A 72,089-nucleotide genomic window follows, 5' to 3' on the forward strand; every position below is an offset into this window, starting at 1 on the left:
ACTAGATTAATGATAACTTATTGTCTGAATACCTACTCTGTCTCAGGTTCTGCACTAAGCACTTTCATTAATATTTAATATAACTTCACAATAACCATGAAGTATATACCATTGTCTTTATCACACAGATTAGGAGACCAAGAATTAGAGAGAATAAGTAACTTTCCCAAGGTCAGTGCTAATGTATGGTACAGCTAAGTTTCCAACCCACACACTATGTCTACAAAGCCCACCTATGTCTTTGTGTGGTTGTAAACTGAAAACGCCTCTGGAAACAGAGGTTGTATTGTATCCACAATTACTTGTACACAGTAAGTTCTGAAGGAAGTCACTTTTTGAATGAATAAATAAGAAACACCTGACTTTACTGTGAGTTCTTATTTATCATTAGGTATATTTAGTAGATCTTCTTGGTCTCAATTTGTTAATCTAAAAAGTATAGGGTTGTCCTGAGTAACTACAAAAGTTATTTTCCGTTATAAATGTTTTTTTTTATTTTTTAATGTTTTTATTTATTTTTGAAGGAAAGAGAGAGAGAGAGAGAGAGAGAGAGAGAGAGAGAACATTAGCAGGGGAGGAGCAGAGAGAGAGGTGGACACAGAATCAGAAGCAGGCTCCAGGCTCTAAGCTGTCAGCAAGAGCCTGATGCGGGGCTCGAACCCACGAAGTGTGAGATCATGACCTGAGCCGAAGCCGGGCGCTCAACCGACTGAGCCACCCAGGAGCCCTAAATGTTTTTTTTTGAATATTTATTTATTTTTGAGAGAGAGGGAGAGAGATACAGAGCATGAGCGGGAGAGGAGCAGAGAGAGAAAGACACAGAATCTGAGTCAGGCCTCAGGCTTTGAGCTGTGAGCTCAGAGCCCAATGCGGAATTTGAACCAATGAACCGTGAGGTCATGACCTGAGCTGAGGTCGGACACTTTAACCAACTGAGGCACCCAGGTGGCCCTTCAGTTATAAATGTTTGATTCTACTCCCACAGGGCATGTATCTCTTTATAACATAGAAGTAAATGCATATCTTTATTGAAAAGACAAACTTCAGCAGGATCCTTTCAACACATTCTCTTTTACAATTTGGATCTTCTACTTCATTCTCATAATCATGGAGTTGAAATTCGGAGAGATTCAAATAATGACATACCCTTTCTTCCCTTTGAATCCATGTAATTTACTCCAAGAAATCCGTTGGCTGTCCTATTTTTGAAGACCTGAAAGGATAGTCTTCTAAAATGGTATTGTGGAGCAGCTTATTATGTTTTGAGTGCCTCTCATGCCCGCATTTCTTCTAAGGAAAATTGACCATATGTGTTCCTTACTTTGGCTTGGCTTAGCTGACTAATGCTGGGGATCTGTCTCAAGGACTACTGATTTACAGATTTGCCAGTGGCCTCATGACAACCAGACAGGAGAGCTATACTTGACCAAGATCAGTAGCAATGACCAACTAAATCAATAGGATTTCTCTCTCTTGCATCTTCAAATAAAATATGCAAATATGCACAGGATGGTTCAGATCACCAAAGGCTTTAGGAAAAACAGAAACACGGGTAGAGAATAAAGTGCTAGAATGTCACAGGGGTGAACAGAGTTCCGTATAGCCTTTCTTGCGTGATGGTAGCTGCTATTTAGCGGTTAGAGGTACTTCCCCATCGTTATTCATGCCTAGATTGTGGTAACTTTTCTCCCAGTAGTACTAGGTTTTTAGCAATCTCTCTTTTCCATCTGTCTCCATAAATCTTGACCATAATATTCCCTTTCTGAGGGAACCTGAGAATGTTGAAGTCTTCCTAATCTGAAAGAACATGACTAACATGCACGACCTCCTTGGCATAGCCTGTTTCTCTGCTTAAGGCCCCTCATGCTTAGGTAGTCGACTCTTTAAATTAAATCTTTCCAACTATCATAATGTTTATCTCACTTACTTTTGCACTTTGTGTAGAGATAGAGAATATATCCTGGGTGTTTCTTAAAATAATTCTTTAGGTACTTCAATAGAATGGTTAATGATTTTTGGCTCAAGGCTCAATCAGAAGATGTTCTTTTAGTTTTAACTCATTTTCCAACCCTTTTAGATAGGTTACCTTAGTTTGTCCCAACCACCTTTAATTTATCCTTTTGCTCTAAGCTTGACTGCTTTTTTTCTAGATCCTACAACACGTGAGGAAATTTAAATTTTAAATATCTATTTCTAGGGGTGACTGGGTGGCTCAGTCAGTTAAGTGTCCGACTCTTGGTTTTGGCTCAGGTCAGGATCACATGGTTCATGTGTTCAGGCCCTGTGTCAGGCTCTACACTGACAGCGTGAAGCCTGCTTGGGATTCTCTCTCTCTCCTCTCTCTCCGTCCTTCCCCCACTCATGCTGTCTCTCAAAATAAATAAATAAAGGTTTAAATATCTATTTCTAACTAGTAAAGAAGGCAAAATTCTCTGTAAACTTCAACCTTGTAATCCCTACGTAGTCTGGAACTATTTACATAAGTTTAGTCAGGAGCCCCGCTCACTTAACAGGTTAATAAGTGTGTGTTCTCCTCTGCCTAAAACCCAGCACACTGATTCCACCATCCAATTGGAAGAACTCCAGAAGCAAAGGCATATATTTATGAATAGTCAAAACAAATAAATAAATAAATAGATAGATAGATAAATAAATAAATAAATAAATAAATAAATAAATAAAAATACATGGTGCTTACCAACAATAAAAGTTAATTGCTTTCACTTGTACATTTTCCAAACACTTCAGTTCTCATTCTGGTTTAAATTCCAATTTTTGTTTTCTGGTGGCTGACCATACTTTTTCAGTTATATTTCTAATCCTATTGGCTGTTTTTTGTCATATATTTTGATGGAGTATGTGGGTGGAAGTATGAAGAACGTGTTTGTTCATGAAAGTATGTATAAGTGTGTATTTGTGTGAGTGTCAGAGAGGGAGTTTTTCAGCCATGAATATTTCTTTTTCATTCATTAGGTACCTTATGATTATACTGAATTCTTTTGTTGACAAGCAGACCTTTGATATTCAAAGTGTGGTGCTTGGACCTGCAGCATTGGTTTCACATGGAACTTGTTAGAAGTGTAGGATTTTGGTGTCGAACTCAAATGTGCTGAATGCAAATTAGTGTTTTCACATGATCATCAGATGATTTGGATGTACAATAAATTTTGTGAAGTACTTCTTTCTAGCATGCCTGTAACTAATGTATCCGTGTTATAGTTATTGTTTTGTTCATTATTATCTTTCTCTGTCATTTTCTTACATTTTGAACTATGTCATCATAGATTGTCCTATCTGGGTTTTCTTTAGACTGCAAATTCTCAGTACACCTAAATTCTCAATAATGCCCTGTATTCTGGGTTTATCTTATTTTCATGATCATTGTTGCAACCAGCATTTCTCTTGGACACCTTACCTATTAGAATGATATTTTAGGTTTCAAAAACATTTATGAAGATTACCAGGGATTGGGGCCCAATTCCATTACTGATCATACGTGTGTGTCATCTTGATCCTATTGATTCAGATAGCTATACTCTTCAAACTTATTTGATTCTGTGTGTTTGTTTATGTGTGTCTAGCCTTTTTAGTTAATTCTACAAAAAAGATAGTTCTCTCACAAGAAATAAATTTGATTCTTCTTAGTTTATTATTTCTATTTTTAACTTCCTAGTTCTTGGAACACAGTGGAAGAGGAGGCCTCGGGATTAAATCCCTCTTCCACTCCTTTTAAGCTAAATAGTCTTTGGGAAATTAACTTCTCTTAGTGCCATATCTTCAAAATTGGCAAAGTAATGTATTCTATTGCGAGGAGGAAATGAGCTCTGTAAAGCACCTAGAAGAGCACTTTGCACACAGTTGGCTCTCAAAGATGGCAGGACCTTTTGCTTTTTCTCACACAGATGCAGAATAAGAAAGAAAATGTCTAAGTTTCACACATTGCTGGCTCATCCTGAACTGTCGCAGACAAAGAGTTTGACGCTTCAGCTATTTCCTGGCTGCCATATTGTCTAGATTCCATATTGCTGTTAATGACCTAAGGACTCCTTTATTCACTACATCCTCCCCTCCCCCCCCCCAGCTTTCCTGAATTCCAAAAGGTGGCAGTTATATGAGGCATGAAAACAAAGTTTTGCTCAGAAGCTTAATGAAAATAAGAGAATCTGACCAAGGGCAACCTGGAGTATGATGGGAAACTTACACATATTTGCATCTCCTTTCAGAGTTTATTCAATCAGTTGGTCTAAGACTCTAGTGTGTGTGGGATGTCTTTTTGTTTTGTTTTTTGTTTTTGTTTTGTTTTTGTTTTTGAGGCAGGAATGGGTGTCTTTAACTTATTGATCAAAGAAGAATAGACAATGAGAAGTATTAAAGACAGATAGTGCCAGTCAGTTCATTTATCTATTGTATCACTACAGATGTTAATAAGTCCTTGGTAAACAGTATCTTAGACCCTGTGTATACAACAGTGATAAAAGTTTAGATAACATTCCTCTTCTCATGGAACATAAATTCAGGTGAGCAAAAATAGATAATTTACAAATTAAAAGACAAAATATATAATTTCAGGGAGTGATAAGTGTTATGAGGAAAATAAAATAATGCAATGTGGATTTTATGCAAAACTGTTTATATTCTCCAGCTTTCCCCATATCAGTGTTCTTTGCAATATGGCTGAGCATTTCCTCCCATCAGTAGGTATGGTCATTTGCCCATCTTTTGATTCTGGGTTGGCTTTGTGACTTATTTTGGCAGGAGAATATGGCAGAAATGACCGTGTGCCAATTCTGTGGATGAGTCTCCAAACCCCTCATGTGCTTTTACTAGCTCTTTTGAAACAAGCCTGGACTAACCTTCTGGAAAATGAGAAACATATGGCTCAAACATCAGCATTAACCCATGCATCAGCAGAAAAGATATCACTGGTAAGATAAGCAAATATCTAATCATGTGAGTTACTGTGGCCTTTTATGAGGACTTTGACTAGTTAAGATTTAAGGAATATGAATTAAAGAGGTCACGCATATATCTGAGGCCAAATCATTTTCTTGTGGTTCATGATGGCTACTTGTGAATCTGACTTGGCTACTGCAAATCTATCAATAAGGTGAAGAGAATATTCTTTTGCGGTATTATGGAGACATAAAACTTGAGCAGCACATTTAATTCCAGAACTAAAAGTCGCCATGGAGTTATAATTTCTTTTGATTAAAAAGACAGCAATTTCCAGAGACATGCTGTGAGTGCTCCTTTCCCTGGACGTAAAGTTTGGCATCATTAGGATGATCTGGGTGATGTGATTATGGTTGATGATGCTGTTGTTGTGAGATGTGTGGGGCAGTCCCCACTGAGCTTATTTCAGGAGGTTGCCTCTAATTCAGAACTCTGTACTAAACTCAGCTACCTAGATATTAATCCTCGGCAATTAGAAAAGAATAATTAATGCTTTCCAAATTTGTCACATGACCTGAAATCATCCAGCTTGCATGGCTGAAAGGCTGTATTTAACCGATGTATTTCCAAAGGAAAGCTCTTGTGTAGAATCACAGCTGGGAAGTCTGACTGAGACGTCAACGTGGAGTGATTACAAAGCAGTATGAATGCCTTATGGTAATGGATCATCTTGTTTTAGGACCACAGTATGTACTCAGATAGAATAAACCGAAAATGATGAAAATTAAAACCCCATCTTTTAAGTTTCATTTACCTAGCTTGACTGAAGCTTACTGGTCAGCAGTTCAACAAATACTCATTGACTGTGTACTAGGAGCCAAGCACCAGAGAAAACAAAACGAGAAACAGAAGTTCTGTCTGTTCAGACTCTATTTGGAGAGAAACATATAAACAGGTGATTTAAAAAAAAAAGAAAAAAAAGGCAGGGATGCCTGGGTGGCTCAGTCAGTTCAGTGACTCAGGTCATAATCTCACTGTTTGTGAGATCAAGCCCTTGTGTGGTGTTCCTTGCTAACAGTACAGAGCCTGCTTGGGATTATCTTTCTCCCCCCTCTCTGACCCTCCCTCCCTCTCTCTCTCTCTCTCTCAAAATAAATAAATAAGATTAAAAAAAAAAGGTTCCTTTAAAAAAAAAAGGTGAGGCACCTGGGTGGCTCAGTCCATTAAGCATCCAACTTCGACTCAGGCCATGGTCTCCCCATTCCGGAGTTGGAGACCCGCTTGGGCTGGTGCTGACTAGCTCCGAGCCTGGAGCCTGATTCAGATTCTGTGTCTCCCTCTCTCTCTGCCCCACCCCCCCCACTCGTAATCTCTTTCTCTCTCAAAAATAAATAAACATTAAAAATAAAATTAACATAAAAATTTTTAAAAAGGGCATGGTAACTGCAGTCATAGAGTTATAGATGCAGTTTGCTGCCAGTCTAGGAAAGAACATTTTTATTCATTTGACCTATCTTTTTTTTAAAAGTTTATTTATTTTGAGAGAGAGAGAGAGAGAGAAAGCGCGCGTGCGCGCGCAAGCACACATGTGAGTGGGGGAGGGGCAGAGAGAGAGGGAGACAGAGGATCTGAAGTGGGCTCTGTGCTGACAGGAGAGAGCCTGATATAGGGCTCGAACTCACAAACTGTGTGATCATGACCTGAGCCAAAGTCAGATGCTTAATGGACTGAGCCACCCAGGTGCCCTTCATTTGACCTTTCTTTAAAGCAGAACAGAATACAGGGCAATTTTAAAAATTATATTACTATATAATATTTCTAAATTTTGTTAGTATGATAAAAATACTAGGTGTACTTCTTAGCTTTAGTGCAAGACTATCAACCCTGCTACCAGTTTTTAGGATAAAGTATTTCATATTTAATCAGCAAAATAAAAATATCAGTTCTTCAGATTCTTGATAGAACTTAATCTCCAATTATGTACTCCTCAGTTCTTGTCAAATGCCCAGCTGAGAGAAATGATAATTAGGGAACATAGCTTAAGGGACATGAAATATATGCCTTAATATAAATGGCCAACATTCCATGACTTATTATATAATTGGCTTCTACAGGATATTATTCATTACTACGATGCCTCTGAATAATAATCACCATATCTCTTTGGAAAAGGATGGATCTCATGAATATTTCAAAGACTGAATTATTAAGCATTAGCAAATAAGTTGTCAACAGCTGAGCCATGAAATACTTGCAAAAATGTAGTGATTTTTTTTCATTTGTTAAAGCTTAATCTTTTGTCGTATATTTTCAAATGAATACCTATGGCCATCTAGAAGACCCCTCTAGTCAAGCTGATTTCAGAAAAAAAATACAGAGATTTCTGATTTGTCTTGCATCCCTACTGCATTCAAAGCCACATAATGGCTAGAAATACCGTTATTTTTTGCATTGGCGTATTATTTTCCTGTAATATAAATGCAACTGACTTGATGCCAGAGACTTAGAGCAATGGTTCTCAAAATGTAGTTTGAGATCAACAGCATCAGTGTCACTAGGAACTGTTAGGAATGCAAATTTTTAGCCCTCCATCTACTAAATCTGAAACTCTTGAGGTGAAGTCTGCTATTACGTGTTTTTTATACGCTCTCCCAGTGATTAAGATGCACACTGACATTTGACAACACTGTACGGTCATCACTGTTGGCTCAGCTGAAGGGCAGTAATGCATGTTGACATCTTATGAGATAAAGAGATGAACAAAAGACAAAAAAACAGTGAGAGATGTAATCCATCTCAATTTCAGGCAGGCCTTCAATACCTTTCCAAATTATAGTTACATCAGCAACATCGGAAAATAAGATCATCACTCCACAGAATTTAGATGGATAAAGATTTGCCTTCAAGGACATAGTTAAGTTAGGATTTATCCCAATTCCTTACCCAAATTCGTTCCCTTCTAGAAAGATGTAGGCTACTTAATTAAATGCCCAAAATAAATATGTACCACAATCTCTATGCTTAACCTTGGACTAGGTGAAGTTCTAGAATTGGCCTGTGTCCTAGATATACAAAATTATCTAATAATTTAGCTCCCAGTGTCAGTACCCTATTCTCCTCCACTCTCTACTTTGCCCCATGATTCAAAATGTTATATTGTTTCTGGGAGATTTTATATACCTCATTCTAGATGATGTGCCTTAAAAGAGGTAGGCTTTCTCCAGATTTGTAAGATGTGTCTATCATAAATAACATCAATTTCTGAAATGGCCATCTTTTAGACTCTCTGAGCCATAGTTTCCTCAACTGGAAAAATATTTATGGCATCCTTTCCTTTGACTGTATTGAGTTATTAAACCCAATAAACATTATATAAGTGATTTATGTCCTTTAAAATATTAAACATAATGAACACAATAATAGCAATGACAAGTATTATTACAATGCTAATAATGGCTTATGCCATGCTAAATCTCTATCTGTCCAAAGTGTATTTTGGGGCATCTATTGCATCCTTTTGCAATAACTGAATATTTGTGTCCACCTCCCCCAAATTCATATTGAAACCTAACCCCCAATGTGATGGTATTTGGAAGTAGGGCATTTGGGAGTTCATTAGGTTATGAGGGTGGAGCCCTCATGAATGGGATCAGTGCCCTTATAAAAGAGACCCCAGAGAGCTCCCTTGCTCCTTCTGCTGTGTGACGACATAGCAAGAAGATACCCAGAAAGTAGGTCCTCACTTGACACTGACTCTGTTGGAACTTTGATCTTAGACTTCCCAGACTCAGAACCATGAGAAAGAAATATTGTTTACGCCACCCAGTCTCTGGTATTTTTGTTACAGTACCCTGAGTAGACTAAGTCTAGTCTCCCAGCAAGAATTTCCTCATCCTTCTTTGTTCCCCTAATGCTCACTTCTTGTTCTATTGTGACATGTACCCACCACTAGGTCATCCTGACAAGCTGGAAAACAAAACACATTGGTATTTAAACAGGAACATTGAAGGCAATGGCCATCTGAATTTAAATGATGAAATAAAATAAAGGAATTTTTAAAAGGGATAATCAAGGGTTTGCCAAATATAGGAACTGAGAGAAACTAGGGGAAAGAGAAGCCTGATCAGCTACAAAATAAATGAATGGGTCATATGGGTCTATTGGTAAGTCATAAGGGCAAATGCCGGAATAGAATTTATATTATTCAATTGGATAAAGCTGCTCATTGTATTTTGTATTAAACATTCCACAGCAAGATATTAAATTTGTATACTTTCATAAATTGATCTTGAGAACTTTAAAGGATCCTATTCTCTCTACAGAATCATCTTTTTTCATCTGTTTACAGATTCAAGAGAAAAGCAAATATAACAAAGATAAACAAAGGTAGGGACACAAAATCCTCTTCAGTCAGAACTACTGAGTGAACTCTAGTCATTAATGGAAAGTGGCTGTCTCTCACTTCTAAATGAGTTAAAACTAAAATAGAGCAAAATGTGTCCATTCAGGCCAACCTTCTTTTTTATTTACTATTTTCTCCTTGATCAGAATTAAATAAATGCTTCAATTTTTTCTTCTGAATTAATCCCTTATGTAAGTGACTGGATTGGATGAAATCTTATATTAACTCCTAAGGATCTGATATCTTTCTTAATTCAGCTATTACTTCCATTATTGTATCCTTCATTATCCTTTCCTTGTTTTTACCTTTACCATTATCCTGTCCTATGTTTTTACCACTCCCCCACCCAAGAAAGAAAAAGCAGTATAATTTCATCTCAAAGTTCTGAATGGTAACAATAAGCAAATGTTTGTTTCATTTTGTTTTTATTTCTAGAATGTCAGGAAAAATAAAAATCACGAGAGATATTTTGGTGGGATATGGGAGAGAACCTAGTGATCACCACTTGTAAGAAATAATTACATACAAGTCAAAATTGTGAGGCCTATGCCTTTAAATATGTTAAAAGAGAGCAGAATCTCTTCCAGATGTCTTTGAATTCTACCTTCCTAAGCAGGAGGAGAGACATTAACTTGTGCAATGTCTTCTAGCTTTACAATTCAAAGATGTAGATGACATTATCAATATATTCCAAAGAATCATTGCCTGAAAAGATAGAATTGAGTCATATACATAAAGGCATGGTTTAGTGAAATCCAATTGGTCACAGACCTCTATGTATGACAGCCATGGCTATGGCCATGAGCTGTGATGTTTTAAACAAAGAATCAATGGCTGGCTGGCTGCTGGTAGAATTCGGGAGAGAAAAGAAACAATATCTAGGAGAAAAACATCTTTCCAATAAAATCATCTGCTCAGAAATAGAAAATGCTCAACAATCCTGGCAAAATACATTGCCTTTCTCTAAATGTTTAAAATTCCTGCTATACATGTAAAAGAGTAAAATATATTACATTGCATGTTAAAAAAACAAACAAACACAATTTTTAGAAGAGGAACTGCTAGTCACTTGATATAGTAGCCAATGATAATTTATTTATTCCGTTACAAAGACTTCACACATCACTACCTAGATATTTAGAACCCAATAGGCCATTCACTCCATTCCTTTGAAGAGATAGAATATCTAACACTCTACAATATACCTCTTGATGCTTTTCTCTGATTGCTTAAACTTTGTTGTTAATGAAGGAATATCCAAAATATTCCCAGGGAACCTCCTCAAGAACCAACACAACTGTATGTTAAATCGTAGTATGACTCTGAACATTTCAATAAGTAGGTATTGATGTATCTTTACCAAATCCACTAGAGCAGCGTATCTATTAGATACCCCTTGTTCCCTAAAACTAGGCAACAGCTGAAGTGGAGATTTATATGGCAACTGCGGGCAGCATATAAAAATAGGCTGGATAGTTTTGTCCTCAAACCCAGTTTCCTGCAAAGAGTAATTCAGTCTTTATTTTCATGAGAGGTATATGATTTCAAAAGGTATGTATAAAAATGGATCCAGGATTCTTCAATTTCCTGTGTAAGTTAAAGTATTTAAGTATATTCCTCAATTAATTTTTGGCTGAACACATATCTGGCCCATGAATTCAAGTGAGAAGTAGCACTGACTTTTTTTTTTTTTTTTTTTTTTTTTTAATTTTTTTTTTCAACGTTTATTTATTTTTGGGACAGAGAGAGACAGAGCATGAACAGGGGAGGGGCAGAGAGAGAGGGAGACACAGAATCGGAAACAGGCTCCAGGCTCCGAGCCATCAGCCCAGAGCCCGACGCGGGGCTCGAACTCACGGACCGCGAGATCGTGACCTGGCTGAAGTCGGACGCTTAACCGACTGCGCCACCCAGGCGCCCCCTGACTGTTCTTTTTAAGGTGGTATTCAGCAGGCCTTAAAATGGACCCCCCCCAAATTAATCTGATATCCAAATATATGTGATTCCATTAAATTATCCACGAGGACTAATATACTGATGTTTTGCTTGATATAGAAAATGTTTTCCACTGATCAAGTAGTATATTACTCATCGACTTCAACATTAAACACAAACCAATAGCAAACTAAAACTCACAAACACACAAGATACATAACTTTAGCTTCCACTGTATCGTGAAGTTTGTATGAATGTTAGGTCTTACTTTCTGTCCAGTAGTGAAACTAAAAGCGACTGTAAAGTGCTTGAAGTCTTCATGGGAGGAAAACAATCCCTAAATTATTACTTATCTAGTTCTTTATCAATGATTTAGTCAATGCAAATATAGTACAATCTTCATAGCATTCATGATGTGCATCAGACATGGTTTCTGCCTTCAGGGCATTTATGATCTGCTAGAAAAGATAAAATCAAATGTAGCATACTTGGGGCTATGGTAATACTTAGTGTAAATATGATTTAGTGATTATGTGTTTTAAGTTTAGTTAGTACTATTTAAAAACAAATTTTAGAAATACTTATGTATCAATTAAAACTTTGTGTGGTATGTGGTAGGAAAGCTCATGCAAATGATCTTGAAAATAAAAGACCAATTTTTGTTTTATGTGGTCCAAAAGTCTACTCCATCAGTTCAAATTATGTCACCTGGGGCCTTCTCTCTTCTTCCCTTAATGTTGATCAATCTTGATTTTCCACTACGTGGTAATGCTTCAATTTCCCTTTCTATTTCACATAGATCAGCAGGAAGACTTTCTTACTCATAAAGACGGAACAGTTTTGACCACAGAAATCACATGAAAGACTTGGATCTGGCTTTCTTTCAGTAAATGGATACTGAACATTAAAACACAATAATAAGAAAATAATTCCCTAAGGAAGCATTCATGCTAACAAAGGCAGGCACTGTTGAACAGGAGAAATGTACTTAATTGTTACAAAGATCGTAAGTGTAAGTTGCCTGACACACTGGGGTCCACATCAAGTCACATCTCACTCAGTGTTAATTTTCTATTTCTGCTATAACAAGCTAGCACAATTTTAGCAGCTTAAAACAACACACATTGATTATTTAGTTAGTTAGTTAGTTAGTTAGTTAGTTAAATTCTGAATGCCGGAAGTCCAGGTGGGCTTGACTGGGTACTCTGTTTAGAATCTCTCAGAGACAAATCAAGGTGTCAGCTGGCCTGAGCTCTAAAAGGGAGGCTCTGTGTGAGTTTCCACTTCCAAGCCTGTTTAGGTTGTTGACAAAATAGAGTTCCTTGTGGTTGTTGGGCTAGGTTCCCTATTGTCTTGCTATCTGCCAAGTAGGAGACTTCTCAGCTCCTTGGGAACCTACATTCCCATCTTGTTGCTTCCTCCTTTTCAAACTATTAATCTTTAACATAGTCCTTTTCATTTTTTACCCTTTCTGATTTCTCTTTTGCTGCAAACCTGACCCCAGAGAGAATTCTTTATTTTTTAAAAGTTCATGGGATTACACTGGATCCAACCAGAAAGTCCAGGATACTTTTAAGATCTTAACATGTATGACCTTAATTATTTCTGAAAATTCCCTTTTCAGGTAACATAACATATTCACAGGCTTAACACCAAGGGGCAAAGGTAATAGGGGTCAAAATTCTGCATACCACACACCCATTGAGAGTCAAATGCCATCTATTGCAGGGAATTGGATAGAGCTATGGGAGCATGGGTAAATCTAAGAGAAGGAGAGCCTAAGTCAAACTGGGAGATAAAAGCAGACTCTAACACTGGGGAATCAGCAGCTGAAGCAATATAAAGACAATTCATGTTCTCAGTGGAAAGACAGCAAGGTGCAATCTTTTGTAAAATGTCATGGGCACAGTACTAGAAATTGTTATAACTTCAAATTGAAGGAACAAGATATCTTGAAGTCTCTGGGACAACATAGAAAGCCAGTGAAGAAAAAAAAAAACCTATCAAAGCACCATCTCTCAACCTGCCACATAATTTTGTTACCTATTCGTCTTCTTAGTTTTTTATGTGAGAGTTTCTCAAACAAAAACTGGAATGGGAGAGTGAAGAATATTCTACTTAGTTTGCAAAAGTCTCTGAAGAAAGAAATTATGCTACATCCTTGTTAATATCTTAGTAGGTTTTACGATAAAATAATTGCTCTTATTTATAATTTGTTTTATATTTGGGCACTCTGTCATTACTATGTTTAGGAGACAGATATTTGAAAAGAAGTCACCTATACCCTTTAGTTTGGAGGCATGTGGGAGATGTGGCACAAAAGTGTTCTTAAAGGATGGTATCTGTGCACAAAACTGTTGAACATCAGTTTCTTGATAATACTTAATATTTTGGGTATCATTAAATAGACCTTTCAGCAACAGATGTTTCAATCCAATTAAAGAAAAAGGGACCAAAAGAATAGCTTTCAGAATTAGAAATAGTAAAATGAAAAAGCTCTTCATTTAATGTTTAACTAATGTAGCTGTACAAATTAAAAAGCGTCAAAAAATCCAATGGCAATTGTTGTTAAGATGCTGGATGTCAGCTGGAGATTCATTGCTAGAGATGGCTTTGTATTGAAAAATATTAAGGCCAACGAATGGGTGTAGCAGCAGGAACTCTTTTTTAAGCAGAACAATGTATCTCCTTCGGTTTATTTGGTGCCATTAATTGTGTGCTGTATTAAGTTCTGGTGGCTCAGAGAGGTGGCCTATCTTCCCATGTGGGCAAGACAACAGCATTATGTGGGAGATGAAAAGGGTGGTCAATAAGGAAATATTTTACAGAAGAGAGAGAATTATGGTATACATAGCTGCTTCCTCTGCTGCTTATTATAATATAATTACTCAACAGTATTAAAATTAGGTTGTGAATTTTGAAAAACATAAGAGGTGATTTATTCTAGGAATGAAACACATACATGCACATATATACAACTATAACCCTTTGAAGAAAATTTTTTCCCTTGGCCATGGTCTAGTGATACGGCTGGGTTGTAGAGGCCTAGAATGAGCTAAAGGCAATGGAGTCCAAACTCTGGTCCTCATTAGAATCACATGAGGAGCCTTTAAGAGCCCCAGTGCTCAAATATAACTCCATGCCATTTAAATCTGAATGTCTGGAGTTGGGAGGCAGGAATCAGTATTTTTTATTAAACATCCCCAATTGATTCCAATGTACTGCAACATTTGGGGCCCAATGAGGTAATGATGAGAATCTGAGTAAGCACGGGTATATTATTAGGCTCTTGAAAACTACAGGTGACTGTAAATAAAGATGATAAGTGATTAGAAATGTGACATTAACTGGAGGATGGGTAACACTTATGCCACTAAGAGCTCAAAGGATATTAACATTCTGGGAATCCCATATTTTGGCAAGTCTTAGTATGAGTAAATTACTTGGGGCAATGAACTCAATATTCTGTGGGTCTAGGAAGAAGAAACTAACAGTGGCCCATTCCGTCTTTTTTACCTCACAAGGAAGTGAGGTTAGTAACTGTGAATGATCTATTTTTTTAATGTTACTTATTTTTGAGAGACAGAGAGAGAGAGAGAGAGAGAGAGCACAAGTGGGGAGGGGCAGAGAGAGAGGGAGACACAGAATCCAAAGCTGGATCCAGGGTGTGAGCTGTCAGCACAGAGCTGGACATAGGGCTTGAAACCACAAACTGCCAGATCACGACCCAAACCGAAGCCAGATGTTCAATCAATTGAGCCACCCAGGCACCCTGTGAAAGATCTTGAATAATGTCATTTCTATACCAATTAGAATATCCACCTGGAATATATAGAAAAGGACCATTAGAAGAGTTAGAATACCCGATCTGTCTTAGCTCAAATTGCTATAACAAAATATCATGAACTGTGTGGCTTACAAAATAGACATTTATTTTCCACAATTCTGGAGTTTGAGATAAAGGTGCTAACATGGTCATCTAGTGATGGCCTTCTTCCTGGCTTGCAGAAGATTGTCTTGTTCTTGCTGTATCCTTATATGGCAGTGAATGATTGAGAGAGAGAGAGAGAGAGGGGGAGGGAAGGAGATTGGGGGAGGGGTGGGATTGAGAGAGAGAGAGAGATTGCTCTCTCGAATCCTCTTGTAAGGGGAATAATCCTATTATGAGGATCCCATGACTTTATGACCTCATCTAAACCTAATTCCCAAAACCATCACATTGGGATATAGGGCTTCAACATATGAATTTAGCGGGGAGAAGGGGGGTGATACAATTCAGTTCAGAGCACCATCTTAAATTGGGATAACTTTCTGGGATTTAAAGCAACCACATATAAAACAATAAAAGTGATTGTGAAATTATGCAGTACAAGCTATAGATGCTGAGACATTTGGAGAAGAAATAATTTAAATAATCTAATCAAAGACATATATTGAACACCCAATATGTAACTATGAGCCAACCAAGGTAGTAGGGTCAAGAAGGAGTATTATGGAGGAGATGAACACATTGGGATCAGAAAGACTGGTTGACCAAGGGTTTGGCGGAATGGAGCAGCAGCGTGAATGAATGCTTGGAAGCAAAGCCAGTCTAAGAGATAAGTGTGCAAAAGGCTGCTAAGGGTCGATTCCAGGCCTTTAGTCTTCTAGCTGGGACCATTGCCAGTGGTTCAAAGCTGTAGACTCTTGTGCTTCATCATGCCTATATCTCCAGCATGATTTTTCTTGAACACAACCATTCCATGTCCGTCTTCTCATGACAATCTCCAGAACTAAGTACAGCTACTTATCAACAACTTCACTCCCTAAAATTAGGGTCTCATGAATTTTCATTCCTTGGACCCATTTCTTTTTCTCATATGCAAAGGTCTAAGTTCCATCTCTCAACTACTCAGCTCTATCTAGAATCAGGACTTTAACTGATTATTTGCCACCAGTAATTTGTCAGCCATATTTGTTTGTCTTTGTCAGCATACTCTTTCTTCAAACTTCAGTTTAAATGCCTTCTATTCTAAGAGGTCTTCCCAAATTATGTTAGACTGGAAGTAAACTCCATCTCCTAATCCTAGTGGTGTTTAACTGGAGCTCTCGAAAAGCCAAGGGATTTTTGTTTCTCTTTTGCACCTCTATAGAAATATTTGTTGAATAACTTAAGTCAATTTGAATAGAATCTAACTGAATCAAACTGAATTGAATTGAAAGGAACTAAATTGAAATGGATGGCTCCTTTTATGCTTGAGTACCAGACAGGTCATAGGGAAAACAATTTATTTCTTTGTATTTTTTTCAGAATCTCTCAATATATGCATCTCTAATAGAAGAGATACACGGAATATTCTACACATAATCAGTTGAGAAGTTTGAGATGATTCAGACTTAATAGCCACATTCATGTACAGATAATAACACTGTCAAATGAGTGTCATCTTTGACTAAGAAACAGCAGAATTCTTTAACTCTATACTAAAAAAAATAGGATATATTTAAAGCTAGGCTAAATGGGCTCTGTTTTTAATGGGCCAACTTGTATTCAAAGTTAATTGGATATTGAAAATCCCAGCTTATGCTTAATATGTATCATTTTTCAGAAATCCCAAGATAAAGCTGCTAACTCTTTAAAAAATGACAAAACTATACATTTCCTGAGCCGAGGGTTTTAGCAATCCTCATTTCAGCAATAAAGCCCTCTTTTGAAAATTTTCTTCCTCTATTTGCTTATAGACAATGCTATTCTTTCTTATGTAATCTACTTAAGCATTCATCACTTAATACCTGGCCATTATAGGGTAAGAAATATTCACAAACACATTTTAAATAGAATATTATGGGATAGGCAGTTGGATTGCAAAAAGTTGCTAAGATCCTTTCACAATTCCAAGATTTTATGATATGTCATCTTGGTTTATTTGTGAATAAAAGCAAAACAATAAAGTCTTTATGCCACAGACATCATTTAACACATTCTGTTTCTTCTGGCCCAGTTTCATTTACAAATTTTAAGTTACAACAGCAGAGTAGAAACAAACCCTATCACAATTACAAACAGTAGTGTCTGTGAATCAATAGAGCAAACAATATTTGCTTAACATATTTCTTACAGATTTCTTTCCAAAAGCCAGGTCTGTTTCTCACCTTCCTTTGCTTACTGGAAAGACACAGAAACAGGAAAACAAACCCATACACACAAAAGCCTTTTTTTTTTTTTTTTTACATAACAGCTTTTGACATTTTTTAATTAAAAAAAAAGTATTTTCATAGAAGGAACTGCAGTTAGTATTATAAAACTTTAGTTTGATCTCTTGATTTTATAGAACAAAGGTTATATATCCAGAGGAATTGAAAGGCAGACCACCTAATTTATTTTTTTATTTCATTAGCTGTGCTTTGTTGTTTACTATAGTACATGCCTTTGTCGAAGGGCTTTCCTCACACTATCCAAATTAATTCTCACAAAAATCCTGAGGTTATCCTCTCCATTGATCAGATTAAGAAACTGAGGTTAATTAATCAGCCCCAAATCCCACAGTCAGTGACAGCAGGAACCGTAGTACCAAAGCCAAGATCCTTTCCTCCCAGTCATTTGAAGAGGAATGATATCTTAAGTTTCCTAACTGTATGTCCTGAACCTTTGTGAAACACTCAGAAACTTGTTTTCAAGTGTTTGCTTCTGTACTTTGTATTTAAAAAAAAAATTTTTTTTTTAATGTTTATTTATTTTTGAGAGAGAGAGAGAGAGAGAGAGAGAGCAAGCAGAAGAGGGGCAGAGAGAGAAGGAGACAAAGAATCTGAGGCAGGCTCCAGGCTCGGAGCTGTCAGCACAGAGCCCAATGCACGGTTTCAACCCAGAAACCAAGAGATTATTACCTGAGCCGAAGTCTTAACTGACTGAACCATCTAGGTGCCCCTGTACTTTGTACTTAAAAATATTCAAGTACTTACTACTTGGCTAAGCTGATCAGTTTTTAGTTTTTAAATTCTCATAATGTATTTAAACTACTGTGAACAAACATGGCATGACTTTATTACCTCTATTTATCTATCATCTATCTATCACCTATTGGTATCTATTTTATTCAGAAATTGTCATTCTCATCATATCCAAAGTCACTGTTAACTCTTTTCAAATCATTGAATCAGATAATTTTAGAGGTTCAGCTCCCTTATATTAGTGAAATGAGTCACTGAGATTTTTTTACTTTTTAAAAGTCAGAAATCTTTAACTTGACTGCGTTGTGCTCTTTCTCTATAACTGGGTTTAGACAAAAATGCCTAAGGGAGTCCTGTATTCATTACATTCAATCTTCCTTAAATTATTTCCTTACTATAAATATTTCCTTCTAAATATCATTAAAAACAGAGGAACTTCAGCTTTTTAGTGCCCCTAACATGATATTTTGTATCCTCATTTCTCTTTAATCCAAATACTGTAAATACTTGAAAATTCTAGCCTCTGTGTGAGTGCATGTATATATACCCATATGTGTGCCTGTGTGTGGTATTTAACCTGCTTTAAAGGCAATTTCAACTGTGCATAATTTTAGCCCAATGCTCTTTCAATTAAATTGATCTCTTTTTGGTCTTTTGTCAGTAGAGTAGAAAAAAACAAACAGCTCAGAAGTTTCCACCTGTAACCTGCTTTTCTCTGAACACGGAAGCCTAGGGATAACAAGTGAAGCATTACGTAAGAACCTGCATGTGACTATATCCTTCCTATCTTTTCAAGTATTTCAGGGAATCTTTGAGGGCACTCTGGTGATTCCATGCAAACTCATTATTTTGAGTCCTTCCTTATTTGTTTGGATTATTTATGTTCGTGAGCTCTTCATTGTCTGTCAAAGAAAAATGGCAGCGCTACCACCAATGCCCAATAAAGGCATCGCCAGTTCCCAATGGGACAGTTTGAAGGTTGAGCGCCATAACCTCTGTCCGCAGGGCAGATGCCTACATTGAAGGTGCATTACCACTGCGGGCGTCAGTGCTGACAGTTGCCTAAACGCCCAGTCCTTTTCTAATGCACTGTCACCTCTGCTAACAGGCAAATCTCTGCTGCTGCAGACACCATTCACACCTTTGTGATGAACTGGGTGTGGTCACACGTGGAAGTGAGAAAAATTCATAGAGGTAACAACAACAACAACAACAAAAAGCAGCCAAAACCAAAAGCAAAAACCCTTCCCAGACTTTTGTGTAAGTCTTTTTAACCTGTTAAATATAAAAGATTTGGAAGTCACGGGGGATGGAGTATTGGGACAAACTGACAGGCAGATTGTTAAACTGAATGGCTAGGCCTGATTTTTCCCTAGAAATTCTTCTCCAAAAAGACCCTTAATCTCCACGCTAACGCTTCCTAGGCATGCTTGACACATTGGACTCTCATGTACCAGCTGTATTTTCAGTGAAACGTAACTTCGGTAAGTGAAATAAAAATAAGCATGTTACAAATGAAGGCAGTCAGCGGGAAAGACATCATAATAAGGCCATGGAGAACATGTAAAAAATTATTTAAAGGCCAATATATAACAAATTATTTTTTTCTAGTTTTTAAATTACTTTTGAGACAACAATCCAATACCTAAATTCCCACTAAGTATAGAAATGAAAATGATCCTAAATAAAATAAGTATATAACACAGCCTGATATTAAAATAGAAACCAAACAATTAACATTGTTCCAGAAATGCCAAAATGATTTAATATTGGTAAACTAGCACTTAACCCAATGTCTAGCTCATCTCAAGCACTCCATAAATATCAACCTTCTTTTTTTTTATTTTTTTTTTTTTTTTTTTTTTTTTTTTTTTTTTTTTTTTTTTTTTTTTTTTTTTTTTTTTTTTTTTTTTTTTTTTTTTTATATGAAGTTTATTGACAAATTGGTTTCCATACAACACCCAGTGCTCATCCCAAAAGGTGCCCTCCTCAATACCCATCACCCACCCGCCCCTCCCTCCCACCCCCCATCAACCCTCAGTTTGTTCTCAGTTTTTAACAGTCTCTTATGCTTTGGCTCTCTCCCACTCTAACGTCCTTTTTTTTTTTTTTTTTTTTTTTTTTTTTTTTCCTTCCCCTCCCCCATGGGTTCCTGTTAAGTTTCTCAGGATCCACATAAGAGTGAAACCATATGGTATCTGTCTTTCTCTGTATGGCTTATTTCACTTAGCATCACACTCTCCAGTTCCATCCACGTTGCTACAAAAGGCCATATTTCATTTTTTCTCATTGCCACGTAGTATTCCATTGTGTATATAAACCACAATTTCTTTATCCATTCATCAGTTGATGGACATTTAGGCTCTTTCCATAATTTGGCTATTGTTGAGAGTGCTGCTATGAACATTGGGGTACAAGTGCCCCTATGCATCAGTACTCCTGTATCCCTTGGGTAGATTCCTAGCAGTGCTATTGCTGGGTCATAGGGTAGGTCTATTTTTAATTTTCTGAGGAACCTCCACACTGCTTTCCAGAGCGGCTGCACCAATTTGCATTCCCACCAACAGTGCAAGAGGGTTCCCGTTTCTCCACATCCTCTCCAGCATCTATAGTCTCCTGATTTGTTCATTTTGGCCACTCTGACTGGCGTGAGGTGATACCTGAGTGTGGTTTTGATTTGTATTTCCCTGATAAGGAGCGACGCTGAACATCTTTTCATGTGCCTGTTGGCCATCTGGATGTCTTCTTTAGAGAAGTGTCTATTCATGTTTTCTGCCCATTTCTTCACTGGGTTATTTGTTTTTCGGGTGTGGAGTTTGGTGAGCTCTTTATAGATTTTAGATACTAGCCCTTTGTCCGATATGTCATTTGCAAATATCTTTTCCCATTCCGTTGGTTGCCTTTTAGTTTTGTTGGTTGTTTCCTTTGCTGTGCAGAAGCTTTTTATCTTCATAAGGTCCCAGTAATTCACTTTTGCTTTTAATTCCCTTGCCTTTGGGGATGTGTCGAGTAAGAGATTGCTACGGCTGAGGTCAGAGAGGTCTTTTCCTGCTTTCTCCTCTAAGGTTCTGATGGTTTCCTGTCTCACATTTAGGTCCTTTATCCATTTTGAGTTTATTTTTGTAAATGGTGTGAGAAAGTGGTCTAGTTTCAATCTTCTGCATGTTGCTGTCCAGTTCTCCCAGCACCATTTGTTAAAGAGGCTGTCTTTTTTTCCATTGGATGTTCTTTCCTGCTTTGTCAAAGATGAGTTGGCCATACGTTTGTGGGTCTAGTTCTGGGGTTTCTATTCTATTCCATTGGTCTGTGTGTCTGTTTTTGTGCCAATACCATGCTGTCTTGATGATGACAGCTTTGTAGTAGAGGCTAAAGTCTGGGATTGTGATGCCTCCTGCTTTGGTCTTCTTCTTCAAAATTCCTTTGGCTATTCGGGGCCTTTTGTGGTTCCATATGAATTTTAGGATTGCTTGTTCTAGTTTCGAGAAGAATGCTGGTGCAATTTTGATTGGGATTGCATTGAATGTGTAGATAGCTTTGGGTAGTATTGACATTTTGACAATATTTATTTTTCCAATCCATGAGCAGGGAATGTCTTTCCATTTCTTTAAATCTTCTTCAATTGCCTTCATAAGCTTTCTATAGTTTTCAGCATACAGATCCTTTACATCTTTGGTTAGATTTATTCCTAGGTATTTTATGCTTCTTGGTGCAATTGTAAATGGGATCAGTTTCTTTATTTGTCTTTCTGTTGCTTCATTGTTAGTGTATAAGAATGCAACTGATTTCTGGACATTGATTTTGTATCCTGCAACTTTGCTGAATTCATGTATCAGTTCTAGCAGACTTTTGGTGGAGTCTATCGGATTTTCCATGTATAATATCATGTCATTTGCAAAAAGCGAAAGCTTGACTTCATCTTTGCCAATTTTGATGCCTTTGATTTCCTTTTGTTGTCTGATTGCTGATGCTAGAACTTCCAGCACTATGTTAAACAACAACGGTGAGAGTGGGCATCCCTGTCGTGTTCCTGATCTCAGGGAAAAAGCTCTCAGTTTTTCCCCGTTGAGGATGATGTTAGCTGTGGGCTTTTCATAAATGGCTTTTATGATCTTTAAGTATGTTCCTTCTATCCCGACTTTCTCAAGGGTTTTTATTAAGAAAGGGTGCTGGATTTTGTCAAAGGCCTTTTCTGCATCGATTGACAGGATCATATGGTTCTTCTCTTTTTTTTTGTTAATGTGATGTATCACGTTGATTGATTTGCGAATGTTGAACCAGCCCTGCATCCCAGGAATGAATCCCACTTGATCATGGTGAATAATTCTTTTTATATGCTGTTGAATTCGATTTGCTAGTATCTTATTGAGAATTTTTGCATCCATATTCATCAGGGATATTGGCCTGTAGTTCTCTTTTTTTACTGGGTCTCTGTCTGGTTTAGGAATCAAAGTAATACTGGCTTCATAGAATGAGTCTGGAAGTTTTCCTTCCCTTTCTATTTCTTGGAATAGCTTGAGAAGGATAGGTATTATCTCTGCTTTAAACGTCTGGTAGAACTCCCCTGGGAAGCCATCTGGTCCTGGACTCTTATTTGTTGGGAGATTTTGATAACCGATTCAATTTCTTCGCTGGTTATGGGTCTGTTCAAGCTTTCTCTTTCCTCCTGATTGAGTTTTGGAAGAGTGTGGGTGTTTAGGAATTTGTCCATTTCTTCCAGGTTGTCCAATTTGTTGGCATATAATTTTTCATAGTATTCCCTGATAATTGTTTGTATCTCTGAGGGATTGGTTGTAATAATTCCATTTTCATTCATGATTTTATCTATTTGGGTCATCTCCCTTTTCTTTTTGAGAAGCCTGGCTAGAGGTTTGTCAATTTTGTTTATTTTTTCAAAAAACCAACTCTTGGTTTCGTTGATCTGCTCTACAGTTTTTTTAGATTCTATATTGTTTATTTCTGCTCTGATCTTTATTATTTCTCTTCTTCTGCTGGGTTTAGGCTGCCTTTGCTGTTCTGCTTCTATTTCCTTTAGGTGTGCTGTTAGATTTTGTATTTGGGATTTTTCTTGTTTCTTGAGATAGGCCTGGATTGCAATGTATTTTCCTCTCAGGACTGCCTTCGCTGCGTCCCAAAGCGTTTGGATTGTTGTATTTTCATTTTCGTTTGTTTCCATATATTTTTTGATTTCTTCTCTAATTGCCTGGTTGACCCACTCATTCGTTAGTAGGGTGTTCTTTAACCTCCATGCTTTTGGAGGTTTTCCAGACTTTTTCCTGTGGTTGATTTCAAGCTTCATAGCATTGTGGTCTGAAAGTATGCATGGTATAATTTCAATTCTTGTAAACTTATGAAGGGCTGTTTTGTGACCCAGTATATGATCTATCTTGGAGAATGTTCCATGTGCACTCGAGAAGAAAGTATATTCTGTTGCTTTGGGATGCAGAGTTCTAAATATATCTGTCAAGTCCATCTGATCCAGTGTCTCATTCAGGGCCCTTGTTTCTTTATTGACTGTGTGTCTAGATGATCTATCCATTTCTGTAAGTGGGGTGTTAAAGTCCCCTGCAATTACCACATTCTTATCAATAAGGTTGCTTCTGTTTATGAGTAATTGTTTTATATATTTGGGGGCTCCGGTATTCGGCGCATAGACATTCATAATTGTTAGCTCTTCCTGATGGATAGACCCTGTAACTATTATATAATGTCCTTCTTCATCTCTTGTTACAGCCTTTAATTTAAAGTCTAGTTTGTCTGATATAAGTATGGCTACTCCAGCTTTCTTCTGGCTTCCAGTAGCATGATAAATAGTTCTCCATCCCCTCACTCTGAATCTAAAGGTGTCCTCAGGTCTAAAATGAGTCTCTTGTAGACAGCAAATAGATGGGTCTTGTTTTTTTATCCATTCTGATACCCTATGTCTTTTGGTTGGCGCATTTAATCCGTTTACATTCAGTGTTATTATAGAAAGATACGGGTTTAGAGTCATTGTGATGTCTGTATGTTTTATGCTTGTAGTGATGTCTCTGGTACTTTGTCTCACAGGGTCCCCCTTAGGATCTCTTGTAGGGCTGGTTTAGTGGTGACAAATTCCTTCAGTTTTTGTTTGTTTGGGAAGACCTTTATCTCTCCTTCTATTCTAAATGACAGACTTGCTGGATAAAGGATTCTCGGCTGCATATTTTTGCTATCTAGCACCCTGAAAATCTCGTGCCAATTCTTTCTGGCCTGCCAAGTTTCAAAAGAGAGATCAGTCACGAGTCTTATAGGTCTCCCTTTATATGTGAGGGCACGTTTACCCCTTGCTGCTCTCAGAATTTTCTCTTTATCCTTGTATTTTGCCAGTTTCACTATGATATGTCGTGCAGAAGATCGATTCAAGTTACGTCTGAAGGGAGTTCTCTGTGCCTCTTGGATTTCAATGCCTTTTTCCTTCCCCAGTTCAGGGAAGTTCTCAGCTATTATTTCTTCAAGTACCCCTTCAGCACCTTTCCCTCTCTCTTCCTCCTCTGGGATACCAATTATGCGTATATTATTTCTTTTTAGTGTATCACTTAGTTCTCTAATTTTCCCCTCATACTCCTGGATTTTTTTATCTCTCTTTTTCTCAGCTTCCTCTTTTTCCATAACTTTATCTTCTAGTTCACCTATTCTCTCCTCTGCCTCTTCCATCCGAGCCGTGGTGGTTTGCATTTTGTTTTCCATTTCCTTTAAAGCGTTTTTCAGCTCCTCGTGACTGTTCCTTAGTCCCCTGATGTCTGTAGCAAGAGATTCTCTGCTGTCCTGTATGCTGTTTTCCAGCCCAGCGATTAATTTTATGACTATTATTCTAAATTCACTTTCTGTTATATTATTTAAATCCTTTTTGATCAGCTCATTAGCTGTTGTTATTTCCTGGAGATTCTTCTGAGGGGAATTCTTCCGCTTGGTCATTTTGGATAGTCCCTGGTGTGGTGAGGGCCTGCAGGGCACTTCCCCTGTGCTGTGGTGTATAACTGGAGTTGGTGGGCGGGGCCGCAGTCCGACCTGATGTCTGCCCCCAGCCCACCGCTGGGGCCACAGTCAGACTGGTGTGTGCCTTCTCTTCCCCTCTCCTAGGGGCGGGATTCACTGTGGGGTGGCGTGGCCCGTCTGGGCTACTTGCACACTGCCAGGCTTGTGATGCTGGGGATCTGGCGTATTAGCTGGGGTGGGAAGGCAAGGTGCACGGCGGGAGGGGGGGCAGGCTTAGCTCGCTTCTCCTTAGGTGATCCACTTCAGGAGGGGCCCTGTGGCAGCCGGAGGGAGTCAAATCGCTGCCGGAGGTTTGGCTCCGCAGAAGCACAGAGTTGGGTGTTCGCGCGGAGCGAGCAATTTCCCTGGCCGGAGCCGGTTCCCTTTGGGATTTTGGCTGGGGGATGGGCGGGGGAGATGGCGCTGGCTAGCGCCTTTGTTCCCCGCCAAACTGAGCTCTGTCGTCCGGGGGCTCCGCAGCTCACCCTCCCTTTGTCCTCCAGCCTTCCCGCTTTCCGAGCAGAGCTGTTAACTTATGACCTCCCAGACGCTAAGTCGCGCTTGCTAAGTCGCGCTTGCTGTCTGAACACAGTCCGTCAGGCCCCTCCGCTTTTGCAAGCCGGACTCGGGGGCTCTGCTTGGCCGGCGAGCCGCCCCTCCGCCCCGGCTCCCTCCCGCCAGTCCGTGGAGCGCGCACCGCCTCGCCGCCCTTCCTACCCTCTTCCGTGGGCCTCTCGTCTGCACTTGGGTCCGGTGACTCTGTTCTGCTAATCCTCTGGCGGTTTTCTGGGTTATTTAGGCAGGTGTAGGTGGAATCTAAGTGATCAGCAGGACGCGCGGTGAGCCCAGCGTCCTCCTACGCCGCCATCTTCCCAGAATATCAACCTTCTTTTAATGGTATTACTGTCTCTGAACATAATGTACCCTATAAATAAATCAAAGGAGCAAATTCACAGGATTATCTCAGTAAATACTAAGAAATTTTCTCAAAATCCAACATTTCTTTGTAAAGACTTTTAGGTAGTTCTTTAACAAAGTAAAATATTTATTTTAAATCAATGATAAACATGATAATGCTGAAACACAAGGCATTCTTTTTGAAGCCAGGATAATACAAGGATGCCAACGAGTATCACTATTACTTAGTGTTCGGAAGGCTAAAGCTATGTCAATAGAGTTTTAATCAGGAAAAGTAGTTCTATTGAAAAGGAAGAGACACATTTTTTTAAATTTTTTTAAATGTGTATTTATTTTAGAGAGAGAAAGACAGAACATGAGCCGGGGAGGGGCAGAGAGAGAGGGAGACAGAATCTGATGCAGGCTCCAGGCTCTGAGCCACAGCTTGAACTCACCAAGCGTGAGATCATGACCTGAGCCAAAGTCAGACGCTTAACCAACTGAGCCACCCAGGTGCCCTAGAGACACATTTTTCTTTATGTAAATAGTATTTAACTTCCAAAGAGCAAGTTGCAAATAATTACAACAATGATACAGTTAAATACTTGGCTAAAAATACGCAACAATAAATATTTTCTATATCTCAGAGATGTTTTTGAAAAAATTCCCACAAAAAAAACAGTCAAAATATAAATGTGTAGAAATTAATAGCAAGTATTTAAGACTTCTATGAAGAATTATGCTAAACATCGTTAAAAGATATGAATACATTTGAAGAAAATTTTAATTTATACTTGTTTGCCTAGAAAGTTTACATAGTAAAACTGTCATTTCTCTTCATATCCTAATTGTTTTTATTATAAATATATGTGTATAGATGATATAGATATAGATTTATAAGTTCATCAAGTTAAATAAGTTTATGTGAATTTGCAAGATATTTCAAATCACCACAAATGAGGAAATGCATACATTGTGAAAGTTTGAAAAATGGAATAAAATTACAATGTATATGATCATAAAAGCCCTGGAAGGAGGTAGAAGCATGTCCAGAGCTGCAACTGCATGGAGTTTGAAGGATACACACATACCCACATATCATGGATATATGCTTGCATGTGTGTGAATATAAGCAAAGGGAATATTAGAGTACAACATCATCCTCAGATTCAATAACTAACTAAAAGGACTCACTATTCACTGGGAGCCGTCATACTCACAATGATGCTTTATTAGACAGAAAAGATATAAATTAAATCAGCAATGAAAAGAAATATATGGGGCAGAGTCCAGGAGGTTTCTAGACATGAAACCTCCAGCTTCCTCTCTTCATGGAGTCTAGGGCAGCAATAACTCCTCCAGGAAATAATGTGTGGCAATATACATGGAGTATTGCCAATCATGGAAGCTTATTCAAGCACTGATACCCAATTTTTTTTACAGGGGCTCCATCACATAGGCATAATTAACAGCCTACAAGGCTGATCTCAGTTTCCAGACTTTCAGGAGACTGGGATGATACTGCTTGCCTCTAAGGCCCTTCTCTAGATCACATTTTATTATCTGGTTGGCCCAAAGACGCCAGGTAAATAAAGACACATCTACCAACCATGACATTCTAAGGGCCTAAAGATTAACCCCTAAGAAACCTAGGTCAAAGGGCATAACTCTTTATGGGCAAGGTTATATTCTTTACGAAACAGATGTCCAAAGGAGAAAATTTTGTAGAGATGGCTCTGCCATCAGTCACTTTAGGTTAAGGGAATAATAGGTCACCCTGCAAAAGGTACATTTACAAAATTGAGATACGGTAATATCACTCAATACAGCAAGATTCGAAGAAAATCATCACCCTATATTTTGCTGGGTTGAGCAAAAATTAACACAATTTTTCTGGAAAGCAAATATCAATATAAAACAAGAAATACTATAAATATGCATATACTTTGAGTTAGCAAATCTACTTCAAGTTATGTATCCTAAGAAATTTATTAATTTGGGTAATAATATTAACTAATTAAATCCATTCACTAGGAATAGATACTGAGCATCTATTGTATGTCAGGCAGAAGACAATAAGAGAGTAAGGTCCTTACTCCTCAAGGAGCTTTATTCTAATTGTTCTTTTCTGTAAGAACAATGATATTAATGTTAAATAAAATTAAAAGTCTAATTTGTTCATTAAATTATTATATACCCATAGGAGAGAATAAAATATTTTAGAAAAATATTTAAAGCAAATTATGCATTACTGAGTAAAAAAGTGAATTATGTATATTATTGCTTTTTTGTTGCACTAAAATTAGAAAATATTCATTTTTAAAGACTTTACAGTAGTTACTATTAACTGTAAAAATTATTGGAAAAAACTTTCTCTTCTCATGATTTTCAATTTTTTTAATAATGAGCATAATTAGAGAAACTCATAATTAGAAATAAAATAACATTTGTTTTTAAAAAATCGTTTCCTAAATGAACGTACTTTACGTGACACTTTTTTAATAACATACTATGTAACAGCAATATTAACAGAGTCTCTCCCTATTAATAAAACTTGAATGGGGAGAATTGCCAAGGTAGTTATTTGAGAAAATCAAGAAACTCTTATAATTACATTTAGAAAATTTAAATGTGTTCTTATATAGTGGCAACAGTATGCATTTTGGACAGAACAAGTTTTAGTATTACATTTTATTCATTTCTATATGACCTTTGGCAAGTTAATTTACCGACTTTAGCTTAATTTCTGCATCTATAACTTGCAACTAATTATAACTGCTCAATAGCTTTGCTCTGAAGATTAAATGGAGTAACAATGCCTGGCATAGAGGATTTTAATTATTTGTTCTTTACTTTTAAGAGGCTCAAAATAAAAATGTTTGTTTTTATTACCTGGGTATAGTATTAGCAATCTTGGACTTTTAGTCACTCTGCTGAATCTCTTCAAATTAATCAAACCTATATTTCAAATTATTGAAAGAGTTCTCTGAAAGCCATGGACTTGCTTCTACGTTCTATTCTGTTAGTGAATAATATTTTCTGTTCTACATTATTAGGTAATTTATTTACTGTATCTAAATTAATATCAATTTATTTGACCCATTATTCACATGGATGTTACATTTGCATTTATGATTTATGGAGCCTGCTTAGATTTTCACCAAACACAAACAAAATTTCTTATCTTTGAGCAAAATGTTTAGGGCATACAAACTCATGTATTATTGCATACAGAGACTAAACTTCACAGAAGAAAACAACATAAGCCTACAAAACTGTTCAAAACCTGCACTCCCAAATTTCTTTTGAGTCAAGTTGGTCTTGCCACCATTCTAATAGTTTTTCTGAGCTACAAATCTAGACAGAATTCATATCTTCTTGAAGGAATCTCTTTACTCATATTATTCAATTGGTTTCATAAGAGCTTGTATTGACCCTGTTGGTCTTTGAAGTAATCCTTTAAGTGAGGAAACTAAGTGGCTCTCTCTTGGGAGATATGTCATATGAACCTAATGATACTACCATGGGAGAAAATGGAATACTGTAGGAGAAAAACGATATCACCTCCACTCCTTTTTTTTGAGTAAGAGTTTATCTTGGATGCTTCCTATGGTAATTATAATTAGGCCAATGATCATGAAGGAAGAGTGATAGATATAGAGTAAGGATATTAGATGAAGTAAAGTAAAATAATAAGCATTTCAGATAATATGCAATTGTATAATACATATAATGATATATAAGTTATATAAGTATGCATAATGGTATAATTATATCTATCACATAATAATGGTAATATAAAATAACATTAAATATATATACATACGTTTACATATACGTGTATAAAATGATATAATAAAAGGCTATTCACAAACAACAGCAACAGTAGCAACAAGAACAAAGCTTTTATCTGAACTGAATTAGTCAGAAGTTGCCTGCAGTTTTTGCAACAAATGAGACAAGGAAGCTGATGTCTGAATGGAAAAGAGCCCTTAAGAAATGTCGGAGAAAGAAGACCCAAATAGAGGTATCAGACCTAGAACTCTGTTCAAGGTCTTGGAAAAAGAACAAAAGCAGAGAAAAACCAGGCAGATTCAGACTAAGTTGCTTCACCATTCAATCCCAGAAGATCTGATGCTAATTCAAGCCTTTTCTGTCCACATAAGTACATGTGTAGTTGAAGGGAAATGTCTAGATTAAATATGGGTCATATTTGACTATTGGTAAACCAAGCATGGAATTCTTGGTTTACCTGATGTTCAGTTTACTCTCTCTGAATATAAAATTGGTATAGAAGTAAGACATTTAATAGGAGTCAGGAAATGATGTTGGCTAGAAACCTTTGCTTCACATAGAAAAAGTAGTATGCTCTCTAAAAGGTTTATTTTTTTTTACAAGTTTCCATCCTCTACTGAGACAAAATTTGATGCTTCCCTATCTTATAGCTTGGAACATAAGTATAGAAAACTAAAGAAAGCAAAATATTAGACAAAATATGTAGAAAGAAGTACTATTTATTATAAATATCAAGATTTTCCAATTTCAAGCTCCTGTTGCTAGAGACATAAGAATAATTAATTCCATTGCTCCTGTCATTTCTCAGTGACTTCACTGCTCATACTCACACTTTATTAATAACTCCTGGTATTTATGCACTGTGTCTCATCCACAGGTCTCAAAAATTACAAACACTAGACTTACACAAGAGGTAGCTAAGTTGCAAGTTACCTTATTTTCTTAACAGAGAATCTGAGACCCACATGGGTTAAAATTGTTCTATAGGAAGAAACAGTGTGTAGTGAGTCAGTGCTGCCTTTGATGTATGGAACGTGAGACCATTCTGCTCTTATAGGCCACCCCACAGCTCAATGATCGTCTAAGGACCACTAAAAGAAGGAAAGAAAGAATGCTAGCTGAGTCTACCATCTCCTATTGCTTAAAATAATCCTCGAAACTCATAGGGATGTATAGAGAAAGGAAAATACTAGTTACTGAAAGTCAAACAACAAAAAAACTTTATATTTGCAAACAATTTTCCAACCTAAAAATACTTAATGTGTGTCTCTGAACTCTACATGATTATCAATAACTGACTTGTGAAAAGTTCATACTCAGTTGTCGTTTTCTTTTTTTCTTTTTCATTTCCCTCCTGATTGAATGTAAGCTCAGTGAGGGAAGAACCATGTCTTTCTTGTTACTCGTTTTATCTCCAACTTTTCTCTCACAATCTTGCACTTGGTAAGAATTTAATAAATATCTCTGGAATATTTTTGAGTGAGTGAACATGGAAACCAAGAGGCAGAAGTGAGTGGAGAAGTCTTCCTTAATGCCAGCCCAGAGTTCTTTTCTTGCAGCATGTAATGGGCTCATAAGAGACATTGAAAACAACTATATAAAGAAATGAGAGGAACAAGGGAAGGAAAACAATTTGGCATCCATAAAGTAACTGATTTATGTGATACTTCAACAAAGAAATAACCGGGTAGACGTGGGCAAAAGATAGTAGGTCATGGCAATACAGAGAAAACTCAAGATTCAACATGGGGGTTAGGGGAAAATAGTGTTCTCACCTATAAAACATTTTATTTAAAGAGGGAGTATGACCAATCAAAAAAGTAGGCAAAGTGGGGCACCTGGGTGGCTCAGTCGGTTAAACATCTGACTTCGGCTCAGGTCACGATCTCACAGTTTGTGGGTTCAAGCCCCGTGTTGGGCTCTGTGCTGACAGCTCAGAGCCTAGAGCCTGTTTCAGATTCGGTGTCTCCCTCTCTCTGTGTCCCTCCCCTGTTCATGCTCTGTCTCTGTCTCAAAAATAAACAAACAGTTAAAAAAATTTTAACAACAACAACAAAAAGTAGGTATAGTAGAAATAAAGATATAGAGAAAATGATTAGTGATTACACATTACTTTTCATATGCAGAGGAATTTCAAATTCACAGAGTTGACTTCTCAATTTTATCTCTTTAGTAATGATGTTTTTCTCCTTAAGAATCCACCCCTGTGGTCATAATTCCCCCCAAAATGAAGACGCTCAATTTCAAATACAGCGCTCTCTGATAATGTCTTTTCTTCCAGCTCACTTATTCTCGTTCCAAAATTTCTTCCTAGCACATTTGATGCCTCTATTTTTTGTCATTCTTCGCCATGTGTGGTTAACGCTCATGGCATATTAATTGCTCTCTTATATTCTATTGCACTTTTGCAGTTAGGTTGGACCTGTGACTGACTTCCAGCAAATAGGATCATGAGCAGATATTATATATCACTTCCTATGGGTTGCACTTCCGAGCTCTTGTTTCCCAACCATGGCAAACTTACAGTCATGCGAGGAGATGACAGTAAACCCATATCTTTGCTGATTCATCAAATCAGGAAGTCTGTCATTCTACCTCTTTACTCGAATGAGAAATAAACTATGGTTGTGTTAAGTCACTGAAATTGTATAGTTTACGGGTTACTAGAACAAATCTGGGGTTAATTTTCTTAATGTAACACCTTCTACCAGTCCTTCACAGAGACAGCCAGAGTAATCATTCAAAAATGTAAAGAGCATCTTATCACTTTCCTTTTTTAAAAAATATTCATTCATTTCCCATTAAACTTGGATAAAATTCAAATTCCTTCCTGCTTACAGAACTAAAGGCTCATACCATCTGGCTTCTATCAATCACTGAGAACTCACCTCCATCCACTCATCCTTGCTTTCATTCTCTTCCTCAATTACCCAATGCTTAGCATTTTCTGTGCCTTCTGCTTTTCATGTTTATTTCCAAGACCATCACAAATCAGATCCAAGGTTAAACATAATTTCTTTAAGAGGTTGTCCCCTACTTAAATGAGCATCCTCAATTACTACATTCTCTGGTGTTAGAGTTATGGTTGATGTTTCCCTAACACTTACCAGCCCCTACAATTACTTATTTGTTCACATGCTTATCATGTATATACAATTTGAGTTCTTTGATGGCAGAGACAGGATGAGTTTTTTTCATTTTTACATTCTGGAAACATGGAATAGTACCCATTGCATCACAGCCATGCAACATGTATTTTTGACTGGTAAAAATCAGTAAGATTATTTTGCACAGAGATTAGCATATGACAAAAATCCATAGGAGGTGATGTTTGAAATGCTAATTGAATAATATGTTTCTAACTTGCAATGTTCTGGAAGCAGAGCATTCCAGGGAAGGGAGACAGCAATTGCAAAATCCTGAAGGCAGAAATAAATGCAGTGTGTTCCTGAAAGAGAAATGAGGTCAACGAGACCAGGGAATAATAAGAAATAGCTCTGGATTCTTTACCCAACATTGTGCCTTTGCCTCCCCAGAGAGCAGATAGCAGCCATATAATTAACACGACATATCTGGGATCAGGGTACAAGAGTTCCCTGCCCATGGCTTTCTTATTAACAATATCCAACCTGGCCCTAGGCACAAAACCAAGCAAGTTTCACACAATGCCTTACAAGATAGTCTCAGATATATTGTTGTTTCTAAAAATGGAATTATATATTTAAAAAATCAACAAGAAAAATCTTCCTCAACATTTAAACAAGACTTTTCAACATTGATCTTTAAAGGCTAGTGTTAGGACAATCTACTGATAAGAATAGTCTATGGAAGAAAATATAAATCTCATTTACTTTTTGCCCTATGTTTCCAATCATTGAGGTAGGGCAATACCAAAATAACAAATGGAGTAGTCACTGTATGTGAAAGGAACAGAGTATTCCACAGAAATCACGTATTATTTTTTTACATGGAAATAGAAACTTAAGAAAAAAGGTTGAGTCTGAAATGCTTTTTTTTGTTGACTCATTTTGGGTAACATAGCAAATGGAGGATAACATCTCTTATACCTACAATGTAAAGATTAGCAAAGCACAAAGGCAAGTTTATACAAACAAATTTTTCTTCACTAATGTGCTGAGGGCCCAATTGCACCGCAGAGGTGGCTATTTCCAGAATGTGAAATCTGCACTTTTTTCAGGCCACTAGGAAACTATTTAGAGCCATCCTCAATTATGCAGTGCCTAATAGCCTCATTCGCTTCCCCTCTTTCTGTTCACTCTTGCTACGGACAAGATGAGGGGGGGAAATACAGTTTTTAGGCTTAGAGTCCTAAGATTCTACACTTTGATATGTTTTAAATAATCTAAGATCTAGTTTTTATCTTGACAGTTTCAGGGTGTTGATGCAAAATGAACAAAACTTTTAAAAATTTTTAAAGAAAAAGGAAGGGTTTTATTTGAGCCCAAATTAGGACAGCCCCCTGGCATATACATTACTCACAAAGAAGACAGTGCTTTGGGAAAGGAACATTTGGTTCAAGTTTTATATATATATAAAACACACATATATACATAACATAAAGAATTTCACATCATCATGACAAAGAACATTCCAGAAAGTTATAGAATTTACCTTATGTTTTTAGCATGTGCACAGGTATATGACTTTAATCTTATGGGAACTGGGAAGACTTTTTTTTAATCTTTATGTTTGGAATGCTCCTTTTTGGTTATTATTACTATTATTATTTAACAAAGCAGATGTACAATATTTGCTCAGGGCAGAAACAGAGCTTTGAGGTTTTGCTAAGTCATTTTGACCTTGGTAAATGTTAAAGGATAACTTCCCTGGGAGCCAAGGGGAAGGGCCCACAAACATGAGAAGTTGAAGATTTCCTTTATTTTATCAAGGATCTTTATTTTATTTGGGCAGGATTAAACTTTGTTTCAATGATTGGCACTAACTAATCTCTCAAAAGACGGTTTTCCCCTAGAAAGGTAAATGGTTCCTTTTCCCTTGAAAATTAGCCAGTTGGGCCAAAATGCTGGGTCTGCTGATAGGCCAATACCAAATTTCTTGAGAAAAAAAGGCAATGAGAGAGAGCAAATGAAAGTCAAAAGATAGATAAGTTTCTAGATGAAAGGAACTGGAAGATCAGAAGAGATTATTGTCATCAATCTCAGCATCTACATCCTCTACAGACATAATTCTGCCAAGTAGATAAAAACATTTTTTCTTCTTATGGTCAAAAAGCCCTAGGCAGCCTAAGAAGTCAGACAAATTCATATTCTCCAATTCTTTTTCTAACACCCACAAAAATCATTATCACTGCCTTCTTACTCATCAATTTGGTAACTCTTATTCTTAATTTGACCAAGCTAGCAAAAATTGGTATAGCTGTTTTTATTTGTATAATTATCATTGCATTTATATGAAGGATACTTCTTACTGATTTGGGAGTCATCCTAATTTAATAAGAAGCTACCTTCAATCATATAGAAAATGAGTTATTCAGAGGATTCTGCCTTATAAAATACAGAACCAACCCAACAGTGTGGAAACTTTGTAATTTCAATAATGACAGGATACTATTTAAAGACTATCAACATAGAACAGAATCTCTATTTGACATGTTTATTAATTCACTTAGTAGTCATTTATCATCTGTCCACTATTTGCCAAGCTCTGACAGGGTGACCATTTAATTCATCTTCAAAAAGTGACACTGTTGAAAATTAAGCCAGAACAACTGACATAAACCAGTACTGGCCATGAAAAACCAGAAGGAATATCCCCTTAGCTCTAAAAACACAAAGACTAATTCAAACTGAAGAAAAGCTAGAGCATTCAAGGTTGAATATTATGTTACCCTTTCCCATAAGGACTCAACAAAGTGGTCCTAGAGGCATATCTATAGTTATCACACATATCTGCCTTTAGTATCGTGCATGAAACATTTTAAAAATGTTTTAAATGTTTTCAGTGGTTCTTTTTTTTCCCAACCATTAAGGCTCCAGTAAGAACTATACACATAGATCCATATTTTGTTCTATAGTGTAAATTCAACAATGGGGAAATGCTTATTCACAGATTGCTAATAGAATAAGAAATTGTTCTTGTGTTTCATTTTGAAATTTGTTCCCAAAAGAATAAAACTTAAAAGATGACCAGAGGTGGTTGTTAGAATTTTAGGGTTCTAACGATTATGTTTACTTTAATTCAAAAATTTGAGCCCCGAATTATGCTGTAATGCTTCCTGGAATGATCCATATTGACCCTTGCATCTGGGGAATCAGAACCTTAGCAGGTCTGCAACTAATCCTCTCACCACCTAGTTAATATTTTTCTTTTTTGCAGAAGACAAGTCTACCTTGTCTAATTTGTGGTTCACAGTTTGTCAATGGGGGAAGATCTTAGTTTAGGCATTTCAATTTTACTGGAATTAAATAAGTTACATGTAACAGTAATTAACACAGCTTTGTATGAAATAGGCACCCCCTTTTTTGAACACAAATGAATTATTCTATATTTAGAGTACCCATAATTCTTAATTTACCCAGAGTTCTCATGCTTTGTGCCTCTTGTTCTAGTCTGATCCAAATAGTAACCTCCTTCGTTCTTAAAAGTGTTCTGTTTTGGAACATAAATTATTAGGCCATCCAATCTAAGATTTCCATATTTACACAGCTAATGTGTTTTCCTTTAAGTTCAATATGGCCTAAGGATGGGAGTGTCCTTATTTCCTCCCTCCCATTTACATTCAGTTGTTCATACTGGATACTAAATTAATCTGTTCATTCATTCAAATATCGTGCTTATCTTTAGTGTTCTACACTGTGTTAGATCCTAAGGATATGATGGTGAGCAAGGTCCCTATGTCTGCCCTCATAAAATGCGTGGATATTTAGTGGTTCAGGCCAGTAAAGACCAAGATGAAGAAAAGTCTGATAAAGCCATACTGATAGCTACAGGAAGCAATTTACCAGCTTCAGTCAAGTTCTCAGTCAAGCAAGGGAAAGAACCCCTAGCTCTGTTAGGCCTCATCAGAAAAGCTAACCCTTTCAGCTCTAATGGGATCAAAAAAGCTCATACTCAGCATCTTCCACAACAGATTGTGTCTCATTATGTCCACTCACTGATTGTAAAGTCCCGAACCTCAGTCTCATAATACGGCTTTTGAGGTGTGGGAAGGAAAACATTTCATTTTTCAAATCACATAAGGTAGACATTGAAAATTAGTTTAGTGGTTTCCTTTTTGCTCTTTTAGTTCTTTCCCGACAGTCACCACACAATAGGGCAGGGCATAAGCAACACACTGTGTTGCCAAACAGCCTGGTTCTGGGAGACCCTCTTAGCTCTCATATAGTTTATGAATCAATTACAGTCTTTGGAGAGTCATAGTATGGTGACACAGGAAAGAGCACAGGAGTGTTAGGGGAAGCATAAACACCTGGAAAAGGTGCCTCTGTTAACAAGAATTAAAATGGTGAGTTTTACCTTTCTGTTGGTTTAACAAGAGAAAATTTGTTAATTACAGTTTTCTAGCTCTGACTCATTCGGATTTGCAGGATCTGTCCAAACGTGTATTTTCATTGAAATCCTGATGTATATTTCTTTCCTTCTTTCTTACATTTTGTTTAAGTTGTTATTGGATTCACAGTGTATTCATCCAACCATTATAAAACATGTATCAGGGTATATACTGAATTTCAAAAATAAATGTTTCCTCCGATTTGCTTATTATAAGAATCACAAATGAATAGTAGTGATAGTGCCACTATGGAAATAATAAAATTTGACCACTAGAAAAATTCAAGTATAAGCCATAATATAATTTGTTAAAATAATGAGTGATATATAGCAGTGATCAGTAAATGCTATAAATAAATGCTGAATTTGCTACAATGCGTGGAAAGGTAGGCTAAATTAATTGCCAAGACTTTCTAAATCTAAGGTCCTTTAAAATAATTTCATGGTACACTAACATCCCATTTTAAGACACACACACAAAAACACACACACATTAATATATCTAGAAAAATTATTAGTGCTTAACAGATCAATGAGTGCAGTTCAGCAACAAATCTAAAAGGTTTTGTCTTACAGTGATTGAGTTACCCAACCCATATAGAAGTAGATCTTATACTCTAGATAGAATAAAAACAAAATCTGAATGCCAATATAAATAATATTTTCAGATGTGAATAATCATAATCTATACATTTTAATGCTGATGTCAATACTTCTTGCTTAAAGGATGATTATTATTTTTAATTTTTTGTATTGAGTATAGTTGACACACAATGTTACATTGTCGTACAGGTGTACAACTCAGTGTTTCAACATCTGTATATGTTATGCTATAACATATACCACAAGTGTGGCCACCAATTTTCACCAGACAATGCTATTATAATATCATTGACTATATTCCCTACACTGTAACTTTTATTTCCATGATTTATTCATTCCATAACTGGAAGCCTGTATCTCTCACTCGGCTTCACCCACTCTACCTATTCTCCCATACCCTAACTTTCTGGCAACCATCAGTTTGTTCTCTGTATCTATAGGTCTGATTCTGCTTTTTGTTTACTCATTTGTTTTGTTTTTTATATTCTACATATGAGTGAAATCATCTAGTATTTATCTTTGTCAGTCTGACTTGTTTCATTTAGCATAAAACCTTCTAGGTCTATCATTGCAAATGGCATGATCTCATCTTTTTATGGCTGCACAACATTCCATTGGTATTCCATTACATAGACACACACACACACACACACACACACACACACACACCACCATACCTTTATCCATTCATCTATTGATGGACACTTAAATGTCCTTATCTTTCATATTGTAAATAATGCCACAATAAACTTAGAGGTGCATATATCTTTTTAAACTAGTGCTTTCATTTTCTATGGATAAATACTAAGTAGTATAATTATTGGATCCTATAATATTTCTATTTTTAATTTTTTGAGGAAACTCCATACTGTTTTCCACAGTGACCGCAACAATTCACACTCTCACCAGCAGTACAAGAGCATTCCTCTTTTCCCATATCCTTGCCAACATTTGTTATTTCTGGTCTTTTTGATTTTAGTCATTCTGACAGATGTAAGGTAATATCTCATTGTGGTTTTGACTTGCATTTGATGATTAGTGATGTTGAACCATCTTTTCATGTGGATGATTAATTATTTTTGTTTTCTATTTGTAAAATTTTGTCAGAATCTGGCCATTTCAGAGACTCATATTCATAATACTACCGGTATTTGTGTTATTTTCAGTTTATATTTTTTTAGCTATACTATCTCACATGGTGGCCACAAATCAAGAGATGTAGATGGAACTTTTGTACTGTCTACATTTTACAGATAAGAAAACTGAAGTTTAGAGATATTGTGTGGCTATATCCAAATTATAATTTATTAAATATGAAGATAGACTTTAACATTTGGTCTTATTCTTACTTGAAAGCCTGAGGACATTAATCACACTTATTCAGAATTAAATATACGTACCCTGTCTTTTTTAAGAATTATTTTTTTTTAGGGTTGTGGAATAAGAACGCTAGATTGAAAATGACAATCATAATAATAATGATTAATCACAACTGACACTTTGAGTGCTGTTGTCTTAAAATATAACTGCATAAACAAGATTTCCTGCAGTTTAATTTCTGCAGTTGAAGAGAAACACCCTCATTTGTATTTCCTGCAGGCAAAAGCTTTTGGAGGACTGTCGGCAAATCCCAGCCTCCAGGCACAGCAGTGCCCGATCTGGGGCTTTCATGAAAATGTCTCATTGTACTCAACCCAAACTACAAATGGATTACAAGTCACATAAATGGGGATCATCTTAGACTTCATAGAAGTTTACCTGCCTCTGGGCTGAAACATGGCAGCTGTTGAATCACAAAACACTGTACTCTTCAATAGTGTACGACAGTGTGAAAAATGGTGTGATTCACAAATGCTGCACTCAGCGGTAGCTGCATAACTGTCAAAACAATTTCAGTATATGACAGGCAACCAAAAGAAGATTTAAAAGTAGTGAAGTAATGAATTAGTAAACTTGCATGCAAAGGGAAATTGAAATTCAAAAGCAATGGACTCAGAGGTCGAATTGAAATAGAACAGAAACTAATCAGAAGATTGGGGTGCCTGGGTGGCTCAGTCAGTTAAGTGTCCAACTTTGGTTCAGGGCATGTGCTCAGGGCATGATCTCTCGTTCATGAGTTCGAGCCCTGCATCTGGCTCTGTGCTGACAGCCCAGAGCCTGGAGCCTGCTTGGGATTCTGTGCTTCCCTCTTTCTCTGCCCCACCACCTCTCTCAAAAATAAATAAATGTTTAAAAAAAAAAAAACAAAGAAGATTACATGACTCTATTAGGCACCTGAGTTTAGACCAGTCACCCATACATTGTAAAGCTCAACTTTTTCACCCGGGAAAGCACTAAGACTACATTACAAGCCTAATGTCCTTTCCATGACTAGACTTCTCTTATTCTGTAATTTCTTAAAAGCACTTTTTTTTTTTTAAGAATGAGGCTAAACTAGGGCAGAGGTCACTAGATAAGAATGGTGCCTCCACAAAATCTGAATAATTCTTACAGTATGTAACATGAATTACTGATACATATATTTGTCATTTTCTTTCACCCTGAAAGACAACCGAGTCCTTTCTAGTTGTTTTATAACAACGCTCTACCTTACTAAGCAGGTCTGCCATGGAAGGCTAAAAAAATATGGTTATGTAAAGTAATTAACCAAAATTTCAAGGTGGCCACTTGAGTTTTGACCTTTTAAAAACAAATAAACTGCTAAGTAAACAAAAATTCCGCCTCCACCAAACAAAAATACACTGTAATTTAAAAGCCAATAAACAAACCTAAGTGGGGCTTTCAAGCAAAGATTAAATATTTATGCTCAGAAAATGTCAAAGTAATCAACAGCAACTCCAGTTTCTATTTTATTTTCTAATAACTATAAAAATAAAGTAAAATAAAAACAGTTGCACTTATTAAAAAAAAAGAGCAACTACTTGGTTTCTTTCTCTTTTGTATCAAAGCAAAAGTTGTCCTAATGGGTAACATGAAACAGGCAAGGAAGACTTTACATGAGGCTATTGCAGTAAGGGAGAGAGGCCAGAGTTTAGTGTGAATTCAAGTCACCGGAAAGAAAGGGCGGGAGAGTTTTAAGGAGCTAGGGTGAAAGGTATCTTACACCATCTGTGTTTGATAACTGGCCTCACCCAAAAAGTAAAGTCAACTTTATCTTTATAGCAGGAAGTATTTTTACAACTTAGAGTGAGGCACCCATCTCAGGATCCTATTTTCCCAGAGTAGGAGATAGAGGCTTTGTCTGCCTTGATGACTACATTCCAAATGGAGACTTTCAGGTCCTAGAGCGAGACATTCCTGGGTTGTAAAAGAAAAGGATTTTTAAAAATTTGCATCTCAAAGGGGTAGAGAAAGAATTTACAATTACAAATTTTCCAAAGAAAACACTCTAGGAGATCAGAGACCAGGGGCCAGAGAATCAAGGAGAAGCCAACCAAATGTTTAGTTAAGTTAGGAGGAACATTAAAGTCATCGTGGCTAATAGCCAATAATTTTTTCTCTGTATGTTGTCAAGGAGAAAGTGGTGGAGGAAAGAAAGAGGAAGACAGAAACACAGATATAGAGATAGATAGATGATAGGTAAATAGATGAAAGAGAGAGAGAGAGAGAGATCTAGGTGTTGTTGTTTTTTTATGTTTATTTTGACAGGGAGAGAGAGAGCACAAGAAGAGGAGGGACAGAGAGAGAGGGGGAGAGAGGATCCGAAGTAGGCTCCATGCTGACAGCAGAAACCACAAACTGTGAGATCATGACCTGAGCTGAAGTGGGATGCTTAACCGCCTGAGCCACCCAGGTGCCCTGAGAGAGGTCTAGTTTTATAGTGACTACCTTATAGTGATTCTTTACTTTGAGCCTGAAGAATGACTAGAAAGGGTGGAAAGAAATTTAATTTGGGTTCTTAAAAGCCAGTGGCCTCCTCTGCTGTAAAATAAATTTAGATAGCTGTCATCTGCATCAGAAGATAAAAGGACAGCAGGAAGCCCTCATGTAAACCTTCAGTGCAGTATAAGTACTCCTTTCCTTGGGGGTATTGCCTTCAATTGGGAATAGCCATAGCATGGAGAACTGAGAGTCAGATGATCGAATAATCTTTCTCTCTTGCCATCACTTTAATGATTGTCTGAAAAATGTGAGATATGCTGGGTGTTATCAGAAAAAAAATAAACCTTTTATTTTTCCCCACTGAGCATCCATACCTGTTCTCTGCCTTACACGTATATACCCCAGTTCTCCTATCACACCCCTAATGAAATTTGGAACTGATTCTGTGTCATACTCTCATCAGAATCCATATCTCTTAGTTTTTGCAAGTACTGTTGAGGTGATAGCACTTTACATTAAAACATGTGGGGAGTTTTTACCTATTGTTATTATTACCTTAGGGCTCTAAGCCAGAGTAGATACACAGAGCGTCCATTGGAACATCTATTTTACTATCGATTTTTCCTGCCCTCTGCTCTCCTTTCTCTCTACTATTCCCTTTAACCATTTAAGTGATATCTAAGCACTGCATTTATTTCCGAGCTGTTGTAACAAACTATCACAAACTCAGTGGCATAAAATAACATAAATTTGTTCTCTAACAGTTTTGAAGCCCAAAAGTACAAAACCAAGGTGTTAGTAGGATCACAGTCTCTACAGAGGCTGTAGGGCATATTCTGTTCCTGCCTCTTCCAGCTTTTGGTGGTTTCCAGAATTCCTTGGCTTGAGGCCACATCACTCCAATAACTTCCTGCATCTTCTCATTATTTTCTTCCAAATAATCTAGGTAATTTCCTCATGTCAAGATCCTTAACACACATTTGCAAAGATCTTTTATCCAAATGAGCCAATATTTACAAGGTTCCAATGTTCAGGACTTAGGTATCTTTAGGTAGCCATTATATACTTTAAGTCACACATTGTTAAGATATATTACCTAGGCACAGAATAGCAATGGTATTAGTCCTTAGCCCTCAGGTGTTTCTTAACACAAAACACATTTTAAGACAATTAGGCACATGGAAAAGATGGCCCTTACTAGAAATATATAGAGCGAAGTGGGCAAATGAAATTTTGCCCCTTTGGTCCATTTTATCAGGTCCTTACTACCATAGCTTTTCCCATGATTTGGAGCCTCTTATTTTCCATATCACTACTAGTAGAAACTTTTAACAGTAAGTGAAAAAAAGAAGTAATAGACTTAGCAAACTAAAACTGTCTTAGGCTAAGATGATATTACTTAAGACAACAGAAGTCCATATTTTCATTTCTATTTTGGGAAAATAGTATAGAGAATGTAATTTAACAACTTGCATACTGTTATTTATTAAGTGTCTTCAAGTTATATTTTAGCCTTCATCAATTATGATCTTTGTACTTTCCTAAATTACGTGTAATGTTATTATTCAGTTAAAATACAATACAGTAAAACCTTGGATTACAAGTAACTTGTTCTGTGAGTGTTCTGCAGGATGAGAAAACATTTCTAATAAATTTTAACTTGATAAACAAGCAATGTCTTGCAATACAAGTAGTATGTAGCCGAACAACACATGATCACACCTGAGCCAATGGTTCTCCTCTCTCTCTCTCTCTCTCTCTCTTGCTGTGGGATTTTGGGTGATTGTCTTCCATGCTCAGATGCTGTGTATCAGGCCACAAGTGTTTGGCAGAAATCAGTGATTTTCTGAATGTTGGAAGGTGCCCACAACTGGCACTATGTAATTTTTGTCACTTCAAACCATCTAATGACAGTTCTTTGCTTTTCCATGCAAGAATAAGCTTAGACTCTTTCCTCTGATGCCTTATTGTCAGTTACATTAAATACAGTATATGACAAGAGTTTATTAATACTGTACTGCTGTCAACATCTATGCATGTCTATACAATGGCCCCATGCAGAAAAAAGGTTGAAAAGGTGGTCAGAAGAAGGAGATGATTACGGTGGCATTTAAGAAGGAAATCATCAAGAAGTATGAACAAGGTATGTGAGTGGCCAAAATTGCAAGATTTTATAAGAAGTCTACATCTACCATTTGCACAATATTAAAGGACAAAAGAGAAATAAGGGGCTAGATGCGGCAAAATGAGTCATGAGAATATCAAGGCAATGGCCACGTGTTCTGGAAGATGTAGAAAAGTTGTTTCTGATTTGGATAAAAACAAGAAGCAACTAGCAGGTGTTACTGTGACTGACAACGTTATCTGCGAGAAGGCAAAGCTTAGTACACCAACCTTGCAAGTAAACTCCAGGAACATCAACAGAAAATGAAGAAGTCTTCAAGGCAAGCAGGAAATGATTTGATTGATAACTTTAAGAGGAGAAGTGATATCCATAGTGTTGTGAGGCACAGAGAGGCTGCAAGTCTGGGTGCTAAAGCAGCTGAGGCGTTCGCTACTGGGATCCAGAAGCTCATGGTTTCTGAGTGTTACCTGCTGGAGCAAGTTTTGAACTGCTATGAGATGGGGCTTTCTTGAAAAAAGGCTGCCAAAGAGGACCTACATTACAGAAGCAGAGAATGCAATGCCCAGTCACAAACCTGGGAAAGACTGTCTCACTCTCTTATTTTGTGCTAATGCAGGCCGGGATTTCAGAGTCAAACCCCTGCTCATGTGTCTTTCCAAGAATCCATGAGCCTTCAAGAAATGCAAGGTGAAGAAGGGCCAGTTAAATGTTATGTGGAAGTCCAACAGCAAGGCTTGCATCACTCATATCTTGTTTGTTGAGTGGATCAACAAGGTCTTTGGTCCTTCAGTGAAGAAATACTTTTAGAAAAGAATCTGCCACTGAAAGCCTTGCTGGTTATGGCTAACGTTCCTGCTCATCCCCTAGGCTTTGAGAATGACCTATTGGAGGAATTCAAGTTGTTTAAAGTCAAATTCCTTTCTCCCAACACCACTCCAATCCTCCAGCCCATGGACCAGCAGATCATCTCGAACTTTAACTTAACAGGAACCCATGGGGGAGGGGAAGGAAAAAAAAAAAAAAAGAGGTTAGAGTGGGAGAGAGCCAAAGCATAAGAGACTGTTAAAAACTGAGAACAAACTGAGGGTTGATGGGGGGTGGGAGGGAGGGGAGGGTGGGTGATGGGTATTGAGGAGGGCACCTTTTGGGATGAGCACTGGGTGTTGTATGGAAACCAATTTGTCAATAAATTTCATAAAAAAAAAAAAATAAAGCTGTATTAAATCTGAAAAAAAAAAAAAAAAAAAAAGCTTTCTAACAAAGCACTATTCGGTGATGTTTCAGGGTGACCAAAGGAACAAATCTTACCCACCCAGAGTTTTGGAAAGATCATTTCCACATCGTGAACTGCCTCAAGATTATTGATAAAGCCTTGGATGGGGTCACCAAGAGAACTCTCAACTCTGCTTGGAGAAACCTGGCCTGATTGCATTCTTGAAAATGACCTAGAGGGGCTTGCTCATGAACACGAGCTGCCAGTTGTCAATGAAATTGTATCCTTGTGGAAGACTGTGGGACTGGAGGTGAATGAGGACAACATTCAAGAACTGGCGGAGGAACATGGCCAGGAGCTAAACTCCGAACAACTGATGGATCTACATTGTAAGCAAGAGCAAGAGGCAATGGAGGAGATCTCATCTACAGAGGAGGAAGAGGGAAAAAAGGCAGAGGAATCCGTCACTTCAATTGAGATTAAGGAGATGCATAAAATGTGGGAAACAGTGCAAAATTCTGTAGAAAAGCACCACCCAAATAAGGCTATAGCAGTGCGAGTGATGTATCTGTTGAAGGACAATGCGATGTCACATCTGCGAAATCCTCAAAAGGAGGCAAAAGCAAGTGTCATTGGATAGGTTCTTTGTTAAAGTTGCATGAAAAGAAAAAGATTCTATTGAGACAATAGATTACAGAGATTCCATTAGTGATAGTGAAAGTCGTCCTACACAACAACCCTCCTCTCTCTTGTCTCCCGCACACCAGCCATGAAGGTTTTCAAAGGTTAGTCCTGGGTAATTTGTTTATTTTTCTTTATATTTTGTATTATTTACAGTATTGTAACAATTTTTATATGAATATTTTTGGATTTTGGAAGAAATCATCTGAGTTTACATTACTTCTCATGGGGAAAATTGCTTTGATATATAAGTGTTTTGGATTACAAGCATGTTTCTAGAACAAATTATGCTTGCATACCTAGGTTTTATTGTATATAGTAATTAAGACCCTAGACTTTAGATTCAAACATAGCTGAATCTGAATCTTATCTCCTTCTCACAATTTCTGTGTTACCAGGGAAATAGATTTTTCTCTTACGATACTTATACTTTGCTACTTATAGTTTGTACAGTTACTAAATATTTAAGGTAATGAATGTTTGCTAAGTGCTTGGTATGTGAGAACCCAATAATGGAGACTGGCTTAATTCTGGAGGTGAACTGTCTGGGTTTAAATCCCACATCAATTTACTAGTTTTGTGACACTGAACAGCTTAGTTCATATTTTTTTACATCAGTTTCCTCATCTAAATAATAAGGTATGGGGTGCCTGGGTAGCTCAATTACTTAAGAATCCATCTTTGGCTCAGGTCATGATCTGCGGTTCATGAGTTCAAATCCCCTGTCGGGCTCTGTGCTGACAGCTCAGAACTCAACCCTGTTTCGGATTTTGTGTCTCCCTCTCTCTCTGCCTCCTGCCTGTTCACACACTTGTCTCTCTCTCTGTCAAAGATGAATAAACATTAAAAATAAATAATAATAAGATAACAATCTATTTCTTAGGGCCCATATAAAGCTTAAATGATTTAATTCATATGAAGCATAGAGCCTAGAACTCATGAAACACTCAACAAGGATTAGCTATCATCATCATCATCATCATTTCTTTTTGTATTGTACTGATATTAAAAGAACTTCTCAGCAACTCTGAGGCACCAAAGTTGAAAGACCTTAGATTTAAGTTTGATTTCAGAAAAAAGTGTCATATGTGTTTTAATAAAAGATGAGTAAGTTATTTGTAATTGGCATGTGCATAATGCCTATCTCATCATAAGGAAAGGAATATTGAGTGGAAAGTTAATGTAGTAAATTAGAACTATTTCAAAAACTAAAAAAATTTAAAGTTAATATAATGAACAACAGACTGTCTGAGAGAATTAAGGTCATTGCTGAAGCTACTGGAAATAAAGCTCTTCAAAGGAAAAGACACTCTGCATGTAGAACAAATCATGATATAAATGCTCATCATTGTTTCAGTTGTGGTAACAGTTCAAGAACGTCGGCACAGAAATTTTGAAACTTGCCAAGATGCATTAATAAAGATGAGAATTTTCAGGAAGAATCCGCATTAAAATAAGCCAGTTGATATAAACTTCTGCCATAATTTGATTCAGGAATTTGACCAATTATATTCATCTCAAGTCATCTTAAAGATAACTCTAAGATCTAGGAGTGGTTGTTTAGGAATGATTATGTGCTATTAGTTCTTTTAAATTTAGGATCATATCATCCATTGATGTTTATTCAAAGCCTCCTTCCATGAGCTATGCTATTAGAATAATAAGCGTTTGTTTTAAATAACCATAATTTGTGGTTATAAAAATCTGTCACTTAAGCTAAAAATAATGTCTTTAATATTAGCATCCGGTACATAAACACAGCCATTTAGGAAGGATTTCCCTTGCTTCTGATTCATATATTCATATGAATCATGATTATAAAAAGTCAGTGATTCTTCTCGACTTATTGGGAAATAATAACAAATTCAGCAAAAATAAGTATTCAAAGATGAAAATGAATGTTCTGAATCTGGGTTAATATGACGCTACTGATGGAATAAGGATATTAGCAACAAGAAGTAAGGAAGAAAACTGTTAAATTCTGAACACATTGGCTTTTGGGTAACAGTATCTGGATGGAGATTTTCATAGGTAATTGGGAAAAATGGAATTCAAGTCAACAATTAAGTAAGTTTTAAACTTGGAAATAGTATGAGATTACTAGAACAAAAAGAAGTATTCATATATGGGTGTTGGCAATACATAATGATCTTCAGGGAGAAGTCTCAGAATGGAGTCATAAGGAAGTCATAGGTTTTGAAGAAGGACCACAACAATGCCATATATTCTATGACTGAGGAGAGCATCTGTTACTGCTAGGTCATATTTCCATATATATATTCAGATATTTAATAGAGGTTTTCTATATCCTGCATGTACTGCTTTCTAATTCGATCACATGGACTCTTCAGAGTAATTGTTATGCTCCCTTCCTTATTTAGTTCTTCAAAAGAACAATGACTATTTTTCCCCTATTTGTGGCATTATATTATTTGCACCTAGCCTAAAGTCCGTTATATTGTTAAATAATAAATAGTTTATAAGTATTTGTTAAGTCAATACTTAATGAAGGAAGAAATCATATTACTTCAATTTTTTTTTTCCCTTCCCTGGGTTATTTCTGAATGTGGCCTTACTATTCCTATCACTTTACCAAAAATGCACACCCATGTAAGTACTGCTTGTTGTTTATAAGACTCTGTAGACTGTGAAAGCTCTGGTTTTACTTAACCATAATGTTTTTCTGCTTTTCAGGCTCTGGAGAGAAAGCTGCTCTAGGAAGGAAGATATGGAGCTGTCAATCATGCAGGCTCAAGCTCTCCCAAAGAGGATCCAACAAAGTCAATCAGATTTGCCACAGTTATCCTTGTGATTAATTAAATCAAATTTAGGGTAGAAAATCCACTTTCTGAACGAATTCCCAAACTGGAAGGATATGAGTAAGCCCCCAATTGTCCACTATTGCTGCCACATGAAGAGAAATTGTAGAGAATGAGGATCAACAGAAATTAGTTGAGTTGAGAGCTGGAGAGAGTTATTAAAATCTGCCCCCCAAATGGTACACAGATTCTAAGTGTGACCGGACCTGATCTCTACAAAGTAGTTTTAATTAGATGGAAAAAAAACCAGGTTATTTGCTGTTATACTTTTCACAACACATGCTTTGATTGATGTATTACAAATGTGATATTATTACTACTGATTGCTAGTCACTGACTTCTTTCCATTTTTGGTCACCTACATTCACAGGATTTTGAGAGATGATAAGCCAATCAGCTCTTCAAGCCAATTAAATTATGAGTTGTTACTTCAACATAAGAAATTATTCTTCGTGGGGCCCTGGATGTTGTGGTCAGTTAAACATCCAACTCTTGATTTTGCTCAGGTCATGATCTCAGGGTCATGAGTTTCACATGGGGCTTAGCGCTGGGTATGGAGCCTGTTTAAGATTCTCTCTCCCTCTCCCCTCCCCTGCACCTCCCCTACTCTCTCTTTCTTTCACTCAAAAAAAAAAAAAAAGTATTCTTCACTTGCAAAAAAAAAATTCAAACTTGCTACACCTTATTATGTTTCATGGGGTGATAAAGGAGTTGTTTTAAACACAATTCTTTACTGATAAAGTGGTGTTGTAAGAAGGTCCCTCTCAAAGTTAACCTATTTTTTTAATGGCAATAGAGCACAGATACACTTTTAATTAACTTTATAGACTGACATTTATGGAATTAGAGTGGTGAATAGAGAAATCAAGATAAATGACATTTTGTGCAAACTGACAAGGTAGAGGTATTTGTGAGTGGTATTTGGTGAGTGGGTATGCACAGGGGTGAGGGGGGAAAAAATGACTCATGGTAAATGTGCTGGAGAATGTCGCCTGTATGGAAAAACCTAAAAGGCAAGGCTCTCCAAAAACTACCCTAATTTTTCAAGTAGAAAATAAATGAAGATGTCAGAAAGAAGTGGAATAAAATATATATATATATTTTTTTCCCAAAGTTAGAATTACATTTCCTTTCTTGTTATGCTTCAAATGGCTTCTTGAGATTTTCATTTTATTCTAATTGTCATCTTAAAAAACAACTCTAATGAAATTGCTGAAAGCGTTAGAAAAATATATAGAGAGAAGCAAGGCACCAAAATCATCCATTATTATGAGACTGTGAACTGTAAACATCAGACAGGGCACCCATCACTGCAGAGGCAAATTGAAAGCTGAAAGAGGTTTGCTTTATTGTCTCTCTGATTTAAAATTGATTGAAATGCATATCCAAATGGAAAAGCTGTCAAAAATTGTGGTATGTTGATAGTTCATCTTTTCCTTCTGACCCAAAGCTTTAATGGAATTCCTTTCAGGTGGGAAAGGAAGAGGTAGGTTTTGAACCCGTCATGTAGAAGTACGAAATGAGATCTGGACACTGAGGACAACCATTTCCTGGTGTCTGTTGATCACACGGCTCATGAGCACCATGTATTTGCCCAAGCTGATGAAATCAGTGCATGTCCACCTCACCTACATTGTGTAGTGGTCTGTGTTGTCATCCACACAAAAGATAATGTCCTCAAGCCTGAAGGGCATCCAATGTCATGAAAACAGGCAGAAATTTTAAAAATGCTAAATCTAGGAGAACATCTCTATTTCACTTTTTGCTTCTTTTCTTTTGTCTGTGCCAATACCCTAGTCAAGGCATTGTGGTCCTACCTCTCATCCTAGTCTCTTCTTGAATCCATGTGGCAACCTAAAATGTATTTCTTTCTCTAAACTAATATTTTGAAGGTATTATGTGTGTGTGTATGTGTATATATATGTATATGTATACATGTATATATACATATATATACATGTATACATATACATATATCTACATATATATGTATGTGTGTGTGCATATATATATATATATATATATATATAAAACTGCAGATCTTGTAAAGGCTCTCAACTGTTAATATCCTTACTGAAAATTAAAATTTGAACCCCTCTCGGCAGGCAAAGTTCTCAGTAAGCTAGATCCACTTTATCTCTCCATAATTAACACCTAGAAGTCGCTTAAAGGTTCCATTAAAGACAGGTTGGTCTCCATCTTTCCTTCACCCGTAGACACCTCAGACACAATACAATATGCTCAATTATACCTCTGAACTATTTTATGAACTATTAAAATAGTGAATTATTTTCGTGAACTATTTTCCTCACCTGAAGAACCTATCCAGATACTCTATTTACAAATTGTATCCATTATTCAGATTTTCATTCAAGTCTTAATGTCTTGATGCCTAATATGTCCCAAAAGACGTTCAGTTGTTTCTGCTGGGGCAAGTTCTCAATATGGAAAATTCATTTTATACTAACAGGAAGGTAAGATGCAGGTTGTTTGTGGCAACAGTATATAAAGAACTCAGAACTTTATAATTTTGTAGTGTTTCTTGTTTTATACATGCACATACATGTACACAGACATACAAAACATATAGTCAGTTCTAGTGAGACAGAATAGTTACTTTTAAAATTAGGAATTGTTCTATAATTGAAAACAGAAAATCAAACCAAAAAAATCCACATGTATATTATGAGATTTTGTGAGGCTCAAAGTGAAATGTCAAACACTAGTACCAACCAATTCCTTAATGTCAACCACAGTGTTAAAATTAAATGAAATAAAACAATGTCCTAAAACTTACACATAGATTATTTGAAATCCAGAATATATGACACAAGTTATTTTTAATTGGGATTTACCTTTAAGATGATAAAACTTACTTAGATCTTTAATGTGTTTTAGAGAATAAAATTCTAATAGAGTTCTAAAATTCCAAATCATGTTGAAGCACAATCATTTAAGCTTTGAAAAAAGGCTGTCAGTTTCTTCAGCATGAGCTCAATATTGTCCAATATTTTAGGAAACAAAATTAAAGTCTGATTGTAAAAATGCACTTACAACATTGTTAAAAGCAAGCTGCTATCTAACAGGAAGGAGCACACAATCTCAGAGAATACCTTGTGAAATCAGTGCTGTTTATATTGTAATAAATATCTTAAAAGAGAAAAAAAATATGAAAATGCAATTAGCACAATTTCCTAATAAGAATATACAAAATAACCCAAAAGATATGAATCCAATGCATTCAATATATTGATTTGATGGCTGAGAATATTTGAAATTTTCACACTTCGGGTGGAAGACGTTTCAGATCTTGCTGTTCTCTTTATTTGTCAGGTGGTTATTAAAAAATGTTTAAAAAGTGATTCTTAAAAAAAACTACCATTTTAAGTGTTTTCATTTTTTAGGTATTCAAAGGAAGTTGTCAAAAATGTGATGATATCTGTATTGAGAATTCTAAAACAGTGTTAGAAAAAAAATACGAGACTGTTATATATAAGCTATTATTATATGTTTCCTAGAAAAATAGCACTGGTTAAGAAAACTTCCTAGAAAATATTATTATATAATATCAGTACTAATTGTTATTTTATTTAAAAGTTAAGGCAGATCATTTTAAATGTATTTTGTTTAGAGTTATTTACAATCCTAAAGTGAGTTAATTTTTTAAATATACATTACACTGGAATCTGTTGTATGTCTCTATGAAAGTTTACAATAAAAGAATTTCAGATGACATTTTAGATGTCAAACTCCAGACATTGTTGAAATAGTTTGCTAATAATCTAAATAAGTCTGTTAGGGGGTACCTGGGTGGCTCAGTCAGTTAAGCATCCTAATCTTGATTTCCACTCAGGTCATGGTCTCAAGAGATGGAAACTGATGTTGCTGGACCTGCTTGGGATTCTCTCTCCCCCTCCCTCCCTCTCCCTCCCTCCCCCTCCCTCTCTCTTTCTCTCTCTCTCTCTCTCTCTCCACCTCTCCCACTTGTGCCCCCCCCAAAAAAAATAAACAAAAAATTAAATGAGTAAGTAAGTAAATCTGTTCAAAGAGGAAGTTGGAAGGGGTTGTTTTGAAAGAAAGTCCATTGGAGAAAAGCTTGAGTCCAGGGTAATGGTTTTTAATTTGCTGAGATGCAGAGGTGGTTCCTGTTGGATTGTGTAATTGATGTTTCTTTCCTATTGATGATTCTTCTGTTGGGGTCTGTAATTGACAATTCTTCCTGTAATTGACAATAAGTGGTAGGGCTCCTCCTGTTAGCCTCCCCTTTTATCCACCCTATTCCATTTTAGTGAGGTTTCCCTTTATGAATTTTTACAAATCTAGTTCATATTCAGAGTTATCTACTTTTAAGTGTAGACTGTCAGCATTAAAATTGAAGCTTAATATGTGATTTCAGAATGTAAAGAAAAAAATTTGTCTGTTTTAAAATATTAAATGATTATTGATAGATGAAGCCAAATTATCACATTTATAACATTTTTAAAAGATTTCTAAGTTACGAGATACATTTGAAAAACTTTTTTTTCTCAAGCAATGAACATTTCAGTTGCCAAAAGAACATTATCAGCTTCAATTAAAGAAAATAAGTACTATTTACACATTGGTAAGATAGTGATTTGATTTTGAGAAAAAAATCACTGCTTCTTTGTCAGGCTTTCACAATTTAATTGGAAACTTTAGCAAGGTGACACATAGAACTGTTAAAAAACCATTTGCAACTATTTATCTGTGTGAATCAAGGATTTCTCAACACTGTGCTAAGAAAAACAAACTTGAGAAATAAATTGGAAACCAAAAACGAAATGAACATGAAATAATTTATACCATCAAAACATTCTTTGGATCTGCTTTATAGAGCTTCGTGTAAGATTCCATTTGATAAGAACGGATCTATTGCTAAAAATGGAAAATTATTAGGGGTGCTTGGGTGGCTCAGTCAGTTAAGTGTTTGACTTCAGCCCAGGTCATGATCTCATGGTTTGTGAGACCTGTGCTGACAGTGTGGAGCCTGCTTGGGATTCTCTCTCTCTCTGCCCCTCCCCCACTCACACTCTCTGTCTCAAAATAAATAAATAAACTTAAAAAAAAGAATATCATTAAACTGGAACTCTATCAAAGATACAGGAGAGACTGGAATGAGAGACATTCCAGAATTGGGCTGATTTTTTTATTGTTTTGTTTGGTTTTCTGTAAAAGAAGATAGAGATCATATCTCTAAACCATGTTTGCTGCTACATGTATCTACCAGTTTACAGAGATGAACAAGTAGAATAATAGAGTAATTGTGACCCACTAAATACCTTTTCCAATTAAGGTGTGGCACTATATGCTTTGTGTATTCTTCCATTCGACATAATGTGTGATGGCATATTTCTCTGTCCAATGCAGTAGTATCCAAGATTCTAGGCTACTGTTTAAAAAATACGGTGTGCTGTGAATTAGGAATTTAGGGCATTTTCTGCTACTCTAAATCTTTCTGTGAATATAAGCCTGAGTGAGTCAATAAACTTCTATTTTGAAAAATGGGCTCTATGGTCCTATGAAAGCCAGCAAAAAATATTTAATCCAGTATGCGCACATGTTTGCACAAAGGATTGTCTAATCTTTTTTTTTTTTTTTGCCTTTTTAGACTTACAGGCAAATATTATTTAATTATTTCCCTTCTCAAAGTATTGACAATAATCCCCATTCCCAACCAATTTTCTGTGTATTGATATGGCAAAACACATACAGAAAGTACTCTAAAGTCTATTCTGTGAACAAATAGCTTCATGTCTGTGATCTGGATTTAAATTTCATGAGGTTGCTCGGTTCTTTTTCTCTATTGGCAAGTTTTCTGTATTACCACAGTCGAGAGGAAAATGCACCTTTGACAGTGTTCCAAAAAAGTGGGTCACATCTTCTATTGTAGAAACTTTGAAAGCCCAGCTGGAGGTTGAATGGGTGGGTTGGGATGGAGAGTGTGGTGTTGTTTTTCACTCTGTTTTTAAATAGATAAACTGTTAGACCCTAAAGTTTTAAGTTTTAAGAACCATTTCCCTAAATATTTTGCAGTAACTGGCCACAAATCCTTCTCCAGGAAAAACAAACAAACAAAAAAACAAAACAAAAACAACAAAAATATGCATCAATATTGGAGTGATATGGGAGAGGAGCCTCAGCTCTCCCTGGCTTCTAAAAACCCTCCCAGCTCCCTGATTTCCTATTGAAATGAAACTATAGTTGATGATAACTCCAATACAGATAAACTCTTAAGAATCTGCTACAGTCATTTGGACTAGAGAATAGAAGTAGCCGAAGGAGGTCTTTACTATGTATGAGAAAAATGTATAAACTGTCTTTCAACTCATTATCAGAAATCTGGTATATGCTCTCTCCCAGATTATCTCTCATTTATCTATTTTGTTGATTCTGTAGAAATGGAGGGTGATTTTTTAACATTGTTTGGGTAGAATTGGAAGGAAGACAAGTTTTGTTTGAGGATTACCAAAAAGACAAAATTAGATATATGTTCTATATTACAAGCACCTTAGAGACATGCCAACATAGTAAAATAATAATAATAATTTACCAGGCAGTTACACACTTACAGAAAAAAAAAAAGAAAAGAATAATGACAACCTTTAACTCAACAGTGTGTATTAAGAATACATCTGAATTATTTTCATGAGCATATTTTAAATTATTCAACTGCTAAAATGCTATGGAATGACTTTTAATTTTCTATATTTGCATATTTGTCACATTGATCTTAGGCAGGCAAATTTCCAGGATGGGGAAAAGTTGTTTTAAATTAGGTTTCTTATTAACTAAAAGAAAATCAGAATGGTGATAACTACTTTTATCATTCATATATCCAGAGTGACAAATGTCATCTCGCATTGTGTTTAATAATTGATCACAATGATGATTTCTGGGGGAAAATAATGCATATATGGCTGCGGCTTAGATGAGTTTTTACAGCGTCATGTAATATACTTGGTGGTAACTCTCAGACTGATGCCAGCCAGACTGACTGTATTAAAAACAACTGAAGAACTAATTTAAAAATACAGAGTTCTGAGCATCACACCATCAGATTCTGATTCAATAAGTCTAGAGGGAAGCTTATGAATATGTATATTTTACAAGTTTTCCAGGAAATTGTAATTTACCATAAAAATTGAAAACCATTAAATAATTTCCTCCACTTTCCTTGTCCCTCCCCCAGGAAACTTGCACCATCTACTCCCTTCAAAAGACATTATCTTCTATTATTTCCAACCTTACATCCATTTGGCCAGCTGCCACAAACAAAAAAGCCTAGACATAGATTCAACGGAAAAATTCACATTTGTTTTAGGTATATTACACATCCAGCATGGTGTTAAACTCCTATACAGAAATTGTCTCCAACTTATACATTTACAGAGATTTTATTATAAACTTTTAAAAGATGAAGAAATAAAGAAAAACAAAGGGTAAATATCTTGCCCAGGGAGGGGCGCCTGGGTGGCTCAGTTGGTTGAGCGTCCGACTTCAGCTCAGGTCACGATCTCGCCGCCCGTGAGTGAGTTTGAGCCCCGCGTCAGGCTCTGGGCTGATGGCTCAGAGCCTGGAGCCTGCTTCCGATTCTGTGTCTCCCTCTCTCTCTGCCCCTTCCCCATTCATGCTCTGTCTCTCTCTGTCTCAAAAATAAATAAATGTTAAAAAAAAAATTAAAAAAAAAAATCTTGCCCAGGGTCAAGACTTAAGCCATTATCTCTAAAACCTTTCCTAGAGGATGGCATCACTAAGGAGAGATCCAAGGCCCAGAGAGCAAGGTTTGAAATCTTCAAAGGTATTCATCACAGCAAAGAAGGAAAACACCAGTTGTGTGCATCATCCCCTTAGCATATTCTCAAGCCTGTTGGACTCTATTTTGTGACATAATACACACTTCATGATACACTTGCACATTTCGTAAGATCGTTTCAAGAAGGGCTCCCCTTCCACACGTTGCTTTTCAGCTTTAGGGTTTCTGCAGTTTAATCTTTTAGGATCTGTGGTAGCTCAAAATATGGCTTTCAACTCTTAGATAGTCCTCCCTTGTAAGAAAAGATATATCCTCCCCCTGATTCTGAGTGAGTTTCTCACTGAGCAGTCTATAGACGATAACAGAAGTGTCATTCATCATGTATGATGTCAGAAGATAGAGCATACAAGGATATGCACCTTCCACCTTGTTCACCGAACAATATTAGATCACTGAGCTACCATGTAAAAGTCCAACTGCTTTGAGGCTACCACATTGAAGAGGCCACATGTAGGTATCGTGGCTGACAATTCGAGTGGAGAGCAGCCTTCTAGCTATCCCATAAGGAACACACACGTCAGTGAAGAAGCTATCTTGGAATCTGGTCCTTCTACCCAGTCTATTGTCTTCCCAACTCAGGCTCTGTGTCTCCTAGAGTAGAGGCATGCAATTCCTGCTGAGTCCTCTGTGAATGTCGGATCCACCAAATCCAAGGACAAAATATAATACTTGCGCTTTGGTGCCACTAAGTATGAGGTGGTTGTAACACTGCTATAGCTTGATTTGGCTTTAGTTCTGGATTCTGCTGTTCCTTCTTTGTGGTCCAATTGGCTCCACATAAACTGACATCATGAGTATTAACTGGTACTTTACGTCACTAGGATCTTTCAGGGGACAGCTCCGTCTAAACATTCAGCTTCTGTTCACTGCTCTCTGTGCTGCCGACTCCTGGGGCCAGATAGTCACTGCTGCTAGACCCAGGAGTTGAGTTAGATACTGTATACGAATGGGAAAATATTCCTTTGGAGTAATCAGTCTTGTTTTTGGTCTCCAGCTCTGCATCTTTTCTATTTCAAATTAAGAGCTTTGTTAGAATTCTTTGCGTCGTGGTGACCAAGAAGGCCTTAGCATTTCCCTCAGTTTGTTTAACTTTAGACGGGCTGCTTCCTGACTCTCAGCACCTGACCTCTCTCTCATCCTGGCCCTAAAATCATTCAGATGGCCTAATCACCGAACCCTTCCCTCTCTTGTCTTGGGACATTTACTTTAGAGAAGTGTCCTAAATTCTTTATCTGTCCCTCTAAGATGCACATCCTTTTGAAAGGTCTCTTGCCACTTTGAAGACCCAGGAATACTTTCTCTAGGCCCTGGGAGCAGTCCTTTGAAATGTAATCATCAGGGGAGATAGTGCTCATATGTTTCATTCTCTGTGAGAGGTAGGAGCCTCACTTCGTGGGCCACTAGGCACCTTACTCCAACTTATAAAACTACCTCATGTCATGAAAATACGAGAAAGTTACCTTTTCATTTGGGTAAGGGCTCCTCTGCCATTCCAGCTCTTAAAAATTCTCCCACTTTTTGTTTCAGTGGAATTGAGTTCAAACTGCATTCTGGTTTCTCGATCCTGTTCTGATAACCTTGAAAAAGTCATCCTTCCCTTTTTAACTCTGTCTGGTATAATTTTTGCTTTGACAGAGTTCTAACGTCCAATAAACTGAGTTCAAAGATCTGTTTTGTATTAGCCTGTATCAATTGTGTGATCTTGGCTAAATTACCTCATGTGCATAAGAGAACTCTAGTGTGGCAAGAAGAAGCCTCGACTTTATTCAAAACGAAATCTCCTATCTGCATTTATGAGCTTTATGACATAAACACATTATTTACATTTCCTTTCATCTCCTATTCTTCATCTTTAACATTTTTTTAAAAACACTTACTTATTTTTGAGAGAGAGAGAGAGAGAGAGAGAGAGAGAGAGAGAGAGAGAGATACAGAGTGTGAGTGGGGAAGGGGCAGAGAGAGCGGGAGACACAGAAACCGAAGCAGGCTCCAGGCTCTGAGCTGTCAGCACAGAGCCCGAAGCGGGGCTCGAACTCATGAACTGCGAGATCATGACCTTAGCTGAGGTTGGACGCTTAACCGACTGAGCCACCCAGGTGCCCCCTTTTTCCTCATCTTTAAAAAGGTGATAATAACAGCTTTTTAACAGGATGGCTAATAAGACTGCTTATGCAAAATTATAAGCATAACTTGGTATGTCGTAGGGCCTAGTAGGTGTTACAACTATAGTCCTTGTTAGATTCACGGATAGTTTTGGGAATCCTTGAGAAGGGCCTTCCATCACCATGGAGCAGAGAATAGGACATACCAAGTGTCAGAAGAAAGAGAAATCAAAAAAGAAATTCTTTAGAGAGAAATACAAGAAATCAGATTCACTGGTGGTGACTTACAACTATGTAAGAAAGTAAAATAACCACAAGGTAAATGCCACATGCCTTTTTCCTTAATATTTTCCCAGAAAACTCAGCTAAACCAAAATACAAGGACCAGAGGCTCCAAGTGGATCTTCAATTTTATGACAATATCATAATTATACTTGTTATCCAGAAATAAGATCAGTGGCGTATTAAAACAACAGTTTGAGATGTCTTATTAAATAATTTATTAATTTTATTTTTATATTCCCTGGGGGAAATATGTTGCTCTATTTGAAAGTACTCTTTAAAAATGCTTTTTCGGGGTGCCTGGGTGGCTCGGTCAGTTAAGCCTCTGACTTCAGCTCAGGTCATGATCTCACTGTCCGTGAGTTCGAGCCCCATGTCGGGCTTTCTGCTGACAGCTCGGAGCCTGGAGCCTGCTTCAGATTCTGTGTCTCCCTCTCTCTCTGACCTTCCCCCGTTCATGCTCTGTCTCTCTCTGTCTCAAAAATAAATAAATGTTAAAAAAAAATTAAAAAAATGCTTTTTCATCAAAAAAATGAGAAAATGAGAGAAAATAATGGGAACAGCTCTGTAGAAGCATCATTTTGAAATATATGAATCAATAAACTGTTACAGAGTTGACAAGGGCCGTAAGAATAGGGAGAAGACAATGACGGTTTCTTGAATTTGTGCTGTATGCTAGACCTCCCTATTTGCATATGTAAATTCAACTCAAAGGGACAATAAATTTATGGAGTAACTTCTGGAATCACCACTTTGCAGGTGAAGAAAGAGAGTCTCTGAGAGACTAGAGCTAGATACCAGACCAGCCTTTCTTCTTTTTCCACGCCAACAGAGGGATTATAATTTTGCACCTTTTTAATAGTTGGGGAGGGTTAAGTTACTATCTCTGTGTTGTGAGCAGAAGTGACTGATGTGAGCCACTTCCTGAGTGATGCACTTATTGTAGGTGTTCTCTTCCTCTCTACACTGGCCTGGCAAAAGCAACATATTCCAGATGGTAGAGCTATAAAACTGTGTCACCACCACTAGCCTGGAAAGATGAATTTCTGCATGGAGAATAGTTATTCGGGAAAGTTACTCCACTCCACAATGGACTTTGTATGAACAAGAAATAAATCTCTGGTTCATTCAGCATAATTGGAAGCCAGACGTCCGGGTGGCAAACTTTTTACTTTTTTCTATATTTTTATCCCTTCAGAAACCACAGTTTCAACCCTTAATACTGAAATAGGTATATGGATACGAGTTCTCTTTTTTGGCAGTATTTAGGCAAATTTGTTCAGTCTCTTTGGATTTTAACCATCATTTAGTTCAGAAATAGAAATAGTATTATGTTCTTACATGGAGAAACTTGTCATTTTTTTAAGTTATCTTGTAGAAAACTACATATGCATCTTCAAACTGCTCAAATCTTGATGTTTATCTAAATGAAATTATTGTTAGTTCAAGACCATCTAAACCCTTTCTGTCAATCAGGAAGAGGTTAATAGTGAAAGGTTTGTTGTAGCTCTGAATATTTCTACATACAACTAAGTACAGCTTATGGGAATGACTTAAAAAAATTCCTGGTTCCATATAGCAAAAGTATAATAAATAACTCAGCCTTTACATACAGATTGGATTCCTTAAAGGCAAAGAACGAATACACTTAGCATATTAATGTCTTTGGAATTTTGCTTTTGTGAGATGTTTAACAATTTTGATGAACTTTATGCTTTTGAGAACTCTGAGCATCACATTTTTAAGGATATTGAAGAAAATACAGGACATGAATAGAGATGTTGATCTTTGAGTATAAATATTTCTGATTTTATTTTTTTATTGAGGTAAAACTGGTATGTAACATTATATTAGTTTCAGGTGTACAACATAATAATTCAATATTTATAGACACTATAAGGTGAGCACCACAATAAATCTAGTTACCATCTATACCATACAATAGACCCCCTTCATACTTTTTACCCACCCACCCACCAACTTCCTTCCCTGTTATTACTACCAATCTATTCTCTGTATCTACAAGTTTTGGTTTTTTTTTTTTTTTTTGGTTTTATTTTGCTTAGATTCCACATATAAATTAAATCATATGGTATTTGTTTTTCTCTGACGTTTTTCACTTAACATAATATGCTCAAGTTCCATCCGTGTTGTCACAAATGGCAAGATTTCCTTTATTTTTTTTTTTTTTTTTTTTTTTTAACGAATGTGTAGTTTTGCATTGTGCTTTTATGCCACATCTTCTTTATCAATTTATCCACTGAGGGACACTTACATTGTTTCCATATCATAGTCATCGTAAATATTCTGCAACTAACATAAGGATGCCTTTTTTCCCCAATTAGTGTTTCCATTTTATTCAGATAAATGCCCATAAGTACAATAGGTACATCATACATAGTTCTATGTTTTAAAAATTTTTTGAGGAACCTTGATACTATTTTGTATAGTGCCTGTATTAATTTACATTCCCACCAACAGTGCATGAGTACCTTTTATTCCCCTATAACCTCTCCAACACTTGTTATTTCTCATCTTCTTCATAACCCGCCATTCTGACAGGTGAGAGGTCGTACCTCATTGTGGTTTTTATTTGCGTTTCCCTGATAATCAGTGATGTTGAGCATCTTTTCATGTGTCTTTTGACTATCTATATATCTTCTTTGGAAATATGCCTTTTCAGATCCTCTACTCATTTTTTAAATCAAATGTATTGTTGTTCTTATTACTGAGCTTTATAATTTTATGTATTTTGAATATTAGCTCTTTATGGAATATATAATGTGCAAATATCTTCTCCCATTCATGTCAACTTTTTATTTTGTTGATCGTTTCCTTCACTGTACAGAAGCTTTTTAGCTTGATGTCTCATTTATTTATTTTTTGCTTTCATTGTTAATGCCTTTGAAGTCAGATTTAAAAAAATATACTGTCAAAAGCAATGCCAAGGAGCTTACTGCTTATGTTCTCTTATAGAATTTTAATGGTTTCTGGTCTTACATTCAAGTCTTTAATCCACTTCGAGTTAATTTGTGGGTATGGTGTAAGATAGTGGTCTAGTTTCATTCTTTTATGTGGATTTGTCCAATTGTGCCAACACCATTTATTGAAAAGACTGTCCTTCTCCCATCGTATACTCTTGTCTCCTTATTGGAATTAATTGACCATATATTCATGGGCTTATTTTCAGGTTCTCTCTTCTGTTCCATTGATACATGCGTTTTTTTTTTTTAATTTTTTTAATGTTTATTTTTGAGACAGAGGGAGAAAGAGAGAGAGGCAGGGCAGGGGCAGAGAGAGAGACACACAGAATATGAAGCAGGCTCCAGGCTCTGAGCTGTCAGCACAGAGATTGACGTGGGGCTTGAACTCACAAGCCATGAGATCATGACCTGAGCCAAAGTAGGACACTTAACCAACAGCCACAAACAGGTGCCCTTGTATATATATTTTTATGCCAATATCATACTGATTTGATTACTGTTGCTTTGTAGTACAGTTTGAAATTAGGGAGAGCGATAACTCCAGCTTTAATCTTCTTTCTCAAGATTGCTTTGGCTATTCAGGGTCTTTTGTGCTTCTATACAAATTTCAGAATTGTTTGTTGTAGTCCTGTGAAAACTGCTATTGGAATTTTGATAAGGATTGCATTGAATCTGTAATTGTTTTGGGTAGTATGGGCACTTTAACAATATTAATTCTTCCAATCCATGAGCATGAAATATCTTTCCATGTATTTGCATCTTCTTCAATTTCTTTTTATTAGTGTCAGTATTCAGTGCACAGGTCTTTCATTTCCTTGGTTAAATTTATTTGTTGGTATTTGATTCTTTTTGATGCAATTGTAGGGATTGTTTTCTTAATTTCTCTGATAGTATATTAGCACATAAAATTACAACCTATTTCTGTATATTAATTTTATATCCTTAAATTAATTTTATTAATTAATTTAATTTGAATTGAAACATTACTGAATTCATTCATCAGTTTTAAGAGTTTTTTGGTGATCTTTAAGCATTTTCTATATAAAATATCATGTCACCTGCAAATAGTGGCAGTTTTACACCTTCCTTTCCCATTTGTATTTCTTTTATTTCCTCTTCTTGCTAATTGTGAAGGTTAGGAATTCCAATACTATGTTGAATAAAAGTGGCAAGAACAAGCATTCTTGTCTTGTTTCTGATCTTAGGGGAAAAACTTTCAGCTTTTCACCATTGAGTATGATGTTTGTTGTGGGTTTGTCACATATGATCTTTATTATGGTGAAGTATGTTCCCTCTATCCCTATTTTGTTGAGAGTTTCACCATAAAAGAATGCTGAATTTGGTCAAATGTTTTTTTCTGTGTTTATTGAGATGGTCATGTGATCTCCATCCTTCATTTCATTAATGTGGTGTATTATGTTGATTGATTTGTGTATGTTGAACCATGCTTGCATCCCTTGAATAAATCCCACTTGAAAAGACATATGATCATTTTCATGTATTGTTGAATTTGGTTTGGTAATATTTTCTTGAGAATGTTTGTATCTATGTTCATCAGAGATATTGGCCTGTAACTTTCTTTTCTTTGTGGTGACTTTGTCTGGTTAAAGGCATCAGGGTAATACTGGCCTCATAAAATGAGTTTGGGAGTGTTGTCTCCTCTTCAGGGTTTTTTGTTTTTGTTTTTGTTTTTGTTTTTGTTTTTTTGAGAGTTTGAGAAGGATAGGTATTCAATATTTCAGTGGTATGATTCACTAGTTAAGCTGTCTGAAACTTCACTTTTGTTTGTTGGTAGATTGTCAAACTGATTCAATCTCCTTCCTAGTAATTGGTAATCAGGTTTTCTTCTTCTTCGTGATTCAGTCTTAGAAGATTGTACGTTCCTAGGAATTTATCAGTTTTTTTCTATATGGTCCAACTTGTTGCATATAACTTTTCATAATAGTCTCTTATGATCTTTTCTATTTCTATAGTATCAGCTATAACTTCTCTTTCATTTCAGCTTTTATTTATTTCATATTTCTCTCCCTTTCTCTCTCTCTCTCTTTTTTTTTTTTTTTTTTTGGTAAACCTAGCTAAAGGTTTGTCAATTTTGTCTATCCATCCAAATAACTAGCTTCACTGATCTTTTCTAATTTTATTTCATTCTCTAGTCAATCTATTTTCACTGTGATCTTTATTATTTTCTTTCTTCCATTAATTTTGGGATTCTTTTTCTAGTTTTTTTAGGTATAAAGTGATTATTTAAGGTTTTTGTTAGATTTTGTTGTTTTTCTTTTATTTAATATCTTGTTTCTTGAGGCTGACCTGTATTGCCATAACCTTCCCTCTTAGGACTGTTTTGCTTCAGCCCATAGATTTGGGTAGTTATATTTCCATTTTCATTTGCCTCGAGGTATTTTTTTAAATTTCCTCTTTGATTTCTTCATTGACCCACTGTTTGTTTAGTAGCATTTTGTTTAATCTCCACATCTTATAATTTTTCCATTTTCTAACTGTAATTGATTTCTAGTTTCATATCCTTGTAGTTAGAGAAGATGCTGAAAATGATTTCAGTATTTTAGGTTTATGGAGACTTGTTTTGTGGCCTAACATGTGGTCTATCCTGGAGAGAATGTTCCATGTGCACTTGAGAAGAATGTACAACCTGCTGCTTTTGAATGAAATGTTCTGTTTATATCTACTAAGTCCATTTGGTGTGATGTGTCATTTAAGGCTAACATTTCATTATTGATTTTATGTCTCAGTGATCTATACATCGATGAAGTGGGGTATTAAAGTCTACTGCTATAGCATTTCTGTCAATTTCTCCCTTAAGGTCTGTTAATGTTTGCTTTATATATTTAGGTGCTTCTATGTTGGGTGGATACTTAAATAGTTATAAATGTTATATCCTTTTGATGGAGTTGCCCCTTTATCATTGTGCAAGGCCCTTCTTTGTCTTTCATTAGTCTGTGTTTTAAACTGTATTTGTCTGATAGAAGCATAGCTATCCCAGCTTTAATTTCATTTCAGTTTGCATGGAATATCTTTTTCCATCTCTCCACTTTCAGTCTGTATGTGTCCTAAGATCTGCAGTGAGTCTCTTGTAAGCAACATACAGATGAGTATTGATTTTTTTTTTTTATTAATTTTTTTTTCAACGTTTATTTTTTATTTTTGGGACAGAGAGAGACAGAGCATGAACGGGGGAGGGGCAGAGAGAGAGGGAGACACAGAATCGGAAACAGGCTCCAGGCTCCGAGCCATCAGCCCAGAGCCCGACGCGGGGCTCAAACTCACGGACCGCGAGATCGTGACCTGGCTGAAGTCGGACGCTTAACCGACTGCGCCACCCAGGCGCCCCTGATTTTTATCCATCTGCTTTTTTATCCATTCATCTTTTGTGCATCTTTTACTGCAGGTTTTTGCTTTGTGGTTACTGTATGGTTTACATATAACATTCTCTCTATACAGCAGTCTATTTTAAGTTGGTAGCAACTTAAATTTGAACAAATTCTAAACACTCCACATTTGACCCCCCACAACATTTTATGTTATTGACATGTTTTACATCTTTTTATTCTGCATATCCCTTAACTATTATTGTAGTTATGGTTACTTTTACTACTTTTAACTTTCAGACTAGTTTTATAAGTGGTTAACTCATTACCATTACTATGTATTCACCTTCATCAGTGAGATTTTTACTTTCATATGTTTCTTATATTTTTTCCTTCATATGTTCTTGTTATTAGTGCCTTTTCTTTTCAGCTTAAAGAAGACATTTAGCATTTCTTCACTCTTTCAATTCTAAATGATAACTTTGCTGTGTAGAATATATTTTTAGGTGGAAGATATTTCCTTTCAGCATTTTGAGTATTTCATTCCACTTCCTTGTGGCTTGCAAGATTTCTATTGAAAAATCAGCCCATAGCCTTAGGGGGAGGGTTCCCTTGTTCATAACAAGTTGTTTTTCTCCTGTTGCATTTAAGATTCTTTAACTTTTGACATTTTAATTACAATATGTCTTGGTGTGGATCTCTGGGTTTATCTTATTTGAAACTTTCTGGGATTCCTGGATATCTTTTTCTGTCTCCAAGTTATGGAAGTTTCCAACCATCATTTCTTCAGGTAAATTTTCTGCCCCTTTCTCTCTTTCTTCTCCTTCTGGGACCCCCTAGAATGCGAATGTCATCCCACATTCTCTCCTATAGGTCTCTTAAGCTATCTTCACTTTTTAATTTTTTTTCTTTTTGCTGTTCTCTTTGGGTGAGTGTCACTGCTCTGTCTTCCAGGTTGCTGATTTCTTCTTCTACTTTACCTAGTTTGTTGTTGAATGCCTCCAGTGTATTTTTCAGCCAAATCATTGTTTTCTTCAGCTCTGTGAATTCTGTTTGGTACTTTAATATATTTTCTATCTCTTTACTGAGATTCTCACTGATATTGTGGATTCTGCCAAATTTGGGGAGAATCTTTATAACCATTACTTTGAACTCTTTATTAGATTGATTACTTATCTACATTTCATTAAGGTCTTTCTCTGAGGTTTTGTCTTGTTCTTTCATCTGGAACATGTTAATCTATTTCTTAATTTTCCTTGATTCACTGTGTTTGTTTCTGTTCTTTATGCAAATAGCTTCCTCTCCCAGTCTTGAAGATGTGGCCTTGTATAGGAGATAAACCTTATCATTTAACCTTGCCTTTGCTCTTAATTGTCTCCAAAACCTCTGTGCTTGTGTGGCTGGCCTGATTTATTCTTGATAGGTCCTAGTTTTTGAGAGATTGCCAGGAACTGTCAGTGTTCCAAAAAGAGTGATCTCAGTCACTCTGATCCCAGTCAGCACCTGGATTCGGGCTTATTGGAATCCAGATCCTCAGGCAGTAGCTTTTGAAGTATGCAAATCTATACAGTCCTTTGGAATGCAATCATAGATCCTACTGACCTCCAGACCAGGAAATCTGGAGGCGTCCCCTGGGTGACAGAGAGCTTCAGACTAGTGTATAAGCTTCTTTTTAGAAGGTACCAATGAGCTGTGGTGAGGCCAAGAGAGGGCTCTCAGATGGATTCTCCTTGTCTATGGCCCCTGAGAGTGCCCTCAGTCTTTAGACATGTGGCAAATTTGAAGCCTATATCTCTGGTTGAAAATCCAGGACAACTAAATGGGTAGTGTCTATGTAGTGCCCTGAGTATGGTGTCCTGTCCAGAACTGTCTGTAAGATTGTTACAATCCCACAGGTCCTAGAAGTATAAGCCCCCTCTGGCCAGCAGAGCTAGGCAATCACGAAGCCTCCTCTTTGCAAGCTGTGCTTGCATATCAGCTTTAGCAAGGCTACGGAAGAATGGTGGGAGCAGTGTGCATGCACAGGCTTTAGGGAGGCCTGGGAAGAGCACTGGGGACAGGGTAAACCCATCGTTTTACTAATTCCTGGGAAGAGCATTAGGAGCGGGGTACATCTGTGGCTTTAGCAATGCTGGAAAAGTGCACTGCAGGCCAGTCATAGCCTCAGCTTTAGTGAGCTTGTGTCTTTCAATTCTAAATGATGTCAGGTGTCCATGTGCACCTGTCTGTACTAGCAAGGGAGAGAGAGAGTTCAAAAAATGGCACTCACCATTGCCTCTGTCCTGGGAAAAATCCCAACTAATTCTTTCCCCTCCAGTAGATGCTTTAGCAAATCTTTAGCAACCAAACCTTCTTCACACATAATTAGTCACCTCTCAAACTGTTGCCTTTGTGCTGGTGTCTGAGATGAGTGATTTTGTACATGAGCCCATTGAAAGGAGTATCTCACATCCCCACAGAGTCCAGGTCCCCTGGAAATAAGCCTTACTGTTTCTCAAAGCCAGACATCTTGGGGGTCTCATATTTCTGGTCCAGGTCTGAAAGGTTGGGGTGGCCAATGTGAGACGCAAATCTGGAGTTTCTCAGGGAGAGACTCTAGCCCATGAGATCCCTTCTTTTTTTTTTTTTATTTTTTTTCAACTTTTTTTTTTTTTTTGGGACAGAGAGAGACAGAGCATGAACGGGGGAGGGGCAGAGAGCGAGGGAGACACAGAATCGGAAACAGGCTCCAGGCTCTGAGCCATCAGCCCAGAGCCCGACGCGGGGCTCGAACCCACGGACGGCGAGATCGTGACCTGGCTGAAGTCGGACGCTTAACCGACTGCGCCACCCAGGCGCCCCAAGAGATCCCTTCTTACTAGGGATCTGTCTGTCTCTCACCAGACTGGGGGTAGAGTTTTGGTAAGACCATGTCTCTGCCTCCTACCTATCTTGATATGGTCCTTTTATCTCTTGTATAGGAAGCCATTCAGATAGTTTTCAGCTCTTTTGCAGTGAGACTTTTTTTTTCATATTTGTTGTAGATTTGGTGTGTCATGGGAGGAGGTAAGTTCAGGGTCTTCCTATATCACCATCTTGAACCCCAGCCACCTTCCCAGCTTAATATTCCATATTTTAATAATCCTCAGGCCTATAAGCCCACTTATTGCTTTCTCTTTGAATTTGCAAAAGTCACACATTACCCTGAAATTCAGATTCTTGATTTATAAAATGTGGTGAAGTGAAATAAAGTATGGTGGTTTGGGCAAGTAATATAATAATAACAAACGATATTATAATGTCATAACAATATATTAATATAAATAAATGATGATAATAATAATAATAACAAAATAGCAAGCACACTGAATGTTTTATATACTCTTTTAGGGATAGAAGAAGTAAAGATCTTTTCTTAGCAGCCTGTTATGACCAACACTATGCTGATATTTCTTGTTATATTTGGACTCTATATATATATTACTTTCAGGTGTGCAACATAATGAGTCAATATTTGTATATATTAAGAAATGAATACCACAGTAAGTCTGGCTAACATCCACCATCGTAGATACATTTTTTCCCTTGTGTTGAAACTTTTAAGATCTATTCTCTTAGCAACTTTCAAACATGCCATAAAATATCACTAACTATAGTTACCATGCCATCATATCCCCCGTACTTGCTTATTTTACAACTGGATGTTTGTGCCTTTGACTCCCTTCACCTATTTTGTCCAGCCCCCATGCCCTGCCTCTGGCAACCACCCATCTGTCCTCTTATATTTGTACTTCTTAAGCTTGATACAATACTTGAGCCTGTAACCATGAAGAGTCAACCCAATTTCCTTATTGTGTTATAGAATTGTGCCCATAAAGTATACACAGATGCTCTTGGAGAAACAGCCTTGGGAAAAGGAGTCAATGAGGAGGAGTAGGAATAAGTTAAGCAACACCATAAGAGAACGGAGCCCTCATCAATCTGTGGAGCTAACTTATTGGTATAATATACCGTATGGATGATGCACTGAGACTCAATCTTCTTTGAGTCCCTTTGAAGTACCTGGTAAAAAAGGCTTTGCAGGGTCGAATACAGCTGAGACATGATCCAGGCAGAGTTATTTTTAACAATTTTGCCTATCATCGATTTGGTCTATCTAAAGGGACAGAAGTTCTGACTGAAGAAATCATCTGTCTTGGGGGGTAGGGATGAGAAAGAGGAGGAAAAGCTGATTTCCTTCCCTTCTCATCTGTAGTATTGCATTACCTGTGCTCAATTCTATAGTTTACACAAGTGTGTGATTTCTATTCCTTTGTCTAGCTAAGAGTCAAACCAAAGTGTGCAGATAGACTGGAGCTAGGTAGGAACTGAAGCACCGAGTGTAAAGTGGCTAATATGTGCTGTATAGAGAAAGCTGGCAGGCCAAATTCAAGCTTGAGCAGATAAGTACAAAGTCAGAAATGGAGAGACAAGATATAAAGATACATGAAGGTAGAAATTATCCAATTCCATATTTATTCCTAGCTCAGTTGACATTCCATATCTATCATAAATTTTTCCAGATACTTCCTTCAGAAGAAATGACTCTTTATATAATCCTCTTGTATTTTGCTTGCTGCTCATAATTGAAAGATGAATCTGGACTTGGACAAATAAAGATAAAGGGAGTATATGTGAGAGAGTTCACATGGCAAGTAATGGTGCCTTTTTATGGCTTACTTTTAATACCAGATGCTTGATATGTGGGTGAATCAACCTGGTTTAAAAATACAAAGCTGGTATGGACACAACCTTTGTATGGCAGTTTGCTTCCTGTGACAAATGCAGTCTGGATCTGTGATGAGGCTTTTGGCTGTATAATAAGTGAGTGAACCGATGAACCACTGAACCAGATAATGAATCAGTGTTGGGCCTGATTACATTTTAAATGCATATTAACCATTTAACCTCAATTGGAAGTAGTATTGGAAAAGAGTCTAAAATGATTTACAAGTTTGATTTAAAGAAGCAGAAATCTTTAAAGTCTAAGCAAAAGGAGACCACTTGTGCAAAATGCATGCCAACCAATACATAGTAGGCATCTAATAAATGTCCTTTCCTTCTTACTAATTCTTGGCCAAATCTGAACTTCTGTCAACTAAATGATTGTGTATACCATATTGTTGACTGAATTTTGCTTAAAAATAATCCAATGTTATAGTCCTGAAATGCCAAAAAGCTTTCATTATTTTCAACAGCTTTATTAATGTATAATTGATGTATAAAGAAATATACATATTAAGGTATATAATTTGATGAGGTTGGGTATATGCAAGCACATGTGTTACCATCACAAAATCAATCTAATATATATATATATATATATATATATATACACACACACACACACATATATATATATATATATATATACATATATATATCTATCAAGCATCTCTCAGAGTTTCCTTATGTTCTCTGTTTTGTTTTGTTTTTGTGGTAAAAGCACTTAACATGAGATCTAACCTCTCAACAAATTGTGGAGCACACAATTCTCTATTGCTTACTATATAGGTGCTGTTTTGAACACCAGATATCTAGAACTTATTCATCCAGCATAACTGAATACCACTTTCCATTTCTCCCACCCCAGCTTCTGTAAATCACTATTATATTCTCTGCTTCTATGAGTTTGACTGTTTTCGCTACCTCAAAAAAGCATAAACGGTTATCACCAAGTTTTCAACATGTTATCCTGTGAAGAAGCTGAAATCTTATTCACATTTTTACGAAGTGTAATAGTCAATTTACTTTAGTTTAAATAATCAGTAATCTGTTGACAAAACAAAGCTGAGTCTGTTGATTAACACCAGAGAATGAGACCACCATCGTCTGCAAAAATTTGGCAGTGTCTCAGAAGAAGGAAAAAAAAACGAACAGATTTATTGAAAATTGGAAGTTTGATTTAAGGCAAGTCTTTTCATATGGGGACTTGATTAGAACTTGAAAAAGATCATGGTGTTTTCCCTTGGTGGAAACAACAAGGCAAAGATTTTGAAGCAAATGATTCATACAATTTTAGGGTACATACTGTTGATGAGTATTTCAGCAAATTTCAGTAATGAACAAATCAAAACCATTTGCCTGGGCATGTGGCTTTCAGAAAAATAAAGCCATGCTAATAATGACAGTGTAATAACAAAGTCAGGTTGATGTGGATAGTAAAATAGTTTCAGTTCTCAGTGTCCAGGCTGTGTATGCAGATTGATAGTTTATTTTTCAGTGGGATTTCTATTTGTGTGGCTCTATGTTAGGAATGTCACAATGAATAACATAGCATCTACCCTCTAGGGTCTCACAGATTTGTAAAAACTCAACAAAAAAAGTACTAATAATTATATCACTATGATGTTGACGGTGTAGCGACAGAACAAGAAGTTCAGAGAAAGAAATGCAACTCTATTAAGAAATAACATTTATTTGAAGAGTTCTCAGCTGAGTCTAGAAGGACAAATAAGAATAAGTCAGTAAGTGCAGTAGGGCTAGGAGGGAAGATTCCAGGGAAGAAAAATAGCAGGTGCAAATTTATCCAGATAAGAAAGAACTCAGGATGCTCAGAGAACCAGTTTGGCTTGGCTGATATGCTGTATTCAAATACAATATACAAGACTTTAGATCATTGAAGAACCTTGAATACTATATCGCATTTTGGCTTTATGTGTAAGCAAAGGGACACAATTGTAGGGAAAATGAATAATACTGATAACTGTTGAAGATAATTAACATCTAGATTCTATTCTTTAGTTCTAGAAAGTGAATACTTGGAATTTAAAAGGCCTGGCTTCCCTTTAGGACATATGGTCATTAACAAGCAGAGGGCTTTTCTTGTGCTTTTCATAGTATTGTTATAATGCTGATTGAGAATCTGCCTGCAACAAAGCCAGTAATACCACAGTTACACTTGAACAAGA

This window comes from Lynx canadensis, chromosome D1 (assembly GCF_007474595.2).
Source record: "Lynx canadensis isolate LIC74 chromosome D1, mLynCan4.pri.v2, whole genome shotgun sequence".
NCBI lineage: Eukaryota > Metazoa > Chordata > Mammalia > Carnivora > Felidae > Lynx > Lynx canadensis.